Source organism: Hakea prostrata, chromosome 5 (assembly GCF_041222555.1).
Source record: "Hakea prostrata isolate BN-2017 chromosome 5, UWA_Hpros_2, whole genome shotgun sequence".
In the NCBI taxonomy this organism is placed as follows: Eukaryota; Viridiplantae; Streptophyta; class Magnoliopsida; order Proteales; family Proteaceae; genus Hakea; species Hakea prostrata.
This window is the reverse complement of record NC_142604.1, coordinates 49,669,801-49,741,889: the sequence shown is the minus strand read 5'-3', so window position 1 is coordinate 49,741,889 and position 72,089 is coordinate 49,669,801. Positions and strand designations below refer to the sequence as shown.

Genomic DNA, 72,089 nt, shown 5'->3' with positions numbered 1-72,089 from the left:
AGTTTTACAGATAAAAAGGCTTCGGTTAATAGGATCTCTCAACAGGGACAAAACACTTATCACATTCAAGCAGTACTATGATGATTGAATAAAAAGTTCTTTAATAGTTCTTTTTATATACATAAAAGGGCCAAAAAGGAGCCAACCATTACAAAGTCAAAGACACTTATGTATATCAATCACAAGATGCAAAGACGAATGTCATCAAGCTTAGCTTCTTTGTTCGGTAAAAGACGCTTATGTATATCAATCACAGGATGCAAAGACGAATGTCATCAAGCTTAACTTCTTCGTTCGGAGGAAGGACGAAGTCTAGGTTTTATCCGTGCCTTTCGTTTGGCACATAAACCTTATCCTCGGGGATTGCAAAGAGTTCTGTAAGTTCCCTCCAACTGAAGGTAAGAAGAACGAAGAACGTGAGGAACGACAAACTCTAGGCATTGTCCTCCGTAGGGACAACTCCTTCAACCAAAGTGGAAGCCCGATCCTTAGCAATATTGACGTTCGAGACCGTCTCTTCTTGATCCACTTCCCCAATTGGAGACAAAGGTGGAGAATTATCAAGATAAAGCTTTAGAACGGGATCGGGAACAGGCTGGTCCACCAAGTCTTTGGCCCAATCGGGAAGGGAAAGTTGTAGTTTTTCAAAAACTTCGAGATGACAATGTTTTTGATGAGGAGCCGTATCAAAATTTGGATCTCCCTTCATAATTGACTTTCAAACCTCGTTTTGGCCATCTTGGTAAGCTTGAGTATTGAAGGGAGACAATAAATCAAAGAAGGGCTTGCTATTTGAATACTTGAAGATACAGGCCCTCCGAGTCTCAACAGGAACATGTTCGGGTTTAGATGGGATTGCCCGATCTCGAAGCTCAGAAATCTTTGCTTCGAATTCCTTCAATTCCCTCAAAGTCTCACGATTTGTTATTTGAGACCATGGATACTCCCCTTTGCAACATCTAGGTCCGTGGAAACTTTTTCAAGTTTCTGGGATTCCCCCCGAAGACGTTCAATCTCGGCATTCTTTACCTTGGCCTCTTCCCGAAGTTTGCAAAGATCAAAGTTCATTTTCCCGATCCGAAAGGCTGATTCCACTTGTTTGTGGAAATTATCAACAGTGCTCCTGTTATATCATAAAGTGTTACTCAGGAAATAGAGAAACTACATGAGGAAAGAGATATAAAATCAAAAAACTCAAATGACTAAGGAGTTCACAAAGGCTTCGTCGGGAACAGAATCAAAAGCTCCACTTTTTGTAGGAATCTGAGCAAAGGTGCACCATTCTAATGTCTTGTCAAAATTACCCATCACATAATCAAATCTTTTCAACTTCTAGGAAGGCGTATACACTTCACCGTCGGGATCCAAATGCCTTTTCTTTGAAATGACATATTCACCCTCCTGATTCTTCTTCATCGGAGTAGGACACAGAGCATCCTCTAAGATTAAAGGTGATTTACATTGACCAAGGGTCTTTGGTCTATCGCAACAAACTCTTTTGGAGTCTGAACCTCTTTGGAGGGTGGGGAAACGCCCTCCTTTTCAAGTCGAACGACCTTTTTCTCAAACGAAGCAAGTTTTTTGACAGCGTTGGCCCGAACAGCGTTGGGATTGTACCTTGGAAGCACTGCAAAAGAGGTTAAAACATTATATGAATTAAAGTCAGCAAAATAAAGTACCCAAGTCCACAGGGAGGACTTCGTAGCGATCAGGAAGCCAGGCTAGTACAGAATAGACAACACAAATTTTGGGAAAAGCCTGCGGTTTCGGCTGATATATGAGACTAACAAAGGGCACTTTGTTTTCTCTTTGAAGCGTTCTTAACATGGTTTTTTGGCTCTTAAGGGATGGAGTCATTACACTTTTCAATGACTCTCCCCCTCATCGCCAAATAGTACTCCAAGAAGCTGAAGTATACGGTTAGTTGACAAGGCCCATACCATCATGAAAAGGAGTAACAGAGTCATCACTCAAAGTACCCTTAGAAGAAAAAATTGAAGGGAGAATCCAAAGCTGCTACAAAGCAAACAACAGATTAAATAAAAGAAAGAAGGAACTTACTTGTGGAGTCTTCAACTAAATGGTGTTCCGAAACTGAAAGCAGTCTCATAGAAAATTTTTCAGAGCATCGAGTGCAGATGAGTTTGTAAACTGACAAAGTGAGAGTAAAGATCAAGAAAAAAGGAGGGTTTAAATAACCTTGAAAGATAAAGCATAAGGTTAGGATTTATTCAAATCAAGGGACAAGGATGACTAACGGTTCAAATATCAATCATTTAGGTAAAGATCAACGGCTAGCAATCAATGATGATTTGGATTTGACAAAAAAGTAAAAACATTTGTCATATGCACACACGTGGAAGTTGCGGCACCTGTTACAAGAACGGGTGACTCAATAAGTAAACCGTCAATCGAAACAATAAATGTGAAGTGATGTTTGAGTTTCTTTGGAAAATCAACGCGGAAGTAATACTCAGGAAATCAAAGAAATAAAGGTGGATCAACTCGCCCAAAACAAGAATGAGAATCGGAATTTAGATCAAGAAGGAAACTAAAAGCCTAGAGAAATTCCGAGGAATTTCCAAAGGTTTGAGGCTTCGGGAATAACCGAGTAAAAACTCCTAACGAAGCATCGGTTTTGTCCGAATGAGACTTCAGAAAATGAGGCTTTGGGAACAACTGAGTTAGACCTCCTAACGAAGCGTCAGTCTCGCCCGAATAAGACTTCCGAAAATATGGCTTCGAAGTTCATCGAATGTCTATGAAAGGGAATCCCGGTGGATTTATCATAGGTATTATTATCACATTCTGATGAAACCTATTCCAAAGACAATGAGGCCAAAAGATTTTTCATTGGAATATAAAGCAGCCAGAGGGGGTCAACCCATACAAAAAAAAAAGAAGAGAAAAAGAAAGTTCATTCTCAGGCAGGCTCATGAATGGGAGTCCTTGAAGGATCCGCTACTGCAGCTTGTTCTTGAGAAGCCTGGTTTTTTAGAGTCACTTCACCTTCAAGAGCAAGGGAGGAAAATCACTAAGATAAAGTTCAATATCTGGATCAGCTGGTCAAGGGTCGTCCACCGATTGCGCCCATTCAGGAGGAGGCAACTTCAAGGAGTCAAATACCTCTAGATGACAAACAGTTTGGAAAGGAGTAGTGTCATAGGATGCATCAACTGAAAGAATGGCTTTCCATACATCATTCCGCCCGTCCCTGTAAGCCTGAGTGTTGAAAGGAATTGTTGGGAAATGCCATGTCAGCATTTGCCACATCGATCTCCAATCAGTTTTGATGATGACAAACACTCTACTAATGATTCCATGTAATTGTGTTTTGTCCAACTCACCACTACAGTGAATCTCGTTGAAAAATAACCGGATCAAAGAATTACCGGAGAGTCCAGCTCAACTCAAACCATTTAGACAAAGAACCAAAGTCAAGATGAGTATCAAGACCGTTGCTCAAGATCAAGCCAAAGAACAAGTCAAAGATCAAGTCGACGATCAAGACTTAGGCCGAATTAGGGCTTAGGATACTCTCGCATACACATTAATTTAAATGCATCAATCATAGGTAATTCATGTTACTAGAGTGACCTAGGACATGTTAGTGAGGTGTACAATGCTTAGGGTTGACCAAAAAGTCCAAAAACCCAAGTCATGTCCCAGTCCCAAAGTTGTTCAGCAGAATAGAGCTCAAACGGTCGACTGTCTGTTATGTGTTTTCTGAGTTTCTTAGAAACAGAAGGCCAGACGGAATTTCTGTTTGGGCTAGTCCAAGCCAGACGGTGCCCTGACTTGAGTGTAACAGCTAGTTTTAAATGGCTATTTCTCAACAGCTGTGTTTCAACAGATAGTTTTGAGACGGCTGACCATCTGGGCAGACGGACGACCGTCTGGAGTAAAATCTCGCTGAGATTTTATATCCATTGGGGAAATGGGTAGGGCATTGAATTGAGGTCTATAAAAGCCCAACCACCCCATTTGAGAATCATTCTTCTCCCCCATCAAGCATATACTCACTTACAAGTGAAAGAGCCAATATTTGGTGTTTTAGCACCATTACTATCTTCCCAACTCCATTCAACTTTGAGGGATATTCCAAAGTTAATAAGCAAGTTCATTGAAGCAAAGCTTGGAGTTATTGAAGACCATTGGAGTCTCTATTGATGCATTACTGTTCTTGAAGCATTCATTCATTGCATCACTCACACACAAGGGGTAAAATGTCACTCTCCTTGTTAGGTAATATCTAACACTTCTTGTATTTGAATTAGTTATTGAATTCTAGTCTAGGTTGATTAGAATTTGTTGCTTGGGTGCTCTTGCCCGTGAACAAAGATTACTTGGGTACTCTTGCCCGTGAACAAAGATTGTAAAGGGTACTCTTGCCCCGTAACAAAGATTGTAAGGGTTTGACTCTCTACCCATCGTATTGAAAGAGATTCATTAGTTGAATACTCTCTTGAGGCTATGAGAGGAGTGGACGTAGACTCGTAAAGTCGAACCACTATAAATTTCTGTGTTGTGATTGCTTGACTTATTGAATTTCATTTAAATTATCAATTTACCTTGAAATTGCAAACAAACCGAGAATTTGGTATAATCCACGAGGTACAACCTAATCACCCCCCCCCCCCTCTAGGTTGCACCAACAGGAATCATCAACTCACTAAAAGGCACACTGCATAAATACTTCTGAATGCAAGCTTTCTTGGTGTCTTCGAGAACATGCTCGGGCTTCGAGGGATGGAGTAAGTTTTGAAGAGCTTCCTTTTCTTTGGTCAAAACATCAACCCTCACCTCATAATCTCTATTTATCCCTTCCAGACTTTTCACTTCCTGAGTTAAGGCCCCGATCTTGCTGACTGCCAAATCATAATCCTGAGGCGATCAGCCTTGGCATTCTCTCCTTCGAGTGTAAGAATTTATTTCTTTAACTGGGCGACATCTGAATTGGCGAACTCCAGCTGCTCCTCATAGTACTAAATCCAAGGGCTATTGCGCCCAATTCGATTCATAGCTTCCATATAATGATGGAAACTCTCCACGGCAGTCCTGAAGAAGTAAGCATTTGTTAAGAAATCTGAAAATTTCTACATTGTACAAATCACATATTCGGAAAAGTTAGTTACCTGGTAGAAGTACGGACAAATGCATCATCGTTCAGAGACTCAAAGACCTAATAGTCGGCAAGCATCAAGATAAGAGAGCCTCATTCAGAAGCCTTCTCATATGCCTGAGCGACCCAATCAGTAGTTTTCGAGGTCCACTTGGGAACGAAGATGTCCCCCGATTCTTGATTCTTTCGTTGTCTCTTTAAAGCAGCATCATCAGCTAAGTCGTGCTTCCTCTTGGTACGAACAAGAGGAGAGACAACTTCTTCCTCCTCAGCAGGAGCTTTTCCTTTTCCCGAACCTTCAGCTGAGATCCTCAAGAGTCCCCTCAGAGCTTTGGCGGCAGGTTGACGGTTTTCTCAGCTCCTGTCTTTCTGGACGAGGCGACCTTTTCTCCGCGGCCGCAATCGCCTTGATGGTGTTAGCCCGAATAGCATCAGGATTATACTTCGGAGGCATTGCGCAAAAAAGCAAGGTTAGAAAGACATTCAGGAACAATAGTCTAACTATCGAATACAACAGAGATTCAAAAAGCTCACCAGGGGCTAGATCCCAATATTGAAGGATGGCTATGTACTCCATCTCTAAACCATTGATCTCCTAACACGCCTCAATTGAATTAATCTTCTTGGCGGCGCTTTATCGTCAGGAGACAATGGTGGAGCACGATTCTTCAGTGTATGAATCAACCTAGTTCCAGGCGATTGGGAAGTTGAGGTCTAATATGGGCACCCGACAGAAAAAATATCGATGTCGCCACCCTTTAAGGTTGGAAGGGCAGGTACCCTCGACCTAAATGCTCCCTGACCAACCCAAATCTGTCTTTTTTGTGCTAGAAAAGTAAAACCCAACTCGGAGGATTGGATTTGGACATGGTATAAAAATGGCAAAACATTCTAATGGAAGGCTCAATTGAGAGCTCATAGCAAAGCCCAATAAAACCGACAATGTGGCGCCAACTATTCGGGAGGAGCATTCCAAGGCAAATATCCCAATGATTCAGAACCTTAGAAAATATAGGGGAAAAGAATGGAAACTGAACACCACTTTCAAGGGTATCCAGGTAAAGCGAGAACTCATCAGGTGGATTGGAATTAGCTCTTTCATTAGAGTTAGGAATCCGAAGGAAATAAGACGAAGGGAAGGAGTAATAATCGGTAGCAGACATCAGTTCGGCGTCGGTATTGTGAGAGACAAAATAACCAGGGCCTTGAGCAGATCTCTTGGGCAGTCAGGAAGCCTTGGCAGTAGATTTTGAAGTCTTTGGTTTTTAGAGTAAAAAGGCAGGGTTGGTCCTTTAGATTTTTTTTTTTTTCCCTTTTATTCACTTCTTCAAGCCATCTATCAGTTATCCTATTGCCCCCATCTCCAGATAGTTAAGCGGAGATAGAAGCAATAGCCTCGTCACCGGAATCGTTTTGACTGGCATTCCGCCTAGAAGGAACCCTCATCAGAAGTCCTATCTCTACCCATTTAAGGAGAGATTGATCCTTACTTCTAAGTTAAAAGAAAAAGAAAGTCCAAATGGCAAAGAAGTAACCGAAGAAAAATAATTAAGGAAAGCAGAAGAGAGTCAATGAACTTACTTGTTCACAGGAGAAGAAGAAAGCTTGAAGAGCAAAAGACTTGCAAAGCATAGAAGAGGTAATGACAAAATTCGTATCGCAAGAGAATGAAATTTGAAAATGGTGAAGGATTTTAAATAGGCGAAGAAGCAATTGCGTGTACGGTCAGGATCAACCTGAATCAACGATCGTGATCGGGAGACGTTTTGAGAGGTTATGAGTAGGATCAAATCAAAACCGGCGATGGGAAAAAGTTATAGTTTTGAATGAAGGCAATGATGATCGCGGTTGGAATAGACGTGTGTCGCCCCCCCCCCCATATAAAACAAGACATTTGGGTGGCCCAAGGAAAACAATAACGCAGCATAATAAATGTGACTTGACGTCCAAGTGAGCGGGTGATCGTTTGGATTCTCCATTAGAACAATCCATGTTCGGTTTAAACCAAACCAAGCCCTCGGTGTTCCCGAACACTTGGTTTAGGGGGGCTCATGATACGGGAAAATCATTACCGAACTGGGTCCATCCTCAGTTCAATCCTAGACTCCGGTCGAAAACAGTCCGACCATGGCGGGGTTCGAACAAACCAGACTAATCATTAGCATGATAAAGAAGGAACCTTGCAAGTCCAGAAGGCAGGCACGAACCCATGAAATTTGGGATGGATAACCAATCAAGAAGCGGTTGTTATCACTTATGGGAGTTGGTGATCGTGCAGGATATGGTAACTGCCATGCACTCAAGGCAAGGGATCGTGTGCTTAAGGGAAGTCACCCATTACTATGCAAAAGAAGTTTAACCGTAAAGATTTGAGGGTCGCCAATAAGGCTTGAACGAATCCAACGGTCGGGGTTGGAAGGTAAAAACTATATAAACCCTGACCTACGTACAAATGTGGTAACTGAATCATATTCCCAATAATCGTATTCAAATTTCTGCTCTACTAAATGTTTCCAATTAATAGCTAAACCATTATAAGAACAAAATCTCATGTCGGCATGGGGATATGCTATTTTATATGCAACATTACTTGTACGCATCAAACCAATAAGTTGTCATAAATTCTCCCCATTATAATTGGCTTAAGGTCAGAAGCCAAATATTTATCATCTTAAAATTTTTAAGATGTGCGGTTTATGTTCCTATTACTCCATCACAACGCACAAAGATAAGTCCCCAAATAAAGTTTGAAAAATATATTGGATATAAATCTCCTTATATAATTCAATATATTACTAATGATAGAAGATTTATTTAAAGCAAGACTTGCTAATTATGCTAATTATCATTTTGATGAATTAATTTTTCCATCATGAGAGGGAGAAAATGAACAATTGGAAAAAGAGATTGATTGGAATGTATTATCATTATCTCATTTACATCCTCGCACTGAACAATGTGAACCTGAAGTTCAAAAGATAATGCATTTACAAAGATTATGAATCAACAACCAGATTTGTTGACATGCTAATAGTTACTAAATCTCATATTCCAGTTATGAATGCTCCAATTTGGGTTAATGTCCCGGCAGGATATTCTATCAATGCAAATGAAATTAAACCACATTTAAAAACATGGAATGTTAATTGGTTCCAATGATAAAATCTTAGAAAAAAGAAAAGAGCAAATAATCAAGATGGTCATACTATGGAGACAATTGATTATGAAAATCCTAAAGACATAACTTTTCATAAAACCCCAGAAGAGGTTCAGGTACTTGAAAATAATGAAGAGACGTCGATTAATATGTCATTGCAGGAAAAAAATGGAACCGAAAAAAATATAGTTGTCGACAACATTTTTGCATATTATGTTATTGTTGGAATAATGCAACAAGATGAGGATCTCTAATATAAATTTATTGATAAGTGTAAATGAAGAAATGATTGGCCAAAATGAAAAAACATAATTCAAGCAAAATTAAATTCGCTTGAAAAAATAAAGTTTTTTTACCCATAGTCCTAACATCTAAAGGTATAAAGCCAGTGGGATATAAATGAGTTTTCATGCAAAATTAAAATGAGAAAATAATGAAATTGTGATAAATAAAGCATAAATTATGGTACACAATTTTTTGCAAATGTCTGACATTGATTATATGGAAATATGTTTTCTTATGGTACATGCGATCAACTTCAGATATCTTATTAGTCTAACAGTATATGAAAATTTTGACATGATTCTAGTGGATATTAATACAGTCTATTTATATAACTCACTCGAGTGTGAAATGAATATGAAAATTCCTAAAGAATTCAAAATACTTGAGCACATACAAATTCCTAGAAAATTTGTTCAATAAGGCTTCAGAGATTATTAGGGCATATATAGTATAATCTCCTTTGTGGATATTTATTAAAATAAAGGATATAAAAATGATTTACTTTATTATTGTGCCTTTATTAAAGGATATGGATATAATTTTGTTATAATAAATGTATATGTTGATGACTTAAATATCATCGAAACTCCTGAAGAGCTTCCAAAAGCAATAGATTATTTGAAGATTTTGGAAAGACAGTTTTATCTAAACTTACAAATTGATCATTTGACGAATAGAATATTTATTCATCAATCCACTTACGCACATAAGATTTAAAAGCAATTTTACTATGGATAAAGTACATCCATTGAGTACCCCCAATGGATGTGAGATCGCTTGACATAAAGAAAGATCTATTTCATCCCAATGAAAACAATGAAGAACTTCTTTGTCCTAAAATATCATATCTCTTTGCAGTTAAGGCATTAATTATCTTGCTAATAGTATAAGATCGGATATAGCATTTGTGTAAGTTTATTAGTAAGATTTAGCTCTTCTCCAATAAGAAGACACTAAAATGGTGTTAAACATATTTTTCGGATCCTTCAAGGAACTATTGACATGGGAATATTTAATTCAAATGAATGTGAACATAAACTTACTGGTTATGCACATACTGAATATTTATCTGATCCACAAAAGCTAAATCTCAAACATTTTATTTATTTATAAGTGGAAATACAACTATTTCATGGCGTTCAACAAAACAAATTATAGCTGTCACTTCTTCAAATCATGCAGAGATAATAGTAATTCATGAAGTAAGTCGACAATATATTTGGTTAAGATTAATGATACAACACATTTAAGAAGTGAGCGGTCTTCTACTAGAAAAAGGGGTTTCGACAATATTATGTGAAGATAATATTACATGCATATCTCAATTGAAGGAAGGATACATCAAAGAAGATAAAATGAAGTATATTTCACGAAAAATTCTTCTTCACTCATGATCTTAAATAAAATGGTGAAAATAATGGCATTGAATTCGTTAAAGTGATAATTTGACAGATTTATTTACTGAGGCATTGCTTACTTCAAATTTTGATAAACTTGTATATGATATTGAAATGTGCGGACTCAAAGATACTCAATGATGTTATCATCAGAGAGAGAAAAATACATGTTGCACTCTTTTTCCCTCTACGAAGGTTTTGTCCCACTGAATTTTCTTGGTAAGGTTTTTAATGAGATAGCTACCATTACGTATTATTTAAATGTATAAACTCTTTTTCTTTTACTAAGTTTTTTTCCCACAAAGTTTATTCTTAGTAAGGTTTTAACAAGGTACATTATCTATTTATAGACATCTAAAGAGGAATGTTATAAATAATATTGATTGTGGATGTCCCTCACCCCCAAATAGATAATACTTCTAATTGAAGATCTCAACCATATCAGCATGCAATCTTGGTGATTTAGATTCTCATCTTAATTGAAGATTATAGTTATCTCAACACATAATGTTGACAGTTAATATTTCCATTCTATGCACCTTCTATCTTGAACGACAATCTATCTTTCAATGTCAAGAACATCTTTTGTGTGCAAGAATCATATATTGTATTTCTTTGATATTTTCATATCAGAGAATATGTTACTTCTACTATAAATAGAGAATGCACTCAACTCAATGAACAATTTTTATTAATCTCGTTTAGTTTTCTTCTTTGTCTCTATTATTTTAGATGATTAATTTGCTATATTTTCATGTTTTTATAATTGTTTTATATCAATTTACCCTAATATTATATGAAAAATGAATATGTTCCACCCTTTCCTTTAATTCCTATAATTTTGGTGATTTAGTATATTTCATACCAAATCCTAGTTAAAATTTGTTTCTTTTGTTTGTAGGAAATTATCAATCAAATCTACAAGGGTATTATTGAAAATTTTGTGAAGAGAATCATAATGGAACCAAACTAGATTTCATTCCACTCCAGAAAGGAGAGTCTTGTTCATCAAGTTACACTCTAAAAGCTTCCTCAAGTCAAAAACATGGAGAGAAGGATTCCTAGCAAAGATCTATTTTCTATTTGGGATTGGATCAAAGAAGGAAAAAGAGAAAAAAGAATCCTCTTCAGAGAAAAGAGAGAAAAATCCCGTTTTTGAGTGTCACTATCCAGTTTTGGTCAAGGGCTTCATCGGATGGTCATACGATGTCCGATCGACCTTATTTTAGTAGGAGAGCTTTATGACTTCTTGATATTCAAATCCAACAGTGAAATTGTGCTTTTGAGCTCTCTAAGTCAATCCGATTTGTACGCCAGAACCCTCCTTGGTTGTGTCAGATTAGAAAACTAGAATTGTATCAAATAGATACTAGCCTATAAATGGGAAAGGGAACTCTAGGAAAAACTTTGGAGGAGCTTTGGAGGAGTATAGAAGACGAATTTTGGAGACGTTGGTTGGCTTTGGAGACTTAGAGCATGGGAATAAGTTTTTCTTCATCTTTTTTCAATGTTCTTGAACTCTTCTATGACGTTTTTTATTTCTAGAATGAACTAATTCAATTTTTTTAGGGATCAGATGTAGCCTATCTTTGAATTTCTACTCTTGAATTCATCAATATAATTCTGAGTATTGTTTTCTTTGATTGAGTTTTTACTTCAGTTCATAATGCTTTTGATTAATAGGTCAATAATCAGCTAATTCGTTAATCATAATGAACTGATAGTGGATTTATGTGTTTAGTTCATTGAAGTAAATGCCATGAATTACATGTAGGATAGAAATATGCTTACATGGTTTGTGTAGTTGTTACATGGGAATCCATAGAATTTAATGATTTCATAGTTATTTTAACCCATATAGAAATAAGATTTCGTAGTTGTTTTAACCCATATAGAAATATAGTGGGTTAGCAATTGAGCGAATTTTTATTAGTACTCGAGAGAGTCTAGTAGATAGGGGGAAGGGGAAAGAATTTTTTTTTTTTATAATTTTTTTATTTTTTTTTTATTTTTAAAAAGAAAAATAGAGGTTTTTATTTATTTTTTTAATTTCCCTCCCCTTTTTTTTTTTTTTTTTTTTTTTTTTTTTTTTTTTTTTTTTTTTTTTTTTTTTTTTTTTTTTTTTTTTTTCTTTTTTTTTTTTTTTATTTTATTTATTTTTTTTTTTTTTTTTTTTACTCTTCCATTATTTTTTTTTTTTTTTTTTTTTTTTTTATTTTATCTCCCACCCCCATTTTTTTTTTTTTTTTTTAATTTTATTTTTTTATAACCCACCCCTTTTTTTTTTTTCTTTTTTTTTACTCATAGTTTTTTTTTTAAAAAAAAGATATTGCTTTTTTTTTTTTTCCCCCCTTTTTTTTTTCCCCCCCCTTTTTTCCCCCCCATTTTTATTTTATTTTTTTTGGAGAAAAGGAGACTTTATATTAATAGAAATAAATAAAATACAAACAATAATACAGGCTTAGGTTCTAAAGAACCTACGACCCTGTCGCTCTTCTACAACATATTGAGAGAGCTGAGCAGGCAAAGAGAGAGGATCCAACAAGATTTCTTGGTCCGACGTTGCCAATCCGGCTAAAAAATCCGCGCACCTATTAGTCTCCCTAACACCATGCACCTAAATATACTCCTGAAACAAGGATCTCAAGTGAAGAATATCCTCAACAATGTGTAGTATCTCCCAATGTGGGTGGTAAGTACCCAGTAAAGTCCTAATTGCCACTTCAGAGTTTGAATGCACCAAAACCTTATTGCAGCCGTGTTGCTGCGCAAATTGCAAGCCACACCGAATTGCAAGCATCTTAGCATGAAAAACACCCACATTAGCACAACCACCAGAACAAGCAAAAATAACATCACCTCTGCAATTTCGAGCCATAGCACCATACCCTCCAATATGTCCCCGGAGAGAACCGTCACAGTTGATCAGAATCCAACCCCATGGCGGTGGTAACCAATAATGAACAGAACTCTTAACCTGAGCAAAAGAAACCGAAATACCCCAACTAGAGAAGAATTGTCTCTGTCTCGGGCAATCCTCCACCACTAGCTTTGCAAATTGAAACCGTAATCAGGTCATCTTAGCCACTAAGTAAAAGATGTCAAGGTCACTCCGAGAGCCCTTCTGAAAGGTACGATTATTCCTTTCCTGCCACAAAAAGTAAATCATGGTAACAAAGCTGAATCATCTCACATCATTCAAGCTATCGGATCCCCTGAAATGCTCAATGCACCATTGCAAGGCGTCTGCCCACAAGAGAGGACCTGGATCCTTGAGCCCATGAAGGATCATGAGACGACTCCAAACACCAAACGAGAAAGGACAGGAGAAGAAGATATGAGCATGCGATTCTCCTACCGATTGGCATAATGAGCAAGTTGGGTCAATATTCTTACCCCATGAGATTAATAGGTCCTTGGTAGGAAGGCGCTCAAGGCAGGCTAGCCAAGCAACAAAAGCAAACCGTTTTGGATTTTTAGAAGACCAAATCACATTATACCAACCCACTTCTTCACTTGCTTGACGAACCATACTATATGCCGAACTAATAGTGAAATCACCTGAAGAACTAGCCGTCCACACTGGCTTGTCCCCCTCCAAACGACGAAATATGGGCGTCTTAGAAATTTCAAGCCACTTGTCACGAATCACAGGATCATTTACCTCTCCATTCCACATTTCATGATCACCTATCAAGTCTGAAACTCGAGAATGAGGCTCCCTGCCAACCGCAGTAGACACCAACAACCCAGGGCTATATAGTGGACCCGATTCCAACCATGGATCAAACCAAGTTGATATGGTGGATCCGTCATGCACTAAGTATCGAATCTTATGAATAATCAGAGATCTAACCTTCAATATGGCCCGAAGAGAGAAAGAACATCGACTCGGCAGAGGAAGGGACCAAATAGTGTTCTTCTTCAACCATCTATGTCGAACAAAGGTTTGCCACAGAGATGGCGAATTCATGCATATGAGCCAAGTTTGCTTCGCCAAGGCTGCCAAATTCCAATTGGAAATATCCTTGATGCCCAAGCCACCTTCCTTAAAAGGTCTGCAGATCTTTTGCCAAGAAACTTTTATTGACCCACTTTCTCTAGCACCCCACCATAAGAAGCGAGCCATGGATCGTTCCAAGGAATGTACCACCGTCTGAGGTAACTTAAAACACTGCACCCAATACCCAATAATACCGTAAAGGACAGATTTAATCAACGTCAACCGCCCCGCATAAGATAAAGATTTTGCCCTCCAAGCATTCAGCCTACCCTCCACCTTGGCAAGAAGAGATGCAAAGTCCGCTGGAGTAGGATGCTTTGAAGTAAGAGGAATACCAAGATAACGAACAGGCAAGACACCAATTGGAAACCTGAGTGATTGTTGAAAGACTTCCTGAATTGGTTGGGGAGTATTGGAGAAAAAGATTGTTGATTTATCCGTGTTCACTGAAAGACCCGATCTTGCTGAGAAGTCGCTCAATACCTTGTCAAGACATGTCATATTTGCAACAGAGGATCTACCAAATATAAATAAATCATCAGCAAAGCATATAGTAGTAATTTTTGGCTTCTCACAAAACTGATGATACTTGAATTCACCCGAGCAGGCAGCCACAGATAGAGAGTCAGTAAACACTTGAAGCACCAAATTAAACAAAGTTGGGGAAAGAGGGCATCCTTGCCAAAGACCCTGTTCACTGTAAAGCAGGGGGATTGAGCACCATTTAAAAACACCACATATTGAGGATTTGTTACCAACTGAACCACCCAATTTAAAAAAGAAAAAAGGAAAAAAAAAAAAAACAAAAAAAAAAAAACAAAACAACAACCCTCTCCCCCAACAGCCCCTCCCCCCCCCCCCTCCCCCCCCAACCCCCCCCCCCCCCCCACAGCCGGCTGCCCCCCCCCACCCCCCCCCCCACCACAAAATATTATTCGGCTCCCTCCCCCCCTCCCCCACAATCCGGTTTCCCCCACCCCCCCCGGGAATCATTGACTTGAGTCTGTTTGATATGAGCTTGGCTATAAATCTGTATAGTAATGAACTCACCGCAATAGGTCGGTAATCACTGAAAGTATTTTGGATCTCCCCTTTGGGAATCAAGGTAAGTTTAGAAAGCCTTACTTGATTAGGGAGAAAAGGCCTGTGAAAAAAATCAAGAATGGCATGATAGAGATCATCACCAATAATAGGCCATGCTTTCTTGAAAAAATAAGCGCCAAAACCATCTGTGCCAGGGGAACTGTGATTGTCTGCATCGAAGACCACCTTTTTATGACTTTTGATTCCCAATTTCTTTCTTCTTTCCAACTTATTCCTCCACCGCTAATGTTACCAAATGTGTACCAAGAAAAAGGTTGGATCACCTAAATTTTGAAGATCGAGCGCATGAATTGTATGAACCTTGGGACGAACAGCGACTAAGAGATGCTCAACCGAAAAAATAAAGAAAAACTAATTATGGGATTTCAAAGTCCAAAGAAAAACTCCTTAATCCAGCCAGAAAATTGCAAAGAATAAAATAGAACACGTCCTAACTTTATTTTCATCAATGTTTCGAAGAACAAAATAACTATGATTCCACCGGATGTGCGTGGGTGATTTCTAGTAGGGTGGGGCCGGTGGTGAGTGATTTCCAACAGGGTGGCAGGGTGCAAGAGGGTAGGGAGGCTAGGTGTGGATAAAAGGGATATTTTGGTTATTTTTCAAACAAACTTAACACATATCAAATGGTAGTATTTGCACTAAAGGACCCAACAATAGTTTAAGCCTCACTAAGGGAACCCACATGTGTAAATTTCTCCCCAAAAAAGTTCCAAAGGAAAATTTTATGTACGACATACTGAATTACTACCTAATATTAATGACACTCCTTAAGGTTTCCGATTTTCAGCCAAACTCACTATTACTAACACTATCAGGCTCAGTTAGTTTTTATTTTTCCATTTATAATATTACCTCCACATCTTAAGTTTACAAAAATTATCCATGAACTATATCTTCGAAATATTTTATGATTGGTAAAGGAAGAAGTCACAGATGATAGAAGAAGACAAAGAAACAAGTCATCCATAGGGTTTTCTGTGCAAGGTTATTCTTATCTTTTTGATAATTTTAAGTTGCTTACACAATGCTTAACTGTGCTTTCTTAATGGCATGAGATGTCATTAATAAATATTCACTCTATAGGGGGTTTGATTAACAAATTAGATAACTCGGAGGGTGGCACTACAAATTTTACAAAAAATTCCATCTATATACATATAGACAAGCAAATCATGTATTTCCCATTTAGAATCTTTACTTGTAAATTTATTGATGATATCTTTATGTTTTGGACCATGACAAACTCTATAGATTACGAATTCAAGCCAAGATGGTTGCACATAAATCATTGTTGACAAATTCTCTATTTTTTGGGGGGGTAAAAATGTTGACAAACCTGTTACAAAATTAAATTTTAGGGATAATTACTATTGCCCCTTTATATTTTGGTTTAATTACTAATCACCTCTTTCTTTATAAAATTTCTATTGCCCCCCTCACTTCTAACGGTGTTAAGTGGTTGTTAACATCAAATTTGAAATGTCTATTTTGCCCTTCATTAAAATTAAGAAGTAAAAAATATAGCATTACCCTCATTTATAGAAATTATATTGAATGTCAATTATATCCTTAAAATCTTATATTTTAGAATTAGTTTTGAATTTGGTGGGAATTTGGTGGGACCACATACTTATGGTTGTTGAAACTCTACATTCCACTTAATTCCACTTAAGTTTTTCATAATCACAATGATGGAAGTTTTACAAACAAATTAGCATATAAGATGTTAATTGATAGAAAATTTAGTCATCATGGTCAACATATATTAGGGGATTATTAAATTTGATATTTTTTTAATTTTTAAGTTTTATTTAATTACATCTTTCCTTTATTTGGTGATTTCTTTTCTTCTTCTTCTTTTCTTTTTTTTTTTTTTGGGGGGGTAGAATGGTGATTTCCTTTTAAAAAAGAAAAATCATATCTTTCCTTTAACTCGTGGTTTCTTTTTAAAAAAGAAAAGTGAATTTAAGCTAATTTTTTTCCCATAGTTAATTAAGGGTAGTATTACAACTTGACAAAAGAGTGAATAAGTAAAAAGATAATTGTAGGGTTATTTTTGGGATTTTGAAAAATATATAGAAGTCACATCATCAGTAAACTAACGGAGCTTAACGATAGGGAGGCATTAGTAATTGTAGACAAAGTTAAAGGTTGGATTAGCAATTTTAAAAAGCACAGGGGATAAAGTAGTAATAAAATCAAAGTACAAGAGGGCAACAGTAAGTATCCCTAAATTTTAACATCTCAAATGATATATTATTCAGTGTTGTGATACCATTCTCATCTCTCTTTTTTTTTTTCTTTTTTTCCTTCTCCTTTTGGTGAATGGTAATCAACCACGTCTTTCAAAATGAACAAAATCTACAATTTCTAGATAACATTATGGATTTTAAATTAATCTTCAATACTTTTTCTCATTTCAGTCCTTGCTGATGAGTCAGGTGTTGAAGTTGGAGGGATGGAACTGAGGTGCACAATCTGGTACAGTTTACATAATCTTGAGGTCCATGAGCTGCTAATCCAGGGATTATTAATCCAAGAAACCTAAACATTCTCAAAGTCGAACCTTCTGCATAATCTGGTCCCTTCACAAACGGAATAATGAAGCCTCTAATCAGCTCCCACATTGCATTGATGTGAGTGGGAATTGCATCCCTTATTGAGAAGTAATTCTTGTTTGGTTCCTCTTTCACAATCTGTCAAACAAAATAAGATGATCTGTTAGAGAGAATACCAAGAAATCACGAATAAAAGTAAAAGCAAAATGAAAGAATACAAAGATCTAATATAATTCACACTAATGCAACGTGCTACGTCCATGGGCAAGAATAATAAATTTCCACTATATAGAAGTATAATGGAGATCTCTCAACCAATCTCCAGAATAACATTACAAAAACTTTCACCCATAATCCTAAATAAATGAACATAGGGTACATATTTATAGATTTTAATTGGGGTAAATGGATCGATCCATCAGCTCAAACTCTTTAATTACTTCCATTGCAGATCTCTCATTGGGTCATTCAAGTCGCCTACCAAAATATGTTGGTGCAGGTGCATCATTGAAGTTGGGTACAAGAATTCATGTAATAACATAATATTTGGGGGGGGGGGGGGGAGGAGAAAAGCAAGTTCCAAAGTGCTTAAACAAGAGGGTAGAATCATCATAGGGCAACCTTGGAACAATGTCATTACAGTACACATATCTCAAATATTTAACACTGTGAACCTTGAATCGTTTATCCATGTATTCTCCAAGCCTCTGATCGCCTACTCTAGGCTGCCCAAATGTATAAATGCCTTCCAACTTCTCCAGTAACCATGTTTCATCATGTAGAGACAACACCAACGGGAAAAGAATAGCTAAAGACTATGTCCAGTAACAATGAACTTTGCCTGTTCGTTCTTCCTCAGCAAGTCTTTCAGCATTTCCCTAATCGAATAATAAGCCGCAGAAGGATTTTTCTCTCCCTGTGTTAACTCCTTTGGCCATCCCAGTTTTTTCTGTAGCCCTAGAGCTTTCATGAACCCACCATGGACCTTTCCTACATCTTTGAGCTCATACCAGGATATGTCCATATCTGCAATCCAATCATCAGCACTGAAAGGTTCAGTTCCTCTGAATACTACCATGATAATGTCTGGGTTTGTCTCTTTATCTAGGAAGATGAAGGCCTCTGTTGTCTCTTTATCTTCATAATCTGCATGCAACAATTAATGCAATATATAATTAGATGATTTCAGTGCAACAACGGGAGAGAAATCTAGAGTGCTTGAGTTTGCTTCTTACCATTCCAGAAATTATAGAAGCCCAAGAAGTTCATCTGCAACAAACAGAATATTCAGTTACTAAAGAAAACTGGAAAGAAAACCCATTGAATTTGTCATGAAGGAAACAAAAATTAGTACCTTCCAGTGATTTGTGACAACATTTTGTATAAAAGCTTCATTCTCATAGACTATTTTAGAGGCCAACATAGAGAGTGCTCCACAATATCTGCTCTCTCCATGTTTGATGCTCTGGGCTAAATCCAGTCTTGTATCCTGATTTCCAATATATGATGTGAAAGTAGCAGAAGATTTTTCAGGAGGCATCACAACATTTCCTACACACCATCAACCGACATTAATTCTTAGTAATCCCAGATGGGATGAGCCCAACAAAATGGTTAGGAGAACTCAGCTGAGTATCGATAGAAAGGAGGGGAGGGATAGGCCCATAAAATTAAGAAAAAATAATGACTCCAATGTACAACATTCCGGCGAGATTCGCCGGTTCTCCCTTTGGCTAAACCTGGCGAACCAGCGAATTTCGCCAATTGTTCGCCGACATTATTAGGAGGTGCAAACGCAGTTTCAGGTGGAGTTTGACATTTTCAGAGGTGCAATGCAGGTATGATCGTCAAGTTTGGGATGGAAGGGTTTGTGAGGTTTGGGGAGAGGTTTGGAACAACTCGAGCGAGAATAAGAGGATGAGGCAGCAGCGACCATCGATTCCAGCAAAAATTCCGGCGCTTTTCATGAAGTTTCAGCGATTTTAGCCTGAATATCTTTTGTTTGCCGGAATATATGCAATAAATTGATTTCGCCCCCATTTTCGTTTTGCTCCTCAACCGAATCAGTTACTTTAGGGCCTGTTTGGTTACATGAATCCAGAGATTTCAAATCTCTAGATTCATGAATCTAAGAATTATACCCGTTTGGTTGTAAAAATCTCTAGATTCATGAAATCTAGAGATTCACTTTTTTACACTAAAAACGTGAATCTGTAGATTTATGGATAAGGGATGAAATCCAGAGATTTCAAAAAAGCTATACATTTGCACATTCACAAAAATCACGTCGATCAAATAGTTTTTTAGGATGAATCCAAAGATTTCATTCCACAACCAAACATTTAATTTTATAAATTATGATTCCATAAATTTGTAGATTTGAAATCTCTAGATATTTGAAATCCCCAGACTCATGTAACCAAACAGGCCCTTAAATGACTCTTGGTGACCTTATTAAAACCATTAACTATTGAGCAAGTAAGGGAAGTGGCTCAATAACTAGAACAATTTCAATATTCAAATTTTCTATATGATGAAAAAAATACATTTTTTTTCAATAAACTAATTTTAAAAACTATTTCATCCTTGGAAATTTCGCTGTGCATTGAAGTTTTTTTTTTTTTATTTCATGATGATACCTCTCTGACTCTTATCTTCTAGGTTTAGGTTGGTGTGAAGCAATTTCTAGCTCATCACTAGACTTTGCAGTTACTCCATATGATATGGATTAATGGGTCCTAACCATGTTATTCCCATTCCATGCAGCTGATTAAACTGTTTAAACCAAAGTTTAAACAGTAAAACGAATAATTCAGTTAATGATCAGTTTGCTTCTTGAGAGTCATCTGAATCAGTTGGGCTCACTAGTTGATATTTGATCTGCTCAAACGCTCAAATTGAGTTTGAACAGTTTTAAGTTGAAGACAAGGAAGTCAGAAGACAAACATGTAATGAGGTTGAAGATAAGCTTGATGAAACCACCATGACACAAAAGAAGGTTCAGCCACTGCTCATATACAGAACCAGCCCAAGACATGGGCTTTGCTGAGAGGTGAAGAATCTTTTGTATGAAGACAGATACAAAGATGACCAACCGGTAGTGATGATCAGCCACCTTCTTGCTATTCCTATGAAGTTCTACAAATTTTCTTTTTACCAAGTCACTAGAGAATAAGAGATGGAGCAGATCAATAAAACTTGCTTCCTTAGGCTTCCAGACAAAAAAGGTCTTCAGTGAATCCATCACTGCAGTTGCAAGCCATGGAGAGAGAGAGAGAGAGAGAGAGAGAGAGAGAGAGAGAGAGAGAGAGAATAAGGCAGAATAAGAGGAAGAAGAGACTGATTCAGGCTACAAAGTCTGAAACTCTACACACCCTAGGATACATGAAGACATGACTTGTATTTAAATGCGTAGTTTATATAACTTATTGCCCCATTGCGAGAGATTAATGAAATGCTTAATTATCCAAAGATTAGAAACCTCCTATGGAAATTTCTGAATCAAGCAATTGCCACTGGAGATAATCTACTTACCAGACAAATCAATATTTATCCAATCTGTAGAAGATGTCATGGAGTGGTAGAATCGGCTGATCATATATTGTTTGACTGTGATATGTCTAGAGCTTTGTGGTTTGGGTTGGGACTTTCAGGATGTATTGGAGCTCATAATCAGACCTCTCTCTCAGATGTTCTTAGTAATTGGGAGAAATTACACTTCCCGGATAAAGAGACTAAGATTAAAATGCTAAGTCTCTTTGGTTTTGCTTGCTGGAACATCTGGATTGCAAGGAATGACCTAATTTTCAAAGATGTCAAATGGAGTCCTGATGCGATCGTAGAGAAGATAAGGAAGAAGCATAGGGAATTCTGGGAATTCTCAAAGGCAGTTTCTTACCCTGTAAATCGGATTTCTAGACGATGGGAAGCTCCAATCGGCCACTCGCTAAAGATGAATACAGACTTCTCCTTTTCAGCAGAGGAAGACAGAGCAGGCATCGGATTCATCCTGAGGAACTCGAGTGGAACTTGTATTTGGGCGGCATCAGTTCCTTGTTCGAGTTCTAGTATCTTCACAGGGGAAGCGGTGGCTCTAAGGGAGGCGATGCTCTGGGCGAAGGAGAAAGTTATTTCTTCGATCTTCTTTGAATGTGACTCAGAAGTTCTGGTTTGTGGTATTATGGATCATAGTCTCCCCTGTCAAACAGAAGCTATGTGTGTGGTAGAGGATATCCGAGCTTTCCTTTCTTCAGAAACAAATTGGGTAGTTAATCATATTTCTAGATGGGCCAACTTTGTGGCTGACAATCTAGCTAGGAAGGCCCAGTCCATGGCAAGTAGGATTGTGTGGGCTAATTCACTTCTTGGCTTCTTAAAGATTGTAATCAAGATGTCTTGGGTTTTTCTTGCCCCTCTTTCAATTAAATCGGTGTTTACCAAAAAAAAAAAAAAACTCTAAGGTCTTCCATGGATCAAGATAACATATATTTCTAGAACATGAAAAACTTAGAAGTTAGTCAGAAGTCAAGAAACCCATTTAGACTTCGCACTTTTCTGATTTAAAATCAAACTTAATTAATAGTTCAGATCAGTACTGGGGGTGTAATTAATTGATTACAAATCACAAAACAGGCAGCTCAGTTATCATTGACTTGGTAATGACTTTCAGGTTGTTAAGTGTGAAACATTACTATAATTATTCACTTGACACTTAAATAATTAGAGCCATAATTAAACAGACCTGAGTTCATACTTTAAATGCTTAATTATGTTCCAAGTTGATGGACATATGATTTGATCCGGAAATTCAAGAGAGTTCTTCGCCCTTACAGATCTGGCTGTTCTTAATTAGCTAAGAAAATGGTGATGTATATGGAACCTTCAGCAAACTCTTAATTTACCATTAAGTTAATAAACAATTGTACTTATATTTTAACAACTCCACCTAGGTTTTTATTCAAAGCATAAATCAACTGAGGTAGTTGGTGTTCATAGACTTCGGTTCTATTTGGGCTATTATGGGGACTGAAAGCATGAAGCTATAACAGGGCATCCAAAGATTATTATTATTCTCATTATTTTCATGTTTTTATTATTAATTATGAAAGTGACCAAACACATGCAAGAGAGAGGTAAAGTTCACAGAATAAGTATGGAATGGTTGACTCATTTATTGTCCAGACAAATTCGCTCTCATGCAATACAAGAGAAAGTACATGGATGAATGGATTAAAGATTTAGAATTCACTGTTCTCTCCCCCATGCAACATAAGAAAGTTTAAGGAAAAAGAACGGAATGAGACAAGCACAAGGACTTGGAGGAATGGAATAAAGGGAATTAGAATTGCATGTTCTCTCCCATTTAGCATAAGAAAGTTCAAGAAAAGAAGAACGGAATGAGACATGCAAAAGGAATATTTTTCATGCAAAATGACTACTTTCTTAATACACAAAGAACTAAATATACGTACAAGAAGTTCTACTTTAAAAAAAAATACACGCAAGGAGACAAATTTAGAGGTTTTTACGGTAAAATCGAAGAAATTTTGCTCTGAAACCATATAAATATTTCTAATTAAAATTGAAATAAAATATTTAATACTAATACCAATATAACATGTTCCAACTTATATGATGGTATCCAGGTAAAGAGAAAGAGAAAAATACGCAAAGCTCATAAATGATGGGAAAATATAAATTTAGAAAGTTTCTTATATGAAGTGAGGGACAAAATAAACAAAAACGGAGAACACGAGATAATATTGTCATTATTATTATTACTTTGAGGAATTTATTGTAAGAATATTTCTATCCAATATCACATAGATCGACTAAAAACACATTTAATGGCACAAGACGATGATGAACATACCTTCTTTAGGATTCATTGGAGACGAAGCGTAGCGGAATATCTTCTTTTGTCTCCCACTAGGAACGAACTTGAGGTGGAAGTTGATTCTATAATCAACTTGATGTTAGATCTTCTCCTCTAAACTTCTCCCTATTCACTGGCTTGATGGAATAACCTCTCTGAACTAACGCAGAAAATAATGTGATAATGATTAGGCTTTAGAGGAGGGACTTAGCATCCTTTATATAGGCAAATCTGTTAGATCGTCCATTAAGATCTAACGGTCCCTATTAACCCACACTAGCCAGTCCATATAAGAGTTTTAGTAAACATATATTACCCATATCAGATCAATAAAGAAACCAAATCAAAGTGTAACACAATCAATGAAGCTCATCTTATGTGGAATATTTAATTAATATTCTAACATTCTCCCACTTGGGCTATATTGATTGTGACACAGTCGAGCAAAACAAAATATCTCTTTTGTTTTAAGAAAACATTTGAAAAAACATGTTGAAAACATTTTTACCTTTAAGTGCACAACTTTATATTGGTCTGAGGATAATCCTAAAACTCAATATTTTCACATAGAGCTATAAGTATCGAATCATGACAGTAACTGCATCTTTTAAGCGACACAGGACTATCCATGGTCACAAATACTCTTAACTCTATTGAAAATGGATGCAATATGGAAGTGTGGTAACTAATGACACTTTATAGAAATCCTCATGTATCATTTTGTTATTAGTCCAAATCTCTCACTTTATGATTCCACGAACCTGTGGCTCAATGCCACAAAAGTATGTACATTATGGTTTCCACGAACCTGTATGTCATCTTTATAACTCGAGTTTTAACTTTATGTGTTATATGACACACCTCAAAGCTAATACACAAATGCCTTAGCTTTTGCTTAAGGTTAACATATACCTTAAGACTTTCATAACATGCAACACGATAATAATGTGAACATCAATATGTCACCAAAGAACTTTATTGAATTCAAATAAATTATCAGTACATAAAAAAATATCAAGAGACAAGTACAGATAGAATACATTATTACACAATAGAGCAAAATACACAAACTCCCACTAAACAACCGTATCTAAGGATCCTCCTAAGCCCATAGTTACCACATGTTTATCAAAGATGTTTGGGCGGAGACCCTTAGTTAGGGGATCTATAACCATATCATATATACAAATATGATCTACTGTGGTGTCACCTTCTTTAGCTTTTTCCTTAGTAATCAAATATTTGACCATCATGTGTTTAGACCCTGTGATCACACATTTCTTGTTGTTAATAAACAACACAATAAAATTGTAATCACAGTACAATTGGATAGGTCTATCCACGATGTTAAAATAAAACTGTCAATTATCTGATGAGATTCTTTAGTCAAACAATCTGAGTAACTGTCCCATAACTTATAGCAAACTCTACCTACATAATGAAATAAGTATTCCTTATTTCGTACCTTTCACAATACAGTCCCTCCTGCCATCAAGGAAAATAACTTAAAGTGGACTTCTTATTATCCGGACAATTAGCAGGGTCAAAATCTATATACCCTAATGCTATATGTTTGGAACATGCTTGTAGATTAACATATAATCATTTGTCCTCTTCAAGTACCTCAAGATAAGATATTTTCTTCAATTGCTCTCTCTCTCTCTCTCTCTCTCTCTCTCTCTCTCTCTCTCTCTCTCTCTCTCTCTCAGTATCCTTTATAGGGCAACTTTGATAAGCTCAGTGTATCTCCCTTGAGAATCAAAACATTCCCAAGTCTGCAATCTAGCATACTGAACTTCATAAATATAAATTATATATGCCTTCTGAGAAAGATCCTATAAATAGCATGAACAATCCCTATGGATCTCAATGCCCAGGACAAAGATGCCTTACCAAGGTCTTTTATATCATAATTCTCAAATAACAATTACTTGTTCTTCATGCAGTAGGCCAATGTCACTACTAGTGAGGAAAATATTATCAACATAAATAATGAAGAAGATAAAATTCCTTCACTGATCTTGCCATATATATATTGATCTACAAAGTTCTCAACAAAATCGAATGAAGTCATAGCACTATCAATCTTTAAGTACCATTGTTTGGAATCTTACTCAAAACTTGTTTGCAAGGTTGCAGCACTTCAACCATGGTCCAAAGATCATAAATTAATAGAGGATTGAGTAGATTAGAAGAAGAATAAGAGAAATCATACCTTGAGTTGATGATTGAGATGGAAAACTAATGATTGGAGTCAAGGATCTTCACAAACACCAAGAGAGGGCCAAGAGAGTATCACTATTCGTTCTCTGGAGTGCCAATGATTGGGATAGACCTTCATTCACGAGTTCCAAAAAGGTAGGGTCAAAATGGTAAGTAATTTTGTAAATTTTTTAATTTCATTACTGCTGGTCGACTGGTCAGTCGACCAAGGCTGACAGCAACCTTAGAATAGGGATTTGGAAGGCCATACAAATCTGAATTGAGTTGGGTTTTCTCCTACAAGTCAATCAACAAGTATAGTTTCAAGAATTACCTTCGGATTGAGCACGGGGGTTCAATAGGTGCTTCAACTAATTCAATCTTCTTCGATGCGCAAATTTTCACTAAACACTGACAATGTGCTCAAGTAAGGGGCATCACTGTCAATGTCCATCGGCTCTGGATCAAGCATCGAATCTTCAACTAAGAGGGCTCACAAGTCTCTTCTACCTCCACTTCGGTCTTCGGACCTGCAACAATACAAAATCCGGGCCAGGTCAAGGTTAGGATAAGGCCGGATTTTGCACATACAGTGCTTGACAACTGCCTACTGCTAGTACTATAAGCATGTATTCTAGGATTCACAATCAGCTGAGTCATAAAAGTCCACAAAAAAATGTCAGCAAATCAATTCAAGTTTCAGACTGAAAAACTACCAGAGTGGCTGGTTCTAGGCTTCTTACAAGACCATGTCAAAAGAAGAAGGAAAAAAAAACCGATTAAGAGGAACAATGAAGCTTGGCATGTTCAAAAGCATAAATTTATTGCTCACATATAAAACCTCAACTACATGAGTATATCACGTACCAAAAACTGGAGAAGATAAGAAATATGTGATTCATGAGCTTGGAAATTTTTGTCTAAAACAGCACCTACTTGTTTTGCAAAACAAGTATTTCATCAGAAATCCAAAAATTATAGAACTAACATCACTATAAATGAACTTCAAGAATAACACTAGATATATTGTTAACATCAATATAGACTAGTCCCAAAAACTTAACCTAACCTAATCGTACAAATCCAATATACACATTCACAACCAATAACCAGAATAGTCCAAATGGAAGTGTCAAAGTGTCTACCACTTCAGTAAGGAGTGCAGGAAACATACTAACCATGGGGTTAAGTACGTCTCATGTATCTAGGTCTTTTTCTTTTACCTTTTGTACGTGTCATGTATCTCTCCATTAATTTTCTATGTCGCTGTTGCATACTACCTACCCATCTGATGCAACTGAGATATGAGGGTCTTACCTAGAGGGAGATTTGATCCAAGTTTGAATGAATTTTGGTGGCTTGGTTACCTCACCCTACTGGCCACTTCATGATACAGGATTTTTTTTTTTTTTTTTTACTATCGGCATGATCTGAGCAGATTAGGAGAACAACAATACATTCGACTGAAAATTGAGATTAAGGCTTCAGATCTTTTTGAAGGCATAAATCTAAAAAGTAACGACCAAACATGAAAACAATTGATCGTTAATGGAAAAATAATGTGTGTTTACCTAGAAATACAAGTCGAGTAATTGCAAAGCCTCAGTTCTTGAAGCCCAATACAATGAAAATTGGTAGGATCATCAAGAAACATAAAGGGCTAGCAGGTTTCAAGCTACCTTGCTCCATCTTCCCTTCGTGAGAGGAGGATATTGAGAGAGATTGATTGAAATACCTTTCGTCATAGGAAGAGATTGAGAGATTAAAACACGGATCTTCCAAATTCTTCGTGAGAGGAGATTGAGAGAGATCGATCATAAGAAGAGATTGGGAGAGATCAAGAGAGATTGAGAGAGATGGATCATAGGAAGAGATTGAGGGGATCGAACATAGGAAGAGATTGAGAGAGATTCGGAGAGATTGAGAGATCGATGATAGGAAGAGATTGAGTGAGATCGAATGGAAGAGATTGAGGGAGATTAAAACGTGAATCTTCCAAATTCTTTGTGAGAGGAGATTGAGAAACATTGAGAGAGATCGATCATAGGAAGAGATTGAGAGAGATTAAAACATTAATCTTCCAAATTCATATAGGAATATTATCTATATTACTATTATTTATATTTATTATTAAAAATTAAAATATCATAAATATCCCTACAAAAATAATTAAAGAAACAAAAAAAACAGTAAAAAAACTAATGGAATTTTTTAAAAAAAAAGGACAGAAAAAGATTTGCAGAAAAATAAAAGTACATGCTTTTATAATAGTAGTATGATATATATATATATATATATATATATATATATATATATATATATATATATATATATATATATATATATATATATATATATATATATATATATATATATATATATATATATATATATATATATATATATATATATATATATATATATATCATGAAAACACCTTTGACGTAATTCATGACATACAATTGTGATACTCCCTTATTTTATTATCACAATGTGAGTAACATGTAATTTATAAGTGCATCACTAAAAAGAGCACATATATTATCATGAAAACAAATTTGGGCAAAATTCATGACATACAATTGTAATACTCCCTTACACATCAGTGGCTATAAGAGCGTTTCAACCGTCAAAAATTTATCACTTTTGGGTGTATAAAATTCTTAGATTAGTCAACTCTCAACCAAATGCTATATGTGTCACTCCTCTTAATGTCAATACGCAATTATTACCTTAGGGTCTATAAAAACACATTGACACCAAAAGACATCCCATTACCTTATATGATTGATATTCCATAGACCTAACCATGAGTGCCACTTCGGCAGTCATCCACAATCAAGCCCATGAAATTCTCTCATCGATACACTTTATATTACCCACAATATGATATCAGTTGTAATTTCAAACCTAATGAAAAGATGTTGAATTACCAATAAAATTACAACGCATGCTAATATATTGTTTGAAAAATATTTAATGATTACTAAGAGGTAATCAAAATTTTTATAAGGCATGCATAATATACATCTTACAATTGTATAATATCATATAAAACATGCTCACAATACATAGCCATATAAAAAATTCACCCAACGGTAAAGTTACATACATAACATAAACATGTCATATCATGTTTCATATATATAAGTGGAATTTGGTTCTGAAAATGGTTTCATTGTATCTGAGATGGTCCAAAACATAAGTCCCCAAGAGAATATTTCAAAATTCTTTACGGTTTAGCCAAAAATTAAAAAATACTAAACATGTAGCATTCTAAATTATCGGCTCAACCAAAACATGATGTATCATATTTCACATATGAAGTGGTAGAATTGGGTTTTGAAAATCGTTTCATTGCGTTTGGAAGGGTCCAAAACATAAAACCTTAATAGAACGCTTCAAAATTCCATACGGTTTGGTCAGAAATTAAAACATACCAAAATATAGTATTCTAGAAAAAGAAAAAAAAAATTAATCTGCTTCGGTCAACAATAGAAACGGTCCAAATAAAAAAATTGAATCAGGTTCGGTTGAACCGAACCGAGATCAGAAATTGAACTGAACCGAACCAAAATCAGCGAGTTGACTCACTGAGTCAAAACCGAGTTTGGTAAAAAAAATGGTCCAAATAATAAACTAGTTCACCCAAAATAAACCCATTCGGTCGAACCACTGACTGTCAAACGGGTTGACCCGATGGGTTCAAATTCGGTTCACCAAGATGGGTCATGGATCAGGTCGACCCGACCCGTTGACCCGGTCCAACGGTTTCGATGAAAAGTCAGGAGAAAAATTCACAAGTTGCATAGGTTCCATTCTAGAACCCTAAATTCATCATTTAACATTCCTATGAGTCTTTCATTTATTCTATATAGGCTCTCATACCACATGTAAGAATAATTATATCCAATATCGCATAGATCAACTAAAAACATCTTTGTATGATAATAGTACAAGATGATGATGATTATACCTTCTTTAGGATCCATTGGAGACGAAGCGCGGCAGAATATCTTCTTTTATTTCCCACTAGGAACGAACTTGAGGTGGAAGTTGATTCTATGATCAACTTGATGTTAGATCTTCTCCCTTTAGACTCCTCCCTATTCACTGACTTGATGAAATAACCTCTCTAAACTAACGCAGAGAATAATGTGATAATGATTAGGGTTTAGAGGAGGGACTTAGCATCCTTTATATAGGCAAATCCATTAGATCGTCCATCAAGATCTTACGGTCCCTAGCTCATCTCTAGACTTTACAGTTACTTCATGATGGATTAGGTGAAGTAGAACAGACTAAAGAAAGATATTTAAGCAGCTGTTCGTCAACAACATTGCTCTTGCAACCCATGCAGCTAATTGATCCGGTTTCAACCAAAGCTTAAACAGTAAAATAATTCGATTATGATTATGAGTTTGGTTCTTGAAGAACATCAAAAACCAGTTTGTTTTACTATTTCATTTTTTATCTGCCCAGGAGCTCAAACTGAGTTTGAATTGTTTCAGGTGAAAATAAGGAAGTGAGAAGACAAAAACAAACCTGTAATGAGATTGAAGATAAGCTTGATGAAGCCACCGTTACACAAAAGAAGGTTTAGCCACTGTTCATACACAGAACCAACCCAAGACATGGGCTTTGCTGAGAGGAGAAGAACCTTCTGTACGAGGACACTTACAAAGATGACCCATCGCCGGCATTGATCAGCTTCGTTCTTGCCTTTCCGGTGAGTTTTTACAAATTTTCTTTTCTCCAAGTCCCTGGATAATAATAGATGGAACAGATCCCAAAAACTTGCTTCCTTAGGCTTCACTACGAGATAGTTCTCACAGAACCCCTCATCGCAATGGCAAGCATCCATGGAGAGAGAGAGAGAATTGTAAAAGGAAGGAGAGACCTTGGAAGTCTCAAACTCTACTCAGGCAGGGGATACATGAAGAAGGAGGCGTGCTCATACTAAAATATGTGTAGTGTGAACTATGAGGTTCACAAGTCCAAGAAGTCCCACTGACAGTTTACACTTAAGATTTAGAAATCAATTCAATTTACTTGTTCAAAAACTTTAATATGTTTTTTTCTTTTTTTTTTTTTTTTTTTTTTTTTTTTTTTGAACTTTTCTTGGAATTCAAGTCACACCTCCATTGCATATTTCTGAAATAGGTTTATATTTGTTTAAATATACAATGAGAGTTCTAAGAAGATTTGGGTGGTGCTAATCCATTGAAAATCTTACTATAGACTTAATCACTAAGGAAGTTTACAAGGCATTAACTAGCTACGGCGGTTGGGATTTCACTTGACTTAGTAATGACTTTTAGATTGTCGTGTGTGAAACGTTACTAGTTTACTACCACTCTTTACCTAAGATTTCTATCCATAAAACTTTAATCAAAAAGCCCGAAAGTTAAAAATTATATATATATATATATATATATGGTGATGGGCACGCGATGATTCAGAGTTTTGAAGTTCAGTGAGAGTCCATTGGCTAATTAAGGGCCCATGGAACCTTTATGAAGCTCTAAATTTACCATTAATGTAATTGAGGTAGGTGGGTTTAAAGAAAACAGATGGAATGGAGCTAGTCCTTATCTATTATAAAGGCCAGTCAACTCTCTTTGAAAATTCAAAGAAATAGAATGTTTGGATTAACACCACTATAGCATTGCCCTACGTTTCCCTACCAGCAATACAGAGTAGAAAAGGGAATGAAATGGATTTGTGATAAAAAGAGAAACTTCTAAGAAAGAGAATGAAGTGGAACAGATACAGAAGAAGGAGAGAAATATATACACATTGGGTTTGAACGATGGAAATATATTTTAAGCCAAACAGGAAAACAGATATGCTGCACTCTGTTGATTCTGGTGTCGTCTACATAATTCAATAGATTCTGCAAACAAACTTCCACATCAGATACCAGAGAAACAGAAACAAAAAAAAACACGAGAATATTTCAAGACTTGAGATCTGGAGTCAAATTTGTCATCACAGAATTTGAAAATCTGAGAGTTAATTACATTTCTAGGTGGCTGTGTTTGATTTGAGATTTTCATTTGTGGAATTTACTGTGAACACAAAATATTCCTGCTAATGAGCTTATTTCAATAATACTGGATGGTCCAGCTTAATTAATTTTCTGGAACGGTACACTTGTGTTTGAAGAAAAATCTGGATGGACGACCCAGGCTAGCCCCTATTCCACCAACTTTCCCATGCATATGGTGTGATAAATGCGTTTAATGTTTTTAGGTTTTCTTTATGAAAAAATGTTGACTAAGTCAATCAGCAACAGGAAGCTAGAATTGAAATCCAAACCAATAGCAAACTAATGGCACTCACAACTATCAATTTGAGCCAAGGGTGAGAGCCCCGTCCGAACCGGAGGTCGAACCAACTAGGGTCTAACCGGGAGGCTCGACCCGAGAAAATACCTGAGTCTAAGGCCAATCAGTAGATGTTTGTAATCTTGTGACTCTTGTCTAGGAGGCTCAACCCTACACCTTTGGAGACGAGAGCAAAGCGATGACACATCCACCTCTTGGGAATGCAACCTTTTAAGACCACAATACTTGCGAGATATGGGATGCTCAAGTGATATAGGTACCCTAGCAAAGCCCTAAAGCCATATTTATCAGGAAATACACATTTTGACCAACCTTTACGTCCTTCTCTGTAGAAGTACTTGCCGAATTGTCGACTATGCATAGCAGGCTCTGTCATGTTAAGCAGTCACTGCTATACACCCATTTCAGGTGCAGATAGGCCATAATGGTCAATTCTTGCACATCACCTGTCAACCAAGGTAAAGATGTGCACCAACTAGAAGATCCAAAGACCCCAAAGTGTCAGGTTTCATTGTAAACTCCCCTCACCTACCATATTAACGTAAATGTTCATTTAATCCCACTCTGTCTGATAACTTTTTAGTTCGGACATTTAAAGCTCCTCCAAGGGTAGTGTTGTTTTTCCTGAATTTGACTTGCTCTTCTGAGGTGACTGCCCAACCACCAAGGTCGGCCCACACTCAATTTTCACTATTGTGGATAGGTTCTTGGGCCACATTAGCACAGTTATTATGGTTCACCCAATGGTTAGATTTGGGCACAACAAAGAGATAAGGATGTCAGCGGTACAATGATGGTACCATGCATAGTGTAATATTCGTACAGTCTAGAAAATTGATACTCAAAACCAAAACCAAAACCAAAACCATCTCGTACTATTTTTGTATCTACATTTACACACCGTATAGTACAATTTTATTACAAAAATGTTGGGTGAAAACAATAAGAATTAATGCAGTATTACATGGATAATCTAAAACATGTGAGAATATGCCAAGATTTGATTTTTGAAGTCAAATTAATCATCACATAATTTCAAAATCTGAGGGTTACATTTCTAGGTGGCTCTGTCAAATTGAGATTTTCATTTGTTGAACTACTAAATATTCCTGCTAAGCTTATCTCAGTAATGCTGGATGCATGCTCCAGGTTAATTAATTTGCTGGCCTGACACATCCATGCTGAAGAAAAATCTGCATGAATGGACCCTTTCTAATTCTATCCAACTTTAGTTGATTCCTGTGTTGTGATTGAAAACATTTCCCTTAAACGTGTTAAATGCGTCAATCTTTTAAAGGTTTTCTTTGTGGAAAACGATAACAAGACTAGAAAAATTGACTAACTCAGTCAACAACAGCAAGCAAGAATTGAAACGCCAACCGATGGAGATGGAGATGGAGAGAACACAGATTTAAATCAAAGAAGGGGATTTTGCTATTTAAGAAATATGATCTGAAGGTCCATTATGTATTAATTATCTTAAGCAACAGATCAAATGACATCTTGGCTCACAGAATAACTGAGGGGATACGTTACAAAATAAATCCTTGCGTAAAACAAGCTAAGAGAATGCATGTTTTAAGATTATTTACCAGTGGTTATTGTTCTGAAAATTGGGGTTAAACTCACTATCTCTCCACTTAAAAGTATGAATTTTACCATTCAATCAACCTTGCATTGCCCCTAAAGTTCTTTAATCATCTTTAAATTGGAATGAGCTTTATTCTTTATTTAGTAACGTTTTCTTTTCCGGCTATATTCGAAGGTAAAAATAATTTTGATAAATTTGCTGATTTTCTTAAAGGTACTAGTATCACCAGGTTTGTTTATTGTGGATCTTTCTCATTTGTATGGATCTCTTGACCTATATTTCTAGATTGGCATTTAAGTTTTGTCATAAAAAAATAACCTAAAAATTAAGAAGCCTCTCTGAATATCAGAGCCAGGTTTCGATCCTGGGACCTGTGGGTTATGGGCCCACCACGCTTCCGCTGCGCCACTCTGATTTGATGTTAATATTTAGAACCGTAAACTTATATATACATGCACCATTTTTGTTTTGTTGATCAATTCTTTTAATCACTTATCAAATACAATAAAAAAAACTTGTAACAAGTGGTCGATATGCACATAAGCTGATTTAGATGAACTTCAGATCCTTTCAACCCCAAGAGATAGTTCAACTAATAAAAACTAAAACTTCCATTTAGGAGCTCAGAATTCAAATCTACTTGAGACCAGAGATGATGCATTATATTATATTATGTAATACCCTCATCCTCAATATATTAAAAGCATCTATTCTTTAAAATAAATAATAATTTCTTTAGTCTATTAATTCATAATGGTAGATTTCTTAGTCTATTATTGGTAAACATTAATGATTTTTCTAAGTTTTTTTTTTTTTTTTCACATTGTCTCTTTATGTGAAATGAATTGAAAAATACTACAATGATGTTCATGATTTTTATTGTATACATTTCCAATTTCATTCATTTCTATCTAGTTTTTTATTTGTGGATGACATGTGACCAACGTAAGACCAAAGGGCTAAAATTAAATCAACGCAAAAAATGTTCATGTCTACCAATTCCTGTTCTCTTTCCTTCTTTACTATGTCTCCACTTCCCTTATCTTTTTCTCTGCAAAAAGGGATTCCACCTTGACACACTTGATTTTGACGAAGTTAAATCAACTAATTCATATTAGATCTAATTGTAACTTTTTGGACAAATTACTCTTCGAGCCTTCGACACCATGGCCCTACTATGCCCTTTATGATGCTTCATGTGTCCCAAATTTTCATCTTTGCCACTTTTTAATTTTTTTTTTTTTCTTTTTTGTCAAAAGAAAAAGAAAATTTCTTACTTTGTTGAAGGTCTTAGAATGTCATATGTCGTCAAATGTGCTATTGGCTCAAAAGTCAGTTTTATTGCAAAAGACCATGGGTAATTTCGGTAATTTTAAGGTTATTTAGATTTTATTTCAAAAATAAAAATCCCACAAGAAACTTCATCGGATTTCCCCACAAACAACCACGTCTTCCCTTTTTTATGGGCATCATTTATTTACATAGAGACTCATAAAAACCAGCTTACAAAACCACTGAGACTCATATGATTTTGTATTTTTCTTTCCTTGGTTCTCTCTTGTCATAAGGATCTTTTATGTTATTAAATGTGTAGAAACCAGTCTTTCTTTTGCAGGAAGAAGTGTGTTACTACAATCTGTTTGTCAAGCTCAATCACTCTACCACATGCAGTGCTTCAAATTCTCAAGTACGGTGTGTAGAAAAATCGATTCTCTATGCCAAAGGTTTTGGCTAGGAAATCCAACCAAGGAAAAATAGCTTACACTCATCTCATGGGACCGATGCTGCCAACCTAAAGAAAATGGAGGACTGGGGTTCAACAAAATGGAGGACATAAATAAAGCAATGTTACTAAAGCAAGGTTGGAGAATACTCAAGAATCCAGAAACCGTGTGGGTACAGACTCTGAAGGCAAGATATTTTCCAAACAGTTCTATTTTTTATCCGAAAGTGATGAAAAAAAAGGGATCATGGACATGGAATAGCATATGTGGAGTACTGCCAGATCTTCAAAAAATGGTGTGGAGAAAAGTAAGAAATGGGAGGAACACATCTTTCTGGTTTGATCCATGGATTGAAAATCCAGATCATAGGTTCCATCAAGTTCCGGAAAATGATAGGTGGGCAAGAAATTCAACAATAGCGGAAGTGAGAAATTCAGTCAATATTGACAACAGGGAGTTATCTTTGCCTCAAACTTCTCAATCTTTTTATCTGTTAAATATTAATCTCAATGCTGATAATGATGCTTGGATACCACTTCTTTCAAGCAATGGAGATTTTACTGTCAAATTGGCACGGAAATCACTATCTCGTTTGAGAACATTATCTCAAACCAATCCACTCACCAACTGGTGGAAGTTCTTTTGGAAACTACCCTTACACCCAAAATTCAAGACGTTCTTTTGGCGTCTGATAAATACAGGACTCCCCATAAAAGAGACACTTGCCCAATGGACCTCAATATCTCCAATATGTGAGATGTGTGATAACTGTGTTGAAACTCTCTGGCATATTTTTTTATCTTGTGAATGGACAAAAAGAATCTGGGCGGCAGGACCCTTAGGCCTCAGAACAGAGAGAGTGACACATGCATCAATCACTGATCTGTGCAACTCTTTTATTTCTGACCCTAGGCAAGATGAAGGTAATAAGAAATGGGTAGTATCGGTCTTTATTATCACTTGTTATTTCATCTGGAAAAAAAGAAACAATAAAATCTTTCAGAAGCTGAATCCAAACCCAGAAAAAGTGTTGTTCAACACTTACAATTGGATCCAATTTCTAGAAACCAACACAATGATGCCGTTAGGGCCCACACCTAGAGAGACGATGGTTTCTAAACCACACACATGTTTATGTAAAACTATGACTAACTTAAGCTATTTACCTATGTTGATGTGTGCAGGGGTACATAATGCAGCATTAGAGAGAACTGGATGGAGTGTGGGACTATTCTGGGAAGGACACCTAAGGTATCTCAGTGCAGGAGGACTGAAGAAGGGAAAGATCGTGGAAGCTATCCTAAGTGGAATGATGGATGGAATAGAAAAAGCACTAGCTTACAACATACAAGTAAAAGAAATATGGAGCAATGAAAAGGAAGTGCTAGAACTACTCTCACCATATAACCATATGAAATGGCCAATAGATTATGTCCCAATTTTGATAAATATATTTTGTAATATTAAGAAACCTAATCTGAAACAATTCACCCAGAAGCATATATATCCTCCATAGAACATCAAGGGAGAATAGAAGTCATAGATGCTAATAGTCTGTGTACTTGTTCTCTTATTTAATACTAAGTTTTCTTTCAGTATCAAAAAAAAAAAATATATATATATATATATATATATACTTTTTTATCAGACCGTTAATGTATTTTTCCTAATTCTCCATATATTATGAGAATCGTGGATGCAGAAAGAGAAGAATAAAAAAGAAATTAAATAAGAAATTCCTATAAAAACTAACAAATAGAAAAAAATGTATCTTAACATTCAACAGCGCCCGTGGCCTAATGGATAAGGCGTCTGACTTCTAATCAGGCGATTGTGGGTTCGAGTCCCACCGGGCGTGCATTTTGAATTTTTTTTGTTTAGATGTTCTCTCACTAGTGTTTTGAACGAACTTGCTCCTCCTAATTATTACTAGTGGATTCATTGGTTTACTTCTGTTTTTAATGAACCATGAAACTACGAATTGAATACATATAACAAACAAATAACAGGCCATGAAGAGAGTGGATAAGAAGGAAAAAGGAAGCATCCTTCAGTTTGGAGACTCTTATTAGAGTGATGATGCCAATGAGTTGCCATCGGGTTTTTCAATTTGCACTCGAATCAGCACTTGTAGTTTGACAGCATCCCATCGCGAAACTCATTCCCTAAATCCAATTCAGTGAACAATCGAGCAAATTGAGAGCACCATTGGAACTCCCCAAGCTATGATATTGAGGAGAAAGGAATACTTTTTCGTTATAAACTGAGCATTGGGATTGCATAAAGAAGATGGGTGTTTGGTTTGAAGTTTTGAATGGAAATCTCATTTAGAAGACGAACTACGGGGACTAGATGTATGGATGGGTGTTTGATTTGAAGTTTTGAACGGAAGAAGTTTTAGACTCATTGTTTAGGAGACGAACAGGGGGGGCAAGGGGCATTATGCTTTGCTTTTGCTATGTTGTAGTATGCAGAGGTTGGCATGAGAAAAAATAAATAAAACATTATAAAACTCATTTTGTCCACTTGGAGAGAGTGGCAACCTTTGGCAGGTCGAGCGAAATTGCTTCAATCATGCGCCTTACATGCACATGACAGTCAAGCGAGATTTCAGACCGTTGGATCTAAAATCTCAGTCGATAGATTTCAATCTCGACCATTGAAGATCAAAATCTCGACCAAAATTTCGATCTACGGCCCAAGGTGTTTGGCTTGACTGTCTTGCGCATTTAATGCGCAAGACTCAAGCAAAGTCCCAAATCAAGATGTATTTGTTGGAAGTAGTGCTAAAAGTGTATCTAGCTGAGGATAATTTTGGGGAGGGAAGGAGGGTTATTTTGGTCTGATGAAAAAGTACAAAACTAAAATGAGTTTATACTCTTATGTAATACTGGTACAATCGCTGGTGGAATTTGTCATTGTTATGATTTGACAAGAATTTAGCGTACTTTTGTATTCTAATATCTTTTTAAAGTACTGTAAAAGCTTTCAAAATTATTTGAAAGATTAGAGTTTTGCAACGAGGACAAGAAAAGAGGGTCTCGACATACTCTCTACTTTGTTTAGCATTGTGTGAGAGAGAGAGGTTGAATTATTGGTGAACACAATTTTTTTCCCACTCCAACTTTACCCAAAATGATTGTATACAAACCATCTTAGTAGCTTGCAATATATGTACGTTTGTATTTACTAAGTGAGAGAATGTTTGATAAGCATGATTCTTTTAGGAGAAGATACCTTATAAGAGAAGTGTGTGAGATGTATTGTTCTTTCAAATAGAGTAGTTTCATGTGTTGTTTTAGATATAATGCATAGTAATCTCTTCTTCTTCTTTCTCTCTCTCTCTCTTTCTTTCTTTTTTTCTTTCTTTAATTTCAAGAGATTTACTTGTGGATTCCTTAGTAGACCATAAATAACGTTGGATCTCTTTAGTGCAATATATTACATGTGAGTTCCAACTAAACTAACACCTTTAGCCGCTGTTAAGTGTATTCAAATTTCAAATCTGGAGAAACCAAAATATCCCTTAAGGTTATTTTATCTAATATTATGACTAAAATGCCCTTTAACTATTCATAATATATTTTTTTTAACTACATATTAATTTTAATACTTAATGACAAAAAAAAAAAATTAATGGCATTCTAGTCTTGGTTTTCCATGTTGAGCTTCTCATCTTGTATTTTAAGATTTTTTGAACTGATCCTCGGAAGATCGAACAAAGAACTTTATTGAATTGAGAAGATGTAGATGAGCTTGAAACTTGCTCAGTTCTTTCTTCCAGAGACTCGTGGCTAGCTACTTGAGTTCTCCTTAAATATACGGCAAAGAACCCAATCATCCATCTATGAATTAGAATGGGAGAAAAAGCGAGTTGTTAAAATTCAAAACCCAAAACCCAGAAACTCAAATTACGGCAGTGGAACTCACTGGGAAGTAGTCATGGGTCAGGCTTGTGAAGGTCAATTCGCCGATCAGTTGCAGAGAGATCCTTGTAGCCCTGCAGTGGAAAGACTAAATAAAAAAGAACGTTACTGTAAAATACTAAGAACAACTGCCCAATAAAAACATTAACAGTAGGTTTATTTCCTCATAAATTGTTAAAGTGGAAAAGGAGAATCTGAAGAGGAGATTAGACCTTAGAAACGATGTCTTCGCATAAAGCGAGATGGGTTTGACAAGACTAGCAGCTACAGATGTCGCCTTTCAAACTGACGATGAAATGGCTACTCATGTCTCTTTTCCTCCAATAGAACCAGTCTTTCTCCTTCTCTGTCCATCTATATTTTCTCTACACACGTTATAACAAGTCATCCATATCAACCATGAACTCTCCAATTTTCAGTTCGTGTCAAAACCTTGAAACCCACTTGGATATCCAAATCCAAATGGTTTCTTTCCGTCTTTATTATCTCTTGTTATTTCATTTGGCAGGAAAGAAATCTTAAAGTTTTTCAACAAAAAAATCCTAACCCTATTAAGGTGTTAAAAATAGCCTAAATCACTGGATTGCAAATCTTAAACTATAGAAAAATGAAATTACAATTCATAATTCTCCAACCACAAATGCAGAAAACCTAACCTTTCAGATTTTAAATTGGTGTTATATCATTCCAAAAACTAGTAATATTGTATTAATATGTGCAAGAGTACTTAACCAGCACCTAGGGATGGCAAGATGGAGCATTGGGATGCACAGGAATGGACATATACAGTCCATCGATTTTGGAACCGTACAGATACTGGACAAGCTAGAAGCAGTTCTTTTTGGAATACAATATGGGATGGATAAGGCAGCAACACAAAGGATTGGGATACAAGAAATTTGGTGCAACTTAGAAGAGTTGCCAAATCTATTACCAAAACCAAATTTTGGAACATGGCTTTTACACCATATAGCTATGTTAATTAAGGTTGCTAAGACAACCAAACATGTAATATTTGACAAATTCTCATCCCCAATGCTCCAAGGTTTGTTTGAAAAGTTAGCACTATCTGATTCCGAACTAATAGGAACAGGTAATGCAACTCAAAATTATGGTTGTAATTACTTTTAATTTAATGAAACTTTTCTTCTTATCCAAAAAAAAAAAGCCATGAACTTGGTTGGAGCACGTAATCCATTCAATGGAAAATTTTGAAGTGATCTACCTCTCGTGGAATTGTAGCCCTTAACGTCTGTCTCATGTTAGGAATTGTGTCTTTTCAAATGTAAATATTGATAAGGTGTGTTTAACTACCACAAGAAAACAACAAGAGATGCGTCTGGTGGGGGTAAATGATTAATGAGGGTATTTGGATGGTAAAATTTGGGAACGACTCCTCTTAGAAGGATGTAATTATAGAGTATAAGTGATAGAGTACTTTGGTCTTGTGAAATAGTATACCAAAACTTGAGTTTATACTTTAATATAAGAATAATATGATAGTATGATATGAGAATATGATTAGAGGCATGAAAAAACCATTTGCTAAATTGCGGCCGAAATTTGCCAAATTTCCGCCGTTTCAGCGAGGAGCGAACCAAAATAGCCTCTGAAAAATGAGATTAATGAATGACGCCGTAATCTAACTAGAAAGTCACCAAACCTACGAAATGTCGGCAAAAGTTTTCAGCAAACAGCTTCTTCTTCTCTATTTAAACCCTAATTTCTTTCTCTCTCCGATTCTCTTTTCTAATGTCTACTCTTCTCTTTGAAGTAAAGATTTGTTACACTAAGGTGCGACATCTCGCCTTAATTAGCAATCGATTCTCCAAAAAATTTTGCCAAAATTTCTGCTTACAGAATGAACCTCCAATCTGCACACTTCAAGACGATTTAAATCTACACTCTACTCCAATCATTGCCAGGTCCAATCGCTTCTATTCTAGTTTCTTTCCGGTAATAATTTGGCTCTTGGATTACCTGCAAAATAACTGTTTGTCGATTTTTTGGCGGAGGTTTTAGCGATTTTTTCTCCATCTGCAGCCCTGCTCAAGTCGAGTCCGGATCTGCGACCCCGACGTTCTTGACCACAAAAACCTGTGGAGCCTACGGTGAAAAATACTTTTTGTAAAAAAACAAAAAAAAAACTTTTTTACCAATGGGACCCACTGATTTTTGTGGTAGGAAGCCATGGGGACGAGGAGATGATCCGGATTCGCTCAAGTCTTGCTAGTTTTCCGTCAGGAATGCTAAATAATTTCTCCCATTTCAGCTTAGATTATTGCAATACTCTTTTTCTTGGAAGTTGATGATTATTCAAAAGAAGAAAAAAATCAAATAAAGTTTGGTTTCTTGGAAGTTGAGCTTGAGTAGACGAATGAAAATGACTGGTTGAACTTTGATGTGTTTGATAGATTAAAGTTTTTGGTTAATGTGTCATACCTTATCTTCTTTGTTTTTGGTTAATGTGGCATACCTTATCTTCTTTAATGAGTTGGCAACATTTTAAAATTTTGCTCGAAATATTGGCGAAATTCATCATTTCGATGGTTTCACCAAATGACAAAACGGCAAATTTTGCCGATATTTCACAGCTTGATTAGAGGATAAGAGGAGATAATAGTTTATCTTTTTTGGGGAGAATCAAAGGTAAAAGTTTTGAGAAGAGAATAAAAGTAAATAGAGAGTAAATATAAAAGTGAGGGAGAAGAGTGAGAAATTTTCCCTACTTTCTTTTTACTTCTTCCTATTATAATGGGCAATACACATGTGACCAGTAACATTTTTAGTCCCTCACTTGGTCTCGGTAACTTTAATTTGCAGTTTAGCTTGTATTCAGAAAAGACTCCATCCAACGATCATGCATTCACACCCTACATATGAACTTAAAAGTGAATAGAATTCAAGATACACCAATATGAGGCCCCTTTCCTTGAAAATTATTATTAAGAAAAACACCATAATTTTACAAGTTAGTGCTAAAAGAAGAAAGCAAAGTTCTTTTATGGCCACAGAACAAAGGAATAACACAACAAAAGAAACAAATGAACAAATGAATTTGCAAATCAGATTGCAGAGTTTCAAGAACCGGGATTTTTCTGGAATGGTTACAATTTTGAAAGTACATAACGGGACTCGTGCTGTCCGAACTATCGCGTGGAAATCCTTTGGTTAGAGAGAATTTACATGAGAAATCTTCTTGATTGGTCATATCATCCATGGCCGGCTTGTAGCATGAATCAGAAGCTATCACAGGGATCTAAGTGATATTCCCTGGCAAAGGCTTGTCTTCTTTGTCAATAACCAGAGACTTTACTGATTCACAATTTTCAGTAGACAAGGACGGAAGAAGCCAAGTAAAGAAACCATTATCCGTTTCACCCTTCAATCTCTTGGAAGAGTATTCTGATAACATATTCCATAGGTCTCCCACTGTCCATTCATGTGAAAGTATCCATTGTGTCACCTGCCAAGAATCACTAGATATTTTAGTAACACGTGCTTGCTGCAAATAAAAATAAATTGGCAACCTAAAACTTAGATTCACTTCAAGTAACCCAGATAGCATAAAAGATTTCAAAAGAAAGGGATCAAGGTTGATCCAGAAAAATGATCAAGAGATTGGAGATGATGGTTTTTGCATCAACTTCGATATCACAGGAAGTGGCTTGATCAAACCTTTTTTCTTGTTTTTCTTTTTTTTTTTTTTTTTTTTTGGGGGGGGGGGTGGTAAAAGTGGAACTTCTCATACAGGGACATAATAATAGTCGTGGGGTAAATTAGCTATTAGCTAGAAGTGTCATTGTATTTGAAAATTTTGTAGGACCCTATTTATAGCAGTTAGTTCTATCATGTTAAGCAAGAAATATCTAAGAGAGCTCTAATACTAGATCCTAAGTTTGTCAAGTTTTTATTAGGAACTATTATTCGAAGTAATCTATTTTCATTTCAAAATTGGTTGTCTCTTACACCTCGGTGCAAATTTCTTCTGTAATTGCTTTCTAGATGCTGTGTAACGGGCTAGGTCTTCATACCTACTAGTAGGTGTGTGATTAGTAATAAAATTATGTCTGCCAATGCTTACTTGAAAAACAAAAAAAGATTTGACAAGTGGAGGGAAGTACCTGTTCTAGATTCCGCAAGGCCTCTTCTCCAAAAGTACAATACAAAATGAAGGGTCTGGATGCCTGGAAGAGTACACTCCCAAATTAAAAATAAGATTCAAGAACATAAATGAGACAAAAGGAGGAAACAATAGAGTTCCTGGAGTTCTTCCAATCATGATATAGGCTTAACAAATAGTAAGATACTTCCTAAACAAAATTTCAGAAGCTTTATATGGTCATTTACTGCAGGGATGGTCCAATAGGTTCCCACTTCTAATAAAAAGCTTTACCAATGCAGTAAATTGAGTGATGCTATCAAATATGAACCAACATCCACTAATGAAAGGGTGAAACAGAATGAGAAAAGGACAAGCCATTCTTGGACATTTTAGTGTTCACAAGAACATCATGTTATGGTGGCTGTTTCAGCGCAGTCCAAATGCTTTTGGGATCAGCGCCCATCCCCCAAACATATATCGAGTTATGAGGAACAGTCTCTTTATTCCTTCCTCTTTTGTTAAAATGATATATTATAAGAATGTATGCTGTACTTAAAAAAACAATCACGACATGCATAAACAATAAGAGCCATACTAACACATTCTAATTCCATTAAATTGAGTGATAATCCTTTTGTTTGTTAATGCAGGTGATGACTTAAGTTTCTAGTCAGGGTTGTGCGTCAGAAGGTGAAACACGTCAAAACAAATCTTGGCTTGGTTTTGTAACTATATATTTTTTTTTGGATAGATACATCTAATACTTATTTAAGCATAAAATACAGTGTGCAAAACAAAGAGAACTACAACATTAACATAGAGTATAACAGAAACTTTACTGAGGCCAAAGCCACAATTTTTTTGGAGGCCCCAGGGAGGGGAGCAGGGTACATGTCTTGGCAGTCTATAACGAGACATTGTATCTCAATACAGTTTCTGCTGGTTTCTATAAATGAAAAATCTACTGATCCAATAGGTCACCGGCTTCTTTGGTGGGATGTCCTGATCAAAATGTCTGATGTTCTATAGTCAGCCTGGCTGGGTTGGATTGAAGCCATGTTCAAAGTTTTCAACATGCAATGCTTAACCTGGGTCTGGCACATCAACTCGAATGACATCGTATATAATGGTTGGTGGCTTGGTGAACCATCATTATAGCCCCTCTGCAGCTTCCTTTGCTGCAAACTTTATACTCAAACTGGTTTCAAACCCATGAGGCCATCACACAACATTTGCAGCAAAGCATGGATAACACAGACTGCATCTTAACACCATGAGAGGCCTCATTTATTCTTATTGTTTTTGAGAAAGACAAGATGGCAGTAACTCTGGTAACCCCCAAACTGAAGGCCAGTCTTCAGGATTGGTTCAATAGAATCGGCAGTAAAATCACGGTTCTACAATCCTGTAGTTTGCTGTCATCGAATGGTTCTGAATAGGGAAATAGGGTTCAGGTATGGCTTAGAAGCTACGGTTTATTGAATTTCAAATCTGAACCTCGCTGTAATTTTAAATTCAGAATTGAATCCGAGACAGGGTTTAGGAAAATTAGGGTTTCTAGGGGGTGGCTAGGGTTCGCATTAGGACCGCAGGTAGAGTTTGGGTAGGAATGATGAATCCAAGAAGAAGTGGGTTCAGGTAAAGGGTTTAAAAGATGCAGTGTTTCTAGGGTTTTGGGAAGAACATAATGACAGACCTTTAAGGGTTTGGGTTGAGGAGAATACGGCTAAGGTTGGGGTCGAAGGTTAGGGGAGGGAAGAAGGTGATGAATCCTAGAGGGGATGAGATATAGATGAGTGGTCTGTGAGATCTACGGTTTAGGGTTTGGATGAGGGAAGAGAGACCCAGGGTTTAGAAGTTTGAGGAAGGAAATAGGCTGCCCCAAGAGAAAAAGGAGAGGGGGAAAAAGGGAGGTGCAATGGGGAAGAATTGGGGGAGAGGGGTGGGTATTGATCTAGGGCTGTGATGGGAAATTGGGGTAGAGGAATGCAGGGGAATTGAAGGACTAGGTTAGGGGATCAGAAAGGGCTGCTGCAGGCTCAAGGAAGGGAAAAGAAATAAGGCTGCAATGGGGCAAGGGATTGGGGTTTAGGAGAACTAGGGTTTTCTTTCTTCTTTTTTTTTTTTTTTTTTTTTTTTTTTTTTTGGGGGGGGTAGGGTTACTGTAGGCTAGGGGGAAGCGGAAAAGATGAGTGTAATGGAGAAGAGAGAAGGAAAAAGGAAAGGGGGGGTTGATTACTTGTATTGAGGAGAGGAGGTTGAAAATTTGCAGCAAACCAGCAAACACAAGCAGCCGCAAGCTTCTCACTGGGAACCCTGTGACTCCAACAATTCTCCTTCAAAACCAAGTTTATTTAATAATCATAAGTTGTCTTCTTTACAAGCAAAGAGCAACGTTTATAGCTTTACATGAAGGATACATACTAGGACTCAACATTAGAAAGCAAATCAAACTAGGACTTCTACTTGGCTTATGACTCTAAATTCAAATTACATAACATGAGTAGGACTAATTTCCTATAGAACTTGGACTACAACTAAATGAATCCCTCTCTAAGTAGGACTCTTTCATATCTTGGCATGCTAAATTCAACCCTAATTGGACTTAACTTGAACGGTCCAAAATTAACAAAACACCCTTACTTTATGTGAATTTTCCTTTAGGGCTGTAGAGTGTTGTGCTACCACCCTAGACCCTGTTTCAGCCCCTGGAGTGGCCCTGGGTCTGGTTCACATCAAATTCCTAGTGGAGTGCAATCACTAGCTTGGTGTTATTAATCCAGTTCATTTAGTGAGAGGGACAATATTCATATCAGAAAAGCAACCACAGCATTTCACACTTCCAACGCTAATGTGGCTTTTTAAAATTTTACGTGGCATAGATAGCATGCTAAAACTACTTCTACTCATAAGCTACACAGATATTAAAGAGTTCATAATAATGCAAGATATTATCTAAAAAAATTTAACATAAGTTCCTCTCATCGTACATATGATTTATGTAGATATGAAAGTAATAATTATACTTACCTTTTTTCTATTCTAAAACCCAAATAGACCCAATCTATTTCACGATTAGGCTTTTTAAGATTTTTTGCTCCTACTTTTTTTAATTACTATATCGATCCCATGTTTCTTGTTTCATACAAAGTAACCACCAATATGTGTTGTATTATAGAATGATTTTATCAATTAAAAATTCCCAAAAGAAAAAAGAAGACTAAACATAAATTTTCCAAAAAGCAATCACCCAGCCCCTATAGCGTCATCTTGCATCCAAGGCGTCACTTTGGTGTCACCTAGAGACATATAAAGTGGTTCATTTTATGCATGCACACAAAGCGGCCATTGCCTAGGCCTTCTAAACTGCCTGGATTTTATTCCTGACTGTTCTATTTACTCTCCCGTGAATCTGACAGCATTCTTTATCAGCTCACTTCTAATAATATTTTCATGGTATGAGCAAAAATACCTGTGAAGCAGCAAGCCACTGCATTGTCATCTTGAGTTCAGGGTCTCCCCCAAAAGCACCACAGCCCCAATTCCCTGTTACAATCCCAATATCACTTTGCCAGTCTTTTGTCTCTCTACTCTGCCCAATATGAGATCTTTTAATCAATTCAGCAGTAGATGCACCATAACCTAATTCAGTAGAAAAGGGAGGTTTGTCCATCTAGAAAAGCACAAGATGGAGAAAATACACATTTAGATCTATAAAAAGGATGCATAGTCCATGTAATAGATATAAATCATGGTAGATCATTAAGAAAATTCAGAAAAAATATGCCAAGATAAAAGTTTTGGCAAGTAAATTTAGGATGTAGTTAATCTGAAAGTGACAACCCATACGAAAAGGTTGCTTGGTCACCTTGACACTCCCAGCCCTGTTATGGAGTTCAACATCCTGACCAACCTTATACCTAGAGAATGCTTCCAGACGGTACAGATTCTGCTTTGATTGGTCGAAAAATCCACAGAATGCCTTATTAGTCTCCCTGGTAACCAACAATTGGGATGATGCTAGTTAATAAGAGAAGAACAACATCAAAAGCAACTAAGAATCATAAACTAGTCAAAATGAACTAAAAATAATGAGCTAGTAAACAGATGTTTTAGTTTACCATTTAAGAGGTCCTCTTTGATTGGCCTACCCCATAAATTTTATATCAAATAAATGAGCTTTAAAACACACTGAATTTGCAAGCATACTCATGTAAAGGTTCAAGATTGTGGTTTCAACCTTAAATTTTATCCTGGTGGAAAAAGAAATATTTTGAGTTTCAACCAAAACTCTGCATACGCTGGCCATTTCAGTGGTCAAATAACATATTTTAGCCTGAAATTTTAGGCAAACTCTAACTCAGCCTTTCTAGACATATTGGAACCTTTAGATTGTAAGAAAACATATAGAAAATAGTACTTCGGTTTTGAACCCTAGGTCAGTAGTGTACCCTTTACCCTACTGTATACTTTCATAAATATGGTGTATCTTACCATGGAAAGAAATATCAGTGAAATATCACCAAAACATGGGGATATTTCACCGGTTCAGAAGGTAGCGATATAAAATCAGGACCAAAACAAGAAAAACAATATATCGGCAATAAATCAGCAAAATTTCGACGATTATTCGTTTTATTGCGATAAATTCGGCGATATTCTTGGAAATTCTCTGGAAAATTGGGAATACAAAGGGATTCTATAGCGAAATATTCAAGGTTAACAAACAACCTTACCACTTCTGTCCCAATGATTCATGCCTCAAAAGGCAACAATCCAAATGTGGTTAGGGAGGAAAATATGCATGGAAGAATTTCTGGAAATAATTCAAATTAGGAAGGTATTTTGTAGCGGAATCTTCAAGTTCAATGGGCAATCTTACCAATTCTATCCCAATGATTTAGGCCTCAAAAGGCAGTGTGCCAAATGTGGTTAGGGAGGAGAATATGCATGGAAGAATTTATGGAAACAATTCAAATTATTAAGGGATTTTGTAGCGGAATCTTCAAGTCAATGGACAATCATACCAATTATGTCTCAATAATTCAGGCCTCAGAAGGCAACGCGCCAAATGTGGCTAGTAAGGAGAATCTAAATGGAAGAATTTCTAGGAAACAATTCAAATTTACCAAGTGCCAATTGCCAACACCCCGATTGACCGAAACACACCCCTAAAATTTTACCAAAATGTCGGACCTTGTATCTTACATATGATTTAGTATTAGAACACACAAAAATTGATGAGAACAACCAAAATATGTCACTAATGGGAAAAAAATCCAATTAATATAACATAATATCACAATGTTAAAAGTACTGAGTAGTCAAGTATATTTGCAACTATGTACAACAAAGCTTATGCAATACTGTTACTTCAACTCAATATCACATATTGATGTAGATCACAAGTCCATATCAATAGGAACAAGCCCCAAAACCAGCCCAACGAAGTTGTGGACACAACTTTTGTTAGAGGAACCTACTCTGATGGTGTGGCCATTTCTATATAATTCTAAGTTAGAACTACAATGATGCCCTCTTCACCTTGACAAGCCAAACGATTCTCTTATTTTCTCTTAAAAATTGGTGATGTAACCCAAAGGTCTGGGTTACTCTTAGTCTTCGATCCTCTTTTATTAGAACTAGCACAAATTAGGGCTTAATAATAAGGTTGTGTTTGTTTATGGGATGATTTGGGTATTGGAAAAGGTACAGGAAAAACTCGGATATCAACCCTAGATGGTTGGATAAATTAGGGTTAATAAATTAAACCCAAAAGGGGGTGGGATTGTTGTAGGGTTTTAACAAAATTCTTATGGGATAGTTTTGAGATATCCAAAATCACCCTAGGGTTGAAAGGAATAGTGGTGGCTGGATATGGAAAGGTGATGTGAACACAAACTATGCCCCCAATTGAACCAACAAGTGGGGTCCTCAAGAGGGCTCAGAAAGGCCTCCTTAATATGGCTGAAACCCCCTTTAGGGCTAATTCGGGCATTCTGCCCCATTTTGTAGAGTTGGATTTGCTTCCAACTTAGAGTCTGCGATTTGGAGTCTTCAGGGTTTTGTTTGAGGCTATTTGAAATTGTTTTGGATAAGTTGCAAGTGAGTCAAGTTAAAAGAATCCAGTTGAGTTAGGATAGGTTTCCTCCTATCTTCTTTAGTTAAATCAGTATTTTAATTTCAAGAGTCCAATTTAGTTTGTAAAGGAGTCCTTGTCAGAAGGGACATCCTAAGTTTAAGTCAATGTCTGCTTTCCCAGGCTATAAATAGCCTCTCTTTGTAATTTGATTTCAATTTTGATGAATTAATTGAATTTTTGAGTAAGGACCAGGGTCTCCTTTGTTGGGGAGGCCTTGGTTGAGGGCTTTGCTAGAAATTCTTCTTCTTCTTCAACAACCAGCAGAGTGCAGCAATCATCAAGCATTCCAGACTTCCAGCAACTCATCCTCAAGTCCAGAAGCATCAGATCTTCAACTTCCATCACTTTTCCCAAGTAAGTACAACACCCCTCCCCAAACCCAGCCCTTCAGCTGTGTCCGGCACCTCCCCCTTCCCCTCCCTTCACTGCTGCAGCTCTAAGACCCCTCCCCTTTCTTGTCTAAGGCCCTAAGACCATCCCAAAAGCATCGCACCTAGCCCCTGCCCCTTTCCCTTTAGTTAGTCCTCTGCAAGATTCAGCCCCTCCCTAAAGTCTTAAACCCTTCACTCCCTTTTCTTCTTCGTTCTTCCCCACAGTTTCCAATCCCACCCGAATTAGGACTCACATATTCCCTCGTCAGACCAGCCACAAATCACCCTTGTTAGAATCGCCTAGCCTCTAGAGCCCAGTCCTACTCTTATTTTCCCCAAACCTGTCCAATTCTGAGAATTAGTAGAAACCTGCACTTCATCTTCAACCTTGGCCACTTGCAGAAATTTCCAGAAATTCAATAACCAGATTTTATTGAAGTATGACAATAGATTCTCTTCTAATTGAAAGAACAACAGTAGAATTCACTTCTGGATCACAGAACCAGCAAACCTAACCTTCTTCCAACCCAGCCAAACCCCAATGTCCGGTCCCAGTTGTCCTAGGACTCCTATTCCCTGATCTGACCTTAAAACTTTATATTAGTTCAGGTCTGAAACTCAGTTACAGCAAGTTTAAACAGCTTAAAATCCCTTAGTAACCTCTCTTTCTAGTGCTGGAAACTCCTGGGCTGAACCCTAAGCCTTGGAAATCATCAAATTATCTTTAACATTAAAAGGACTAGGGAAACTATGGGCTTAACCTTTGGTGGAAAGGAAGGGTGCTAAAGATGGTTACTTGGGGTCTTGGCAAGATCTTGGGCAGTCTTTTGATCTCTTCTTTGTTCTTTCTCTTTTATTTCTTTTCTTGCTTTCTTCTTTTCTCTTCTTTTCTTTTCTGGTTTTCAGGTCTGCCGCAAGAAAAGGAAGGGAAAAGAAGGGGGAGGGATGCCACAAGGGGAGGTGGGGGGGGGGTGGGACGCTGCACAACGTGTAGGAGGGGCTGGGGAGGGGTTCTTGGTGATGCCGCAGAAGTGCAGGAGGGTTTCTTGGCTGCTGCCAAGGTGGGGGAGGGGTCCTAGGAGGTTGTGCAAGAAAGGGGAGGGGTGGGGGGACAGCTGCAGTGAGGAAGAAAGGGGGGGATGGGGGCTGAATTAACTGATTTAGGGCTGTGGAGCTGATGTTTGTCGTTGAACTGCTGCAAGAACTTGAAGAAGCTTGAAGAAGATGAATCTCAAACCCGCCGTGGCCCTCTCAGGAAGACCATCACCCAATTTCCTCAAATTCAGACTCTTATTCAATTCAACATAACTGAGATGGGTTGGCCATTTATAGCCTTACAATTGGCGGAAAAGACTTCTAACTCTAACTGGGAAATAAAGACTAACTCAACTGTGGAATCCTTTATAGACTAAGATCCCCCTTACAACCAATTAAATAACAACCACACAACAAATAAAAGAAACTAACTTGCATAAAAATACATAATTATTCAAAAGGATCTTAATTTAAAGTAGATTCCTAATGGCACTCCAACTCTAACTGGGACTCACTTAACTGACTGAAAGGAGGAAGTAAAATCACACTTGGACTCACAAAAATAAAGCACAAACTCTGGAATAAAAATAATTAACTGATAAGTGGGTAAAATGACCAAATTGCCCCTAGGGTTTTGGCCAGCCCCTAGTTGCGCCACTCGGTTGGGCCTTGGGGCCCATTTTAGGGTTTCGGCCAGGGAAGGGAATCGTGCTTATGTCACCTGGTATCAAAGCTCAATCCTTTTCTGGATTCAAAAAACTTTTCTCCCCAAGGTAACGTAGATCAAATGATTTCAGTATAAAGATGAAAAAAACAATGTCCATGGACTGTTCACATGAACGGTCACAGCCCATATTTGCTTTGGATCGGGATGCTTTCAAGAAAATCTTATTAGCCATCAAATGGAGAAAGATCCTATCCTAATGCTGCCTTAACTAAGTTTCTACTTTCAGTTTTAGTAAGTATATTCTATTTCATTTAGCTAGGCTTCTAATTTTAGTTTGTTACTATATTTGTATTTAGGAGTTTCTATTTTGAAGTATGGCAACAAGATTAAAAGGAAGTTTCTATTTTGGTTCTAATCCTCTTGATGGCAAGCACTTTCAATTTGTATTATTACTATTTTGGGCTCAAACCTTCACTTGATATAATGTAATGCCTATAGCCGCCACCAACAATTTCTAGGACAATGAAATATTGTCAGGATTATTTAGGCCATTGCTTGCAATTGGTTATGGAGAAAATCAATTGTTGGAAAGCTGGGATGGCTAGGGTGAGAAGTCCAGGACTGAGAAATATCAGAATTATCATTCTATCTTCTTTTATTTTCCAATTAACTTGGTGTTCTTCTGTATCATATCATTAATCCTAATGAGGAGTGGTTCTTACTTGAGCTACTCCTACATTATTACATATATCGCCGCCTAGAGTGCTTGGGTGATGCCTCACGAAATGGCTCGTCTCCTAGCATCCCTCTAACAAGTCAGGTTTCCCATTTGCCATGACAAATATGAAACCACATAACTTGTGCTGTCTTTAGTAAAATCTCATAGAGTTTTCAGTTTCTAAGAAGCATCCATCACAACAAATTTGTTCATAGTAATGAAGGTATCACCTAGATGTCCAGGCATCCTTTTTTGGAAAAGTGTCTTGGGTGTCTAGGCAACTATAGACACCTTGTTGGTGTTGCATTAATTTCCCCCCTATGTCCAATGCCTAGTGTTTGCCTGGATGCCATGCCAACTTTGAATTTGATGAGTTCCCATCCAAGGTAACACAATGCATTGCTAGTTTGCTACCAAAGGTAAAGAGAGATATCAAATAGCTCACTTTTGAGTTTTGAATATGAACTATGAAGTCTAGAACTGAGGTATGTACGTCTTAATGTATACAATAGATTTTCCGTGTAAATCCCCAGACCACATCTTTACTATCTATGATAACTGCCTGGTATGAACATCTGACCATCTGTTGCCTTGATATTTTGTTATTTCACAACCATAAGCTCTGACCTCCTTGTTAAATTTAAGTAGATAAAAAAAATGTTTCAACTGTTATAGGATTCAAAATCACACATTTCTATAACTGAGGGTGCGGAACTTGTCTTAAACTAGGGTTCACAAGTGACAATGAACTGCATTGGGTTCCTATCAGATTGGAGTTAAAAAATAAAAATAAAAATAAAAATAAATAATAATAATAATAATAATAATTTTAAAAAAAAATCAATCAATCTCAACCTGAGCACCCTACACCCATGTATGCCTTTGTCCAGCTGGTGGATCATGTTAGAAACTGCCACTCTTCCAAGAATAGTAAGTCAGCATGGTATTCTGGAAGTAATCTAACCGCTGATCCACTACCAAATACAGCAAGAAGCAAGTAACCCATCCAAATGATATCTTTTCTTCCTCACTTTTATTTAACATGGAAGATGAGGTTGCAAAGATTACCACCAAGGTCAAGATCCTAACATACCGCAGAAGGCATTCGTGTCTATATTGTCTAATTTTTGGATTAAACAATGCATCTATTGCAACGATCCTTGTTTCCCGCCTGTCCAAGAAATCTACTGGTTTTTCATCTACATAATCGCCCACAAAACGGAAAGAAGAAGCATACCTGTACCAGATCAAATATGAAAGAGAAGCAATTACCCAATAAGTTATTCAACCATAAAAAAGAAATATATAAAAATGAATAACCAAGCAAGATATTACACATTTATGAAGAAGCCGAGATTTACAATAGAATAAATTAACAGCCACAAAATGATGTCCATTTAATACAGTAATACTGCTAGCACTGTAGTTAGTAAAAAGTTATATTAGGATAATCACCCTGAAACTAAAATTTGAAATATAAAATTCATTTTAGTGCAGTGAATTTCCATCTTTTAGCTGGATCCCAAGGAAAGTAGGGATTTCTCCAAAGTTGAAAAAAGGGCTTTTGCAATGTAAGACTGAATTTCCAGATGCCTGTAAGAATTTTTCAGCTGAAAACTGAAGGTGTGATGCTCTCTTCATGAGAAAGGCTGTCACAACTTTATTACCTTGACCCTACTAAATCTGAATCACAGTCATACATGGCTACTTTTATTAGATGATAACACATTAGATATCCAACGCCAATCTATTCCAACCTCACAGAACTCCAAGATTCTAAACTTGTGAACTCTGCTGGAGAATTTGGAAAAGAACTCATAAAATTGATGAAGAAGCATTGTTAAAAGTAAGCTTTCAGAATTTTTTTTACACCTTTGTTCAGTTTCTTTCTTCTTTAGTTTCACACCACATGCAATGTGCATCTATGTAAAGAGTAGGAAAAAATTTATGATGGTTTTCACTTAAATACAATCTTCACATGGTAGTGACACCAGAAAATTACACAGGGTTCTTCACTATTAAACATATAGTTAGAAACTTAATTCAAAATGACCTCACCCAGTATAATTTGAAAACCTTTCAGCACCAATGATTTCTATAGCTTCATTATCGGCCATGGAAGGTAGAAAAAGCATACCAACAATTAATTCAGGACTGATCATGAACCGTATCTCTTCCTACACAGAACAAAAACCACACCAGCATTAAAAGGGATTTAAAAGCAAAAATAAAAACAAAAACAAAAACAAAAAAAGGAATAAACCCTCAGAGTTGAGTCAAAGTTCAGAGAGACAATGACCTTTTCTGACTTGTCAAAACAAGAATGGTCAAGGAAGAACAAGAAGAAGAAATGCAATAACTAGGAAAGGTACATGCAAAAGAGCACCAAAGTACGTTTCAATTATACCAAGCACAGTGAAAGGTGAACACTGGGTAACCAAGGTACTGGGATTTGCCTAGATTTCTACGTGACAGCCTAAGAAATCAGCATGTGCATAACTGCATAAGCACTATTTTGGGGTTGGGCACCACCAAATAAGAGACATGTTTAATTGTTGTAGTTTATAAAAGAGATACTATTACTTTTTCTCTTTCTCTTTTTTTTTGGGTAAACAGAACTTTTACTTTGTTGCTAATGGTTTGACTTGTGTCCATATTTAATTGGTTAAATTACAGGTTCCCTTCCAGTGTCTGAGCTAATATCATGACATTTCCAAGTATTGGAAAAACTATAACCACACCCCCACCTAATCAATGATCTACCAACCTCCTATCTCCTCAACAAAGAGCTTATCTAAATCATAGCAGAACGAAATTAAAACCGAGCAGACGCCACTATCATCATCATCATCGTCATCATCATTAATGGATGTGCAGTAACCATCATTTCTTTCTCTCCTCTGGCCATGGTGTCTAGAATTCCAATCTGCTTTGCATTTTCATTTTCTGTCTGTTCATTTTATCTCATAGATTAGTTTCTGCTGTGCAAGTAGAAGAAAGCAAGTCTGGGGAGCTTATGCTCCCTCTTGATCAGTTCAGTTTCTCTGAAATTGCTGGCCCAAAAAAAAATGCTCATTGAAATGAGCAGAAATATGGAAAGCAATCTGGTAGTTAACCCCATTTAGGCCATTAAAAGTGACCTAGTACATAGAAATCCCTTGGTATCAAATGCCCAACATGTATAACCCAAACCAAGACTATTTGGGTGATGAATTAGTATCATATATGTTGGAAGCTCATCAAGTCATCAAAGTCAGTAGTAAGCTACATCGAGGTTTCAAAAAACAACAAAGAACTGAAAATACAGCAAAAGTGAAGACGCAAAAAATTGTAAATTTGTAGCAGTCAAAACAAACAATTGGTTAATCGATTCTTGGTGTTTCATCATCATGGTATCCTAGACCCACAGCTGTATGATATTCTTAGAAAATATGACCTATCATTGACGTTAAGTTACTAAAATGCTCTTGATTTAAAGATGCTACTGTTTTTTCTAAGAAGTTTGACTGGCCAAATGATTTAATTTTTACATGAGAAATTTTATATTAGATAAAGCACAAAGCCAATTTTTCAACAAATCCAAGATTGCTTAAATCTGATTAATATAGAAGGAGTTCTTTCAAGGGGTTGAACCTTATATCATGTGTGCAAATGCAATCAAAATGCTCTGAATTCAAAAATGCCCTTTTTAAATATCAAAATTGTTCTCAGTGGTATTTTATGAAGGATTTCCCTTTCTCGAGATTGCACTAGTTAGGGGCAGCGCAAAACATCTAGAGGGCTTCTTTTCTATTTCCTTGTTTTAGGAGGAATCTATCCTAAGAGTCCCACCATGAGTTATTTCTGATTTTCCTTTCTTTGTCAGGGTTGTTTTCATATTGTAAACTATAAATACCACATCGGGGCTGCAGATAAAGTACAACTTTCTGAGAAATACCTTCTTAACAAACAAAAGAAACAGAAGATAAATTTTACTACTCTTTTAGTTTTTATAATTCTTTTATATACTAAGATTTATGACACTTTTAGATTTGAGAAAAGCCCCCCCTTGGCATGAAAACATTGGGGGTTGACTTGTTAAATTTTGAATATAGGGGTTGACTTGAACTTTTTGGAACTTTATTTTGTAACTACTTCTTATTTATTTAAATAGGGGGTGTTTGCTTATTTATGAATAATATCAACATAAATATATACCTCATATTTGGCGTAAATAAGGGCTTAGGTGTTTGATACCACTAAGGTGACGATCACTCACCAAAATAAATCTATGTGGATGCTATATGATGCCTAACCAATTATTGCTTTTGAATAAAATCTATCAGAAAAAGAAAAAGAAAAAGAAAAAAAGGGAGAGCAACGATTGCTACAATTGGTTATCACTTCAAAGGGATCCTGATCTCAAAATACATGCAAATTTCCCAAAATAATTATCCTTTTAAGTTTTAATCATTTACCGTAGCCAAACATGTGTCCGTAGAATCTAAAACCAGGCTAGACGCCTATGCACATTTGTTTAGTGTAATTACTAGTACACATTGCTGAGTGCCTGCACAAAATTCTGGATCACCAATTGAATAAAAAGTTATGTCCAAATTTTCCAATATAAGCACTCAGCATGGATTCTTTTTAAACGGCACATCTAGTTTCTCAATTTGCAATATAAATGTAAAAAATCCCACCACTGGATATAGCAGGAATGATCTGTCTTAGATTCATATATATCTCAATCATATATTCCTTATCCTAATCAGCAAACCTGACCCCTTTTCTGTTGTAGTTAAGTTGGTCTCAAGGTCAGTCTAGGTTTAGTCTTAGTTTAATTTTCAAGTGTAATTGTGTTTCTAGTAGGAAGAGAAAAGAAGGGGGCTGCTGGTTTGATTCAATATATCTAGTCAGCCCCCTCTCCGCCCATAGCTCTAGGTTCTCTGATTTTACCATCCTAAGTTCTAACATTGTCACATGGTATCAGAGAACTGATATCAACAATTAGGTAAACTTTCACTACTGGTTTGAGAGTCTTCCAGGTGTTTCAAGCTTTTCTGGTTGCTGCTTTCATGTTGACAGTAATTTTGGTTGATTTTCCCTAGTTGACAATCTCATAACAATAAACTAGGGCATTATTCATCTTATAGCATCTATATGGAGCACAGCAAGCAAGTTCAACTCTACAACACTTGCAGCAACAAGTGTGGTGGGAGCTTATACAGTTCCCTAAAGAGCTAGATGAACCGATTCAAAGGGATATGGAGTACTTGTTTATTAGAGATTCTAATTAGGCCCATTGTCCTACTTGGCAACTTGGAATACTGGTTAGGAGGGAATCCCCTCCTTGTCTGGATTCTCCTTACCCCTCTTTCTGAAGGAATTCTAGGAGAGTACCTTCTTTTTACAATCCCTCTTTAATATAAACTCACTTATCAAGCACGCACACACACACACACACACAAAAAAACTGCAGGTTCAAGTTTCTGTAAACTTTCAGATGTTAATACCTTGGTTGATGGTAATTTAGTCACCTGAACAACCAAGAAACAAACTACCAGTGCTAGATCAGCTGCTGAGGCTTACATAAACCATGACACATGCTAGAGCAAAATTGATACGGATAAAATTATTGATATAGGAGTTTGGGTTTCCAATCACTTGATCTATGAAGATATTTTGTAAAGATAAAGTTGCCATCTATATTGCAAGCAATCAAGTGTTACTTGAGAGGATAAACCACATTGAAGTTGACATTAGTTTGCCAGGGATGCTATGAAATAGTTGGTTTCAAGTCGTGACTACTAAACAACTTGGTGAAATGTTTACCAAGGTGCTTCCACACCTGCTTTTGAAAAGGTAGTTCCAAGTTGAGCATAGGAGATTTGCATGTTCCAGCTTGATGAGGAGCATTAGGTATGCATAATGTCGTCATCAGGGTGGGCATGGCTTTGGGGAGAATCAAAAAAAAAAGGCTACAGCAACAAGGTCAAAAGCGGCCTATGGTGACCCAAGAATCTTGGACATCTAGGTTTCACCTTTATAAATATGATGTGTATATGTTATTAGAATATTCCTTATTATAATCAAGATACTGGTCTCCTTTCTTATTATAATTAAAGTTAGCCTTACAATCAGTGTAGTGTTATAGTTTTTTATATAAACCTTGTCTCTCTCTCTCTCTCTTTTTCTTTCTTCTCTTTTTTTTTTTTTTTCTCGGGGGGGGGCGGCGGGTGTCGATGTAAACCAGATCCAGGACCACCTAATGAAGAGGCTCCAACCTAAATGGTAACTCAGGAAATCAGGGTCCGTACATTATATTCCTACTTTTAAGCATTAAAAGTTTTAGCAGCTAAAAGATTTCTATGCCTGGCACGAAATACAATTAAAAAGTAAAATAAAACAAACCTGTACGCAGCCCCTATGAAGAGCACCACCCCCAATATACTTGTTGGCAAAATCAACTTCAAGAGATTCACATAAGTGATCTTCAATCAGTCCTGAATGTGAAACCTGAAGAGAGGAAGAAACCGCTTTAGCACAACCAGGAAAAAAACATGATGAACCTAGAAAACTAAATGATTTTTCTTTGACCATAACATCCAACTAACAACACTAGATCTTTATTTGATTACCTTAAAATTGCAGAGGGGAGTGACAGATTTGCTCCAGAAGTCAGTGTCAGGGTAAGAAGCAGGAAAATGAACATGTTTCCAGAAAAGAACCTTCCTTTCAAATGAGACACAGCCTCCTGGCATGTATGTACTTATCCTCTCAAAATAGTGAATAAGGCACTTTATCTTATGTTCTTGATTCAGGTGACGTATGCTCCTGAAGACAGCAAAAATTTATGGTATTATTAATAGATGAGATGACCATAGTATAGTCCACCATAACTATTAAATAGCCACCTAACCAGAAGTAATGTAAGGGAGATAATAGCACATACTAAAACAAACTGGAACATGAAGGGATTAAATAACGAGTAAATGGGGGGGAAAAACTACTCATAAAACAAACTGGAACATTTTCTTGTTTTTCCTTCTCATTCTCAACTTTCTTGGATGGTACAGATCCAACTGTTTTGTTGTCAAAGTTCAGACTTCAATCTGTTAATCTCTAATGGCTGGACAGCCGACAAACTTAAAAGGTATCAATAGAAATGGCAACATATTCCTCTGAAAAAATTAAACAAGGATGGCATCATGAAAGCCTGCAGGCACTAAGCATCTTAAAAACCTTTAGAAATTTCTTTAATCCATGTCCATGAAACATTAATGAACTAATCAAGCTGCACCCAAGTCCAGTTACAAAGGTTTCTCACACATAAAGAACTCTAATACTTGAATATCACTATCTGTCTGAATTCTCTTCTTAGTACAGTCTTTTTTATTCATCAAACAAAAATGTCATGGCAAAGGTATATTTCAATAGAAACATTTTGAATTCCAGCAAGATTTAATTTAACATGTGAAGATAAAAGGCAAACCGGACCGGTGCTGAAGGCTTCCACACATGCAGAGTCTAGGGGGCAATTTCCTACACAGCCTAATCCCAGCAATTTATGCCAAGAGACTGTTTCAACATGTGAAGAAAAGACCCAAAATTGGAAATTCAAGACATAGATCCGCAGTTTATAAGAGAAAACCTGCTGTCTACCTACAGAGTGAATTTGGCTATACTTATTTTTTCTGCAGCCGCTGGGCTTTCCAATAAACAGCTTCAAGAAGGCAGGTCTGACAGAATTTTTAAGTTTAGAATCATTTCCACCTCCAGCTCAAAAAGCTGAGCAGCTCTAGATGTCTTATGGGCATCTCAAGCTGGAGGTGCAAAAGATCTCAGCTTGCATATCTGGTTGGTTCAACTTCCTTGCTCCTAGAAGCTGGCTTCTAAGAGCCCATTACCATAAGCCTAATAAGCTCTCAAAAAGTGCACCTAGTCCTAATCAACCCACATGAACTAAAACTATGAATCTTCATTCAACATGAAGCAAGGAATTTTCAATCCCCCACTAACACTGACACTTCCTTTTCCCCACTTTCCGAGGAATTCTTAAGTAGATCCAACTTGCAAGCCGACTAAAACTACATGAGTGTTATGGGTTTGGCCTGTCCAATTGGGTGGACCACTTCAGGCTAAAAAACCACATCATTTTTCCACCAAGGCCTTAATCTTATTAAACGCATAAAGATTGTCATGTACAAGATAAGCTGAAGATTACATACGCAAACAAATGATCCAAGTTGATGATGCCTGGAAGATGTTTAGCATCTCTATTATTGATTGGAAACAAAGAAAAGAAGGAGCATGAAAGAAGTGCACCGATCAGTTCCTGTAAAGCAACAAACTTTCAAATTCAAAATCACACCATGGATTCACATTGGATAAGTTATTAGTGGATGAACCACATTTGATCAATTTGTAACATGATTCTAATGCAAAAACAAAGCTTTTGTTGGGGGGGTGGGGAGAGAAAGTAGTTTCCTTTGTGTTGATTCCCGCTAAATTACTTCTGCCGGATCAAGAGTAGAGGAAGAACCAACATTAAGGCTGGCTTATATAGTTTGGCTAACATAAATAAGATGATAAAATATATACCTGACTGAGTAAAACAACGCCAGCTTCTTGGGGACCTACTATGCGAAGACCAGTTTTGACTCCAGGGAGGATATAATCCGCTTTCTGATAATGGATTTCTAACAAAGAAGGCAAACGCAACAACATAGCTGCAAGGGATGGAAGGACCTTCGAGAACCATTTCCTTGATTCGACACGAGACATTAACTGCACGAATAACCATCAAAATTAACCTGACATTTTCTCATTTTCTATGCTTAATTTTTGGAGTAAAAAAGCCCACGCATACACAGAATTTAGTAAGCGTCAAACGAATAATTGAATACCTCGTCGAAGAAAAGAGCATAACCTTTGATGGCAGAAACCGCTAGTTGTTCAGAAGAAAGACCGACAGAGTTCCGGAGATCAGAGATGGCAAGGATAAGACCCTCTCCAGAATCTACCCTGCTGTGCTCGGGTCCTCTAGAAAGAGTTTTAAGTACTTCAACAACTTGAGAAGGCCAGAACAGAGATGAAGATCGAAGCATCAAAGGTAAAAATGGAAGAATCGACTTCAAATCTTCCCGAATTTCCATTAGATTCTTTCTTTCCGCGAGTTTTCTGATCTGAAATTTTGGCGGGAACAATTGAGAGACCTAATAGCTGGCTTCGTGACTAATAGAAACTGAAGAGAAACTAACAGAGCTTTCGTCTCTGAGTCAACTTCAAACCCTCTGGCCGGCAGACGCTGGACCAAGCAGGCCCTCAAAGCCGGCAGTTGTGGACTAAGTAATCCTGTAGGCCAATGATGGGACTTGAATTGGAATCTCGAGGGTAGTTTTGGTCAGGAAGGGATATTTGAACCGGTTAGCCCCTTCATTTTCTAATTCAAATCCTCTGCCCCGGTATTCTGGGAGTCCGGATCCTCAACTTGTTGGGGGAGCACTTTGTGTTTTCCGATGGTTTTAACACCACAAATTACATTGGATGATGAATGTTTTTCTTATATATATATATATTTTACCTGTGGGGCCCACCGATTCCGTGGTGGTAAAACCATTGACGGGGGTGGTGATCCAGATTCATGTTCTGGCACCCTCAAAATACTATCCTACAGCTGACATAGCCACATAGGCCACCCAAACCACCTATATAGTGGGTTGTGAGAGAAAAATTTTGGGTATCAAGGTAGTGGGGGTAATGGATCTGGCCTATTTTTTATGAGATCCAACTATCCAAGACCTCCAATGGTGCATCTGATGTGGTGGCATATGTGATGTCGGTTAGATGTATATCAAGTAGATTTTATTATATTTCAATCACTTAAAATAATATATGCACATTTAACCAACTTAAATAAATTGTATGCATCTCACAATGAAACAAGATTTTGTCTATTTAGAAACATAGTTGTTTCAAGGAAGATGCAAAGAAAAAAAGTTGAGAATTCCTTCTAACAATAATGAACAATAATGGTCACCTAGAAGGAAGTTAACCTCTTGTATGTAGGGAGGAAAGTGTTAATGAAGTCGGGCAACCATATGCATTATACCAAATACAATGTCTCAAGTTCCCCAAAACTTGAAATTTTTGCCACAAACTGGATTTTGTATGCCAAAGGTTTTGGCAAGGAAAACCATATCAAAATAACTTAACTATTATCTCTTGGGACCATTATTGCAAGCTAAAGTTGGCTGGAGGACTTGGTTTCAAAATAATGGAAGATATTAACTGTACACTGCTTCTATAACAGGGTTGGAGACTTCTTCAAAACCCCGAGTCTATGTGAGCACAGCTTCTAAAAGCAAAATATTTCTCGAACACCTTGTTGTTCGACCCAAGGGTCCAAAGAAAACAGAGATTGTGGATCTGGAACAGTTATGCAACATTATCACTATCTTACAAAAAATGATTTTGAGGAAAGTAAAAGACGAGAATAACACTTCCTTTTTGTTTGAACATTAGGTAGGCACAACAGGTAACCATATTGTGGGATCCAAAATTTTGCACTATGGAATAGGAATGCTACGATGGAAAAAGTAACATTGTCTGTGCGGCTATCAAACAAGGAGTTAACCTCTATCTCTTTAGCTCTCAATTCCAATCCCATTCCCCATTCCCTTTTACAACCACCATTCAATCCACTTGTCCACCCCTCAAAACTCATGGATTTCCTTACTCTCCACAACGGGCGAGTTCTTTGTCAAACTAGTTAGGAAAGCCTTGTAGAACCATAGATTAAGGGACCATGAAGTTCATAAACTTTGCCTACGATGGTGAAAATTATTTAAAAATTACCACTTCATCCTAACTATTTTTATTTTTCCTGATGTTTCTTGAATGCAGGGTTACCAGTCAAGATAGTTATATCTCAATGGATGAAGTCAATCACAACTTGTGAATTATGTAGTCATTCTGACAAATCAATCTAGCACCTTTTCCTTTCATGTAGCTAGACAAAGAGGATATGAGCGGCAAGACTGCTTGGTCCAAGGACGAAACATCCCTCTCACAATTCATTCCTTAATCTATGCACCTCTTTTTATTCAATTATAATAAACCACAAACCAATGGATTTCTTCAGTATTTATAACAACATGCTACTATGCGCGGCTAGAAAGGAACTCTAAGGTTTGTAAATTGTAAAGACCCAAACGCCCAAAAGGTGATGCATAATATCAACAGATGGGTAATGAATCTCAAATTGCAACCTAATGTGACACAAAAGCCTTGCACACTAATCACACAATTCACCAACTACAAATAACATGCTTTTGTATTCCTAAATATACTGTTAGCTCACCCACGTTAATGTGTGTTAACGTGTGCAGGGTTTCTTATGAATATCTAAAGAATAAAACATGTAGTGTGGGACTTATTTGGCAACAACAACTTTCAATTTTTGAATGCAAGTATGGTGCAAGGAGTATTGATTCAAGAGGAAATGTCCAATGCTGTAAAGGATGGGATCCAAACAGCAGTAGAAGAAAGAGTTAAAATTCAACAATGACAAGCAACTAAGGAGTCAAATTCAAGGGAAATTTGACACAATGCCCTCTAAGATTGATACCAATCTTAACTCAACTTCAAAGTGCAAATTTAGATGTTTATGAGAGATTTGAAATCTCTAGATTCATGAATCTGAGAATTATACCCGTTTGGTTGTAAAAATCTCTAGATTCATGAAATCTAGAGATTCATTTTTTTACACTAAAAATGTGAATCTGTAGATTTATGGATAAGGGGTGAAATCCAGAGATTTCAAAAAAGCTATACATTTGCATATTCACAAAAATCACGTCGATCAATTAGTTTTTTAGGATGAATCCACAGATTTCATTCCACAACCAAACATTTAATTTTATAAATTATGACTCGTTGGATTTCAAATCTATAGTTTTTAAATATTCGTTGGCATTTCTTCAAATCTATAGATTTGAAATCTCTAGATATTTGAAATCTCCAGACTCATGTAAACAAACAGGCCCTAAGACAATGGCTATGGGATTAAAAATAGGAAATGCAGATTTCTCCAAATAGAATGACCAAGGCTGGTCTTAATTGTATTTTATAATTCTCAAGTTTGTTGGAATTTAATAGAATCAACGTGGGGTGCTGGGGTGCATATAAGCTATCTATTTTGTTTATTGGTTCTTTTTTGGTTAGTTATGTTCTAAGTAACGTCACTACCGTAAACGTAGAGAGAGAGAGAGAGAGCAAATTTGACCAAGAAGAAATGCCGGCGAGCGCAACACTGATCGGAGCTCTCCTGGGGTTCGGCACCCAGGTGTACTCTAATGGCCTCCGTAAACTTCCTCTGATGAGGCGTAAGTCATTAATACCTTCGAAAGAAAAGCGACTGATATCCCTAATCTAAATCATTTCAAATTCTTGTCACCGCTCTCTTCTGAATTTGGTTTCAGATCCATGGGAACACGTTTTAGGGATGGGCCTCGGCGTAGTCTTTGCGAATCAGCTCGTCAAATGGGATGCCAAGCTTCAGGTGGATCTTGACAAGATGCTCGAAAAGGCCAAAGCTGCCAACGAGCGCCGCTATCTTGGTCCGTCTCGATTCGTTTTTCTCCTTGCGGTTTTTTTTCTTCTTCTTTTTCGGTTTATGTGGTTTCAAACCTGTCTGTTCTTCTGTGAATTCAAATTAACCACACAATTTCGGTGTTTTGACTTGTTGTTTTGAATCCTATAACTGAACCGACCCATCCATTGCTCTTCAAGGTTTATAGGAATCATGTAGAGATCTCAAATACTGGATATAGTTTTGTGTTTCCTTGTAGAAACACTATTTTTCCCATTCACCAACCATGCAATGAATTATCGAGTTTCCAGCTCATTATTTGGCTTTGAATAGCTACTTTGGCAACGGTCTCAACAACACTTCAGCTACTTAGTAGGAATAGGCTTTCAGTTGGGTTCTTCAGATGTTTAGCCTCTGGTCAAATGGGTTAGCGACTTTAAGTGGCTTAAATGTGGGTAGAAGAACGGGTTTCATTACATGAGTTTACTTCAGTTTAGGATTTTCTCTTTTGAGTTCAAGTTTATTTTTGAGTCCTTCATATAAGTCTGTAAGGGGCTATAGTCTTTTACACGAATTTAAGTAATTAATTTGGCTTGTTTGTGATAGTATCTCTTTGCTGGTTTGATCAACATGATAGGCTTTGGAACTAAGGATTTAGTAGGCAATCTGCTTAAGTTTTTTATTTGAGTTAAATATATAGGAATCAAATTGAGTTAAAGTTGCAATTTATTTCAGTTTCATGTAACCCAACAATGAAGATAATGAATTGAATAGAAATTTATTGGATAACTCAGAGCGTGATTGTGTAATTTCTTCTTCATTTTCCTGCAAATTTTTCCCTTATCCCACTCTCCACCAGTTTCCTTTGGTTCTGTGGTTATTAAGAACGCTTCCTACTGTGGTGATACAATAGGTTCCATGACAGTGACACCAAAGTTGGATACTGGTGGTGATTCATCATCATTATATTTTCTTTCTTAATTTTCTATTTCTGAATCACTTTCAATAACAAAATCCTATATCTCCCATCAAATTATAGTTTCTACTTTTAAGTCAGATTTCTCTTAATTTCTTGTTTTAAAATTGATGTCTATATTATGATTCTGGTCTTCTTTTCTGCTATTCTCAGTTCAGTCTCTTGTGATGGAATCTCAACTTCCAAAACTTGGAAATCCAACTACAATAGGATTCATACAATTTTCAGAAATTTGGTTCTGTTTCTGTACTCTGTTACTGTTCTATCAGCTATTTGAACCACTGTTGATTTCTTTTTAGAGACTCAATTCTGTGCATTGGAGCTCTAGTTATTGAGTTGTAGTTCACCTTTAAGATTACTCAATTAGTGTGAATACGACAGTTATATTCTGAGCATCATTAGCAGAGATCTTCTACTCTAAAATAACACCTATTGGTATTCAGATTTCGCTGGTGACTTAAGTATCACAAATTTTCTATTGAATGAGTCAGTTATTGTTCTTGGACTTACCTGGTCAAACTACGTGAATTCATAATTCTAATAGGGACTTTTTGGAAACTTTTTTGTTATTTCAGTGTAAAGTAACGTGCTTGTGTCAAATACAATTTTGCTTTGACGGGCGGAATAAGGAAGGAAAAAAGCACAGAATGTAGGTTACTTCAGCAAGAGTGTTAGCTGTAGATTGCTTTTATATGATCACAAAGGAGAAGCCATAACTAAGTGGTCTATTCCACTGGTATGACATAGGATAGCTTTTCTGCATTATGTTTTTTTCACTTATTTCCTTTCCTTTTCTTTTTTTTCTTTCTTTTCTTTTCTTTTCTTTTTTTTTTTTTTTTTGTTTTGTTTTGTTTTGGGGGGGGAGGGGGAGGACCCTAAAACTGTATGATGTCAATTGAGGAGAATTGATGAGATTAAGCTCAAAGAGTAGTACAAGGTTGGGCTATGTAGGTCAGATATCCAACACCGGTTGGGTGAGGTTGTTTTTTGGAATCTTTTGAGGTTCACATGAAAATCCTACTTAGTGAAGTAACCATTGATGTAAATAAACTCAGTGTAATAGAGATGAGGGTGATGGGATGGATGTGGCAAAACTATTATGATAAAACAATGAATGATCATGTTAGAGCAGATTTAAGTGCAGCTTTGATACATGATGAGGTACAAGAAAGCCATTTGAGGTGTTGTGGCCATGTGTAATGAGCCTTTGGATTCTTCAATATGTAGGAACTAGGAAGGAACTAAAAGTGAAGTTTGTGCCTGGAGCGTTGGTTAAGTGCTCACTTGCTGAATGCTTGTGTCAAATACAGTTCTTTGAAGGGCAGAATAAGGGAGGAAGAAAGTAAAGGATGTATGTTACATTAGCAAACTGTTGACAGTAGATTGGTTTTATATGATCACAAGGGAAAAGCCATAACTGAAGTGGTCTATTCCACTGGTATGATAGAGGATGCCTTTTCTGCAATGTTGTTCTTTTTTTCTTTTCTTTTTTCAGGGTGGGGGGGGGACCCTAAAGTTGGATGATGTCAATTGAGGAGACTTGATGAGATTAAGAATGCTCAAAGAGTAGTACAAGGCTGGGCTATGTAGATCAGGTACCCAACACCGGTTGGGATGGGGTGTTTTTCTGGAATCTTTTGAGGTTCACAATTATGGAAAATCCTAGTTGGTGAAGTAATCATTGATATAGATAAGGTCAGGTTAGTAGAGATGAGGGTAATGAGATGGATGTGACAAAGATAGGAAGGACAAAGTGAGGAATGATCATATTAGAGCAGGTCTAGGACTCTGGGTGTAACTTTGGTACATGATGAGGTACAAAGAAAGCCATTTTAGGTCGTCTGTCCATGTGTAATGAAGAACCTTCAGTATGTTGGAAGGAACAAAAACTGAAGATTGTGCTTGGCAAGTTGATTAAGTGCTCACTTGTTGAATGCTTGGTCACAAGTTCAAGTCCTGGAAACAGCCTTTCTGAAAACTTGATTGGGCTGTGTTAGGACACAGGGAGGATGCCTCGAGAGAGGGAACCAACTGCTGGCTGGTGGGCTATTAAAGGAAGGAAGATGTGAGGAAAGACATCGAATGATTTATGTGAATGTTTAGGGTAGCCTTTAGCTGAGGGCAGCATGTTGCTCTAGGGGGTGACTGGCACCAGCATAACCAGTGTTTCCCTTATTTTCTTGCTGTAATTCATATTTTATCATGTTGGATTAGTGGGTTGTTATCAGTTTCAGTGGGCATTGGGTCGCCTGGACACTGACAAACATGGAGAGGAACAATATGCATGTGTTTAGGACTAGAAACAAAGTACGGCTTTGAATAGTGCTTATTAAAAGAAAATAATCCACATAATAGTCGACCCCATTTGGTCGGGATAACCATGAGTTGAGTTGAGTTCCAAGTCTGCTGTTTAAATGTCATAGTGATAGCTGTGTGAAGCTGACAGCCTATGTTTTGACATTTTTTGCGTCATGGAGTTCCTGAATTTTAGGATTTCTCTACCAAAAGTTGTGGGTTAATCTTAGACATTTCTCTTATTTTATTTATTTGCATACTCCTTAAGTTCCAGCTCTTTTTTCCTTCTGTATTAGAGTTATAATCCAATAGAATACTCCCCTTTTCTAGCTTGCTTAGTCCATTGTCAATGTCTGTTTTCTTTTGTTCTTTTTTCAGTAGTCTTTAAATAAGATTTATAATGCACACTGTAGCCCATAATTTAACGAGCGGGATTTAATGGATTCGGCAATATTGAGGTTGTTGCCTCTGTTCTCTTCTCACTATCTTGTCTCTTCTACATCTTCTCTTTTCCTTCCATCAAACCAACACTGGTAGATCCCTGTTTGTCTGCATTAGATGTGTTCTTTATTTTATTCTTCTTCATTTTTTTTTCCTGTGGTTGGGGTTCAGTTGTTAATAGGAGAGGTGGGGGAGGGAAGGGTGGAGGAGGACACTGTACTAAGTATATGGTTCGATTACCATTTTCTTTTTAGTAATCAAATGAAATAATCATTTATACACTGGTTTGGTAGTTCAAAATTTTTATGCCTTTTCTATTGCTTGAAATTTGATTACATTTTTTCTTTGAGGTGAAAGATTGTTAATGAACCCTAATTGAAGAGTGCTGTGGCACACAAATGGGAGGAAAAGAGATATTGCATTAAATCTGTGTAGTATTCCTTCTAACTTGTTCATCAAATCTTGTTTCTGCAGATGCAGATGAAGATTAGCATCTGTTTGGTCGGGGTTTGCTGGACGATTTAATTGCATGTGCATGTAACCTCTATACTCGTTCATCCTGGATTGTAGGCTCAGACAATTTACCACATTTTCTCTGTTGGCTCTGTTTGTGTTCTTGTCCACCCTTCCCTCAGGGTACTGAATCGGCTTAAGACCTGTGCTGGACGACAATGCATGGAAATGCTAATGAAAGAAAGAAAAAAAAAGCAGTAATAGTAAGAGCAAATTTATTATTCTTCAATTGTATTCCTCGAAGGCTATCCACTTCAAGGAGATGCCATGTTTATGACATTTTAAAACTAATACATGGAAAATACCAAGCTCATGAGCCTGTAAAACCGAGGAGTCTGACTAATATGGCAGTAGCAGCAGCAGAAATAAGACCTTGTTACATGGCTCAGTGAGGTGAAACAGGAATCCTAACTGAGTTTTCCTTGGGGTGGTTTGGAAGTCCTAAGAGTAGCAGGAGTATGAGAATTGATTTAGAGGATTCATATGAAGAATTTCTATGTTATTGATATGACCACCACCCACGGTTCTCTCACCTTCTTTCATTTCTATGGAGCTTTGCTCTGGTTTAAAAATGGTAACAAAAGCTCTCATTGGAGTTGAATATCTGTCAAAGTATGTAAGGGCTTGTTTGATTACATGAGTTTGGAGATTTCAAATATCTAGAGATTTCAAATCGATGGAGTCATAATTTATAAATTAACTGTTTGGTTAACCAAATATGTGGAATGAAATCTATGGATTCATCTGTGATTTTTGTGAATGCGCAAATGTTTAGTGTTTTTATAGTAAGGATGAAATCTCTGGATTTCACCCCATAACCATAAATCTACATATTCAAATTTTTAATGTAAAAACATGAGTCTCTAGATTTCATGAATCTAGAGATTTTCATAACCAAACGGGTATAAATCTCGCATTCATGAATTCAGAGATTTCAAATCTCTGAATTCATGTAACCAAACAAGCCTTAAAGCACTCTTGTTTTTCTAATGTTTGATGGGGTTGTAATCTTTTTCTCACTGATTACCAAAAAAAAAAGTAATCTTTTTCTCACTATGAATCCTCCTTGGTTAGATACATGATGTGAGAGATTGCACACGCTTGCCAAGATGACGGGAGTTGGGATCCTCTCTCTACACTAATTCTTTCACGTCCTTTCACCACATATTTGGTGAACAATTCACTTTTGATTTCTTTGTTAGTTTTCAAAGGTAAATTTACTTCTTGAATATGTAATGGGGAAGGATATAAGGGGAGCATAATCTTCTACTCACAGCTGTATTCATCTCTCTGCCGGATGGTCCTCGTGCATTGGAATGCAATTTGAGCACTTTGGTGTGGTGAGAAGTAAAATAAGGTGTTATTGGTACATGTATTTAAGGTTATCTAACATAGCTTTGATTACTACGGAGGAAGTATAGGTGATTATTTGCTTCTCCCCGAGTTCTAAACTTCAAATCAGTTACTCTATTAGGTGTGCTAAGGATGATTTTTTATCCTTTACCTAATTGTTTCCTATTTGAATTCTTTCCATATTATTACCTCCTCTCATTTGAATTATTTCCATATTATTTGCTATTCTCATTTGAATTATTTTCATTTGAATTCATTCTTTCCATACCATCTCGTTCATTCAATTCGAATTCTTTCCATACAAACATTTCTATGTATTATATTTGCTATAAAAACATTTCCATGTATTATATTTCCATACAAATATTTCCTTATATTGTATTTCCATATTTTATATTTTTCATTTATTGTTCATAATTACCTACTAGCATGGGATGTATGCTATCTATATATTTGTGGTTTTCTCATATGAAATCATTCAACCATTTTCTACTATTGAGGTTATGTCTTAATATACTCCTAAAATAGGATCATTCACTACTCGTTAAATAGCTAAGGTATACTACCAATTTCTTTTTGTCATTTTAATCAAGCATCTCCAAACTAAAGTAGTTTAGTGTAAAAAATATGGTGATCATCGTAAAGGATGTAGAGTAAAAGAAAATAAGTTGGCAAGGGAGGATTAGAATTTAGAAGTCTAGAAGAAGCAACCACCCAGGTTATATTAGTAATTTAGTATTTCATGGCGCTGTTATTGTTTCTCTTCTCATCATATTATTGAGCTACTTATATTCCATAGATTTTATTTTACAGGTGTTGCTTATTAAGAGGTTCAAATGCTAATTATTAATTAATAAAAATATAAACAATTAATTAACCAACAGCTGCTGGAGTAGCTCAGTTGGTTAGAGCGTGTGGCTGTTAACCACAAGGTCGAAGGTTCAACCCCTTCCTCTAGCGTTTTTTATTTACTTGAAACTTTGACTTAAAAAAAAAAAATGCCATTTTGCCCAAGAGTGAAAGAAAATAAAACCTTTTTATTTCACGAAACCTCACTTAATGTTTAAAATTTACAAAAAAAACTCCCCGATAGCCAGCGACCGCCACCCCTTCTCCTGGCATCCACCTCTCCTTCTCTCCACCCATAAGACGTTCCACTTGCCCCTCGCTGACCCAACCTCCGCAGTGTCAAGCTTGTTTGCTGGCCCAACCTAGATTCAACCATGCCGAGGAGAAGAGATGAGAAGAGGGTTTCGAGAGCAATGGGTTCGAAGACGGAGACGAAAAATGGTTAATAGGCATTGAGAGCAATGGGTTTCAAAAACCTATGCACACAGTTGTTGGTTTCAGCACTGGCGTTTTTTTAGAATTTAAATTCGAAGCACACAAGTTGCTAGTTGCAACGGGCATGGATAACGAATCCAATGATGAACAAACCCTAGAATCTAATTTTCAAGATCTCTAATTTTTCGATCAGCTATAAAATCAATTCAACCCTAGAATCTGATTTTCAAGATCTCTAAATTTAATCCATTTATTCAGAAGGTTGTTATTGTGATGATTCAATATATAAATTGACTTGGGTCCCCATTTTTATACCTT

General features: G+C 36.7%; 2 protein-coding genes and 3 non-coding genes across 6 annotated transcripts; 3 read left to right on the top strand and 2 right to left on the bottom strand.

Moving 5' to 3' along the window:
- Window positions 1-33,990: 33,990 nt before the first annotated feature.
- Window positions 33,991-34,062, bottom strand: TRNAM-CAU (transfer RNA methionine (anticodon CAU)). Its single transcript has one exon. It is a non-coding gene; the product is annotated as a tRNA-Met (tRNA).
- A 3,094-nt stretch (window positions 34,063-37,156) lies between these two features.
- Window positions 37,157-37,229, top strand: TRNAR-UCU (transfer RNA arginine (anticodon UCU)). Its single transcript has one exon. It is a non-coding gene; the product is annotated as a tRNA-Arg (tRNA).
- A 4,995-nt stretch (window positions 37,230-42,224) lies between these two features.
- LOC149016344 (poly(ADP-ribose) glycohydrolase 1-like) lies at window positions 42,225-61,792 on the bottom strand. Of its 2 annotated transcripts, none has more exons than XM_089157491.1 (11): window positions 61,224-61,792; window positions 60,919-61,104; window positions 60,546-60,652; window positions 58,956-59,151; window positions 58,729-58,833; window positions 54,394-54,512; window positions 53,429-53,572; window positions 47,271-47,397; window positions 46,875-47,075; window positions 43,422-43,484; window positions 42,225-42,763 (listed from the first exon to the last, which is right to left on the bottom strand). In XM_089157491.1, the coding sequence occupies exons 1-11, from the start codon at window positions 61,470-61,472 to the stop codon at window positions 42,557-42,559; spliced, it is 1,704 nt and encodes a 567-aa protein (XP_089013617.1). In that variant the 5' UTR covers window positions 61,473-61,792; the 3' UTR covers window positions 42,225-42,556. The 2 variants fall into 2 exon arrangements, with proteins under 2 accessions (XP_089013617.1, XP_089013618.1); XM_089157492.1 differs by having other exon boundaries at window positions 46,875-46,994.
- Window positions 61,793-64,532: 2,740 nt separating this feature from the next.
- LOC149016343 (uncharacterized) lies at window positions 64,533-69,770 on the top strand. Its single transcript, XM_089157490.1, has 3 exons — window positions 64,533-64,703; window positions 64,800-64,937; window positions 69,096-69,770. The coding sequence occupies exons 1-3, from the start codon at window positions 64,613-64,615 to the stop codon at window positions 69,110-69,112; spliced, it is 246 nt and encodes an 81-aa protein (XP_089013616.1). The 5' UTR covers window positions 64,533-64,612; the 3' UTR covers window positions 69,113-69,770.
- A 1,603-nt stretch (window positions 69,771-71,373) lies between these two features.
- Window positions 71,374-71,447, top strand: TRNAN-GUU (transfer RNA asparagine (anticodon GUU)). Its single transcript has one exon. It is a non-coding gene; the product is annotated as a tRNA-Asn (tRNA).
- The last annotated feature ends 642 nt before the right edge of the window (window positions 71,448-72,089 follow it).

Excerpts from the sequence above, each read along its gene's own strand:
- LOC149016344 (XM_089157491.1), bottom strand. The coding sequence starts at position 61,472 with ATGGAAATTCGGGAAGATTTGAAGTCGATTCTTCCATTTTTACCTTTG. Across the intron at positions 58,834-58,955 it reads CTCCCCTCTGCAATTTTAAG|GTTTCACATTCAGGACTGAT; the intron begins GTAATCAAATAA and ends TCCTCTCTTCAG. Across the intron at positions 54,513-58,728 it reads TTCATAGGGGCTGCGTACAG|GAAGAGATACGGTTCATGAT; the intron begins GTTTGTTTTATT and ends TGTTCTGTGTAG.
- LOC149016343 (XM_089157490.1), top strand. The coding sequence starts at position 64,613 with ATGCCGGCGAGCGCAACACTGATCGGAGCTCTCCTGGGGTTCGGCACC. Across the intron at positions 64,704-64,799 it reads TAAACTTCCTCTGATGAGGC|ATCCATGGGAACACGTTTTA; the intron begins GTAAGTCATTAA and ends ATTTGGTTTCAG.